This window comes from Thermobia domestica, chromosome 18 (genome assembly GCF_964235325.1).
Source record: "Thermobia domestica chromosome 18, izTheDome1.hap1.1, whole genome shotgun sequence".
Classification (NCBI taxonomy): Eukaryota; Metazoa; Arthropoda; class Insecta; order Zygentoma; family Lepismatidae; genus Thermobia; species Thermobia domestica.
Genome location: NC_137471.1, coordinates 14,799,759 through 14,868,364, shown reverse-complemented (window position 1 = coordinate 14,868,364; position 68,606 = coordinate 14,799,759). Strand labels below are relative to the sequence as shown.

General features: G+C 35.5%; 1 protein-coding gene across 1 annotated transcript; it reads left to right on the top strand.

Annotated features, from left to right (window-relative positions):
* Positions 1–10,858: 10,858 nt before the first annotated feature.
* Positions 10,859–64,744, top strand: LOC145675439 (luciferin 4-monooxygenase-like). The gene is made up of 13 exons (XM_081745858.1): positions 10,859–11,081; positions 18,673–18,801; positions 22,168–22,375; positions 31,024–31,200; positions 34,305–34,437; positions 41,158–41,314; positions 43,719–43,892; positions 47,701–47,809; positions 48,837–48,886; positions 51,057–51,158; positions 54,933–55,058; positions 58,544–58,709; positions 64,394–64,744. Exons 1-13 carry the CDS (start codon positions 11,064–11,066, stop codon positions 64,516–64,518), a joined length of 1,674 nt encoding a protein of 557 aa, XP_081601984.1. The 5' UTR covers positions 10,859–11,063; the 3' UTR covers positions 64,519–64,744.
* The last annotated feature ends 3,862 nt before the right edge of the window (positions 64,745–68,606 follow it).

Below are 68,606 nucleotides of genomic sequence, written 5' to 3'. Positions count from 1 at the left end.
AAAGCTTTGAGATAATCTATGCATTCAACTGGGCTAACACTATCCTTCCTAGGGCTTCATTCTATATTGGTCATTGCAAAATTTGCAAATCACAAGGCAAAACCTACAAGAAACAGTTATAATTACTGTAATGATTCTCGTAAACTAAAACGCAAATTTTGAGTTAAGTTGACGCAAAAACGTTACATATATATAGTTTTTTTCTTATTTATGAAAGTTGCAGGCTTGCAGCTTCTTTTCAGTTTCATAGATGTTTAAAAGACATACACTATGTGATCAAAAGTATCCGGACACCCCCAACAACATACGTTTTTTCATATTAGGAGCATTGTGCTGCCATCTACTGCCAGGTACTCATTATCAGCGACCTCAGTAGTCATTAGACATCATGAGAAAGTAGAATGGAGCGCTCCGCGGAACTCACGGACTTCGAACGTGGTCAGCTTATTGGGTGTCACTTGTGTCAGAAGTCTGTACGCGAGATTTCCACACTGCTAATCATCCCTAGGTCCACTGTGTCTGATGTGATAGTGAAGTAGAAACGTGAAGGGACATGTACAACACAAAAGCGTACAGGCCGACCTTGTCTGTTGACTGACGGAGACCACCGACAGTTGAAGAGGGTCGTAAAGTGTAATAGGTAGACATCTATCCAGACCATCAGACAGGAATTCCAAACTGCATCAGGATTCACGCCAAGTTTTATGACAGTTAGGCGTGAGGTGAGAAAACTTTGATTTCATTGTCGAGCGGCTGCTCATAAGCCACACATTACGCAGGTAAATGCCAAACGACACCTCGCTTGGTGTAAGGAGCGTAAACATTGGGCGATTGAACAGTGGAAAAACGTTTTGTGGAGTGACGAATCACGGTACACAATGTGGCGATCCGATGTTAGCGTGTGGGTATTGCGAATGCCCGGTGAACGTCATCTGTCAGCGTGTGTAGTGCCAACAGTAAAATTCGGAGGTGGTGGTGATATGGTGTGGTCATGTTTTTCTTGGAGGGGCTTGCACCCCTTGTTGTTTTGCGTGGCACTCTCACAGCGCAGGCCTACATTGATGTTTTAAGCACCTTCTTGCTTCCCACTGTTGAAGAGCAATTCGGGGATGGCGATTGCATCTTTCAACACGATCGAGCACCTGTTCATACTGCACGACCTGTGGCGGAGTGGTTACACGACCATAACATCCCTGTAATGAACTGGGCTGCACAGAGTCCTGACTTGAATCCTATAGAACACCTTTGGGATGTTTTGGAACGTAGACTTCGTGCCAGGCCTCACCGACCTACATCGATACCTCTCCTCAGTTCAGCACTCTGTGAAGAATGGGCTGCCATTCCCCAAGAAACCTTCCAGCAGCTTATTGAAAGTATACCTGCGAGAGTGGAAGCTGTCATCAAGGCTAAAGGTGGGCCAACACCATATTGAATTCCAGCAGTATCGATGGAGGGCGCCACGAATTTCTAAGTCATTTTCAGCCAGGTGTCCGGATACTTTTGATCACATAGTGTATATGTGTATTGCCCAGCCTTACTGGGGTTTGATTCCTTCTGTAGTCGAATCTCGGTTCCACCGAACATGCCATAGAAGTGAGAATTCGTCCACTGGATTGGCCTAAATGTTATGTCGCCTCCTACTTCACTACAGGACCCACTTTTCTCCCACGTACTCCAGGGCTTTAGAGAAAGTTAAGCCTTGAAAGTGGGATATAAAGAAAATGTTATTAACATCAAAGAAAACTATTCGTTTCAGAATATTTCTGAGCTATTGCAATGCTATAAAAGAAATCACATTAATGCAGTTTGAATGGAATAGCCTAACTGACTATGTCTCAAAAGTAAGTAAAATTGTTTCAGATATCTAAAAATTGAGTTGGTAAATGACTCAATTTTTGACTTCAATAAAAAGGTTATTATTATTATTATTATTATTATTATTATTATTATTATTATTATTATTATTATTATTATTATTATTATTAATAATAATAATAATAATAATAATAATAATAATAAGAAGAAGAAGAAGAAGAAGAAGAAGAAGAAGATTTGAATGATATGGATAAATGCTGCCTGTGATGGTCAATTCAGCTGTCTCTCAAAATACTGATAGTATCGAGACAAATATAAACATAATTTACTGATTTGGAAGAGGTTAGGGAGCTAAGGCTGTTTTGCATCAATAACAACAGCTACAGAGGAATTTAGTAACAATTTCCAACCAAAATATATTAAAAAAAAAACTACACAACAGGAATATTCTTGTCATTTTGTTGTAGAATGTTAATTAGAGTAACGTTGAACATTGTATATAATAACAAATACATTCTTGGAATCTTAAGAATTTCACTATCTAATATGAAGAGAAACTGAATCTGTTACTCTGCTTAACGATATTCTCTGCTTTTCTGAGCAGTTTCGTAATTTTTAGTAAGCATTTTGTAATTGGTTTGAACTCATTTTATCACAAGAATATTATCAAAACCATTTACTTTGGACTTTTACAATAAAAGGTACTATAAAAATATTTTTTCAGAGGCTACTGAACTGAATTTTCTTTTATCTGATTTTCATTAAGTAGCACAGTGAAGAACAGCTGACGGAATTACACGCAAAAATGATTTATCACGAACAAATATTGACATTTCAAAAATATTAAAAAGACAAAAAAAAAATCATAAAAATAGGAAAGTATTTGAGTTATTTCGAGGTGATTAATGTTTTCGAATTACTATGCAGTCATGACTTCCTGAAGCTAAAGCTCGACATGGAGGAATAGAACAGAAGTGAACTTATGAAATTTAGAATAGGTAAATTTGCATAAGCATTCATCATATGAGTAAATACACATCTATACATATTTAACACATGAAATAATAATCAATTATACACATATATATTCTATGTCAACTAATTTTAGTTTTGACTGCAATAATACCGGTATATGTATGTTACTCTTGGTACCTTCTTAGTAAGGCAAAACATACATTTTTTGCCAATTTATATTACGTATATTGTCGACTTTTCTTTAACAAAAAGTATTTACGTCGATCCCAAGAGTTTCAGTATTCACGCACTACCCTGTCTTATTTTTGCGCGCTACTCTAGCCAGCTTTAGAAATTGGTCATGTAAAATGTATAGAAAATTTTGTAAAGAGAACAGAACCCAACCAACCCCTGAGGGCCTTCTAATCCGTTCCTATTATTATTATTATTATTATTATTATTATTATTATTATTATTATTATTATTATTACTTCTACTACTAGTAGTAGTAGTAGTACTTTTACTATGGATCCGTATAGTAAAACTGCAAACTTTTTTTAATGATAAAAGTTTTATGAAAATTTAAAAAAGTAAAAAAAAAAACTTTGCTTGGGCAGGGTTTGAACTCACGCTAAAAACGATTCTCATTACTAGCATATTGTGTTAGCACGCTCGGCTGTGAGGGCTGGCAACAGTTGGTCTTTATTTTCCGCTATATGTAGGTCATGACTCTTGATGTCTTATCTGTATCGGCCAATAAGATAAGAGGATATCTGAAACTCTTGGGATCCGCGAAAATGCTAATAAAAATCTAATTGTGACCTGTATTTATCCATGGACTTTTGTATACTTAACACTGGTAATAGAAACTAACGTTAGACTTCTCTAGAACTTAAAAACAATTATTTAAAAGACATCTGGTATGATGCCTGATAATTACATAAGTCATAGAAACCAAATGCTATTATGGTTGTCACAAGATTCAATAAATTGACAATTGTATTATTTTTATACATAACCTTAGTATATTAATAGCATCATTATCAATCATATGAGTAATAAACAAAGGAAGTGATTTTACAATGTTTGTAATTATTAACCTATAAGTAGTCTCACTTTGCGGAATACATGTCTAATATTTGAAATTATGATCACTAACAATCTTAAATTATTAGAACATAAATGTAAGTAACAGGTTAATGCAATAAACACGAATTTTAGAAAACCTAAAAATGGATCAAAAGATTGCGATCTTGGCCAATAATTAGTTTTGGATCAGGGGCCACAACATTTTTGAATGGCCCCTAAATCCAGTTTTCGTATTTTCTACGGAATAAGCACATCATATTGAGTTAAGTGATGGTTTGGGTTTGGCTACACTGTATGTAGTTCTTCAGATAAAAGGCGTACAAAAAAAATTTGATTGAAATATATTTTAGTTTTTGGATCAGGGCCACAAAAATTTTGAATGGCCCCTAAATCCAGTTTTTGTATTTTCTACATAATAAGCACATCATACTGAGTTAGGTGATAGTTTGGGTTTGGCTACACTGTATGTAGTTCTCCAGATATAAGGCGTACATTTTTTTTTATTGAATGAAATATATTAGATCATCGATGAGGGCTCACAAAATTTTTGAATGGACCCTAAATCGAGTTTTTCGTATTTTCTAGGGAATAAGCACATTATACTGAGTTAAGTGATAATTTGAGTTTGGCTATACTACATGTACTGTAGTTCTCCAGATATAAGGCGTACAGGAAAATTTTTGATTGAACGAAATTGGATATTTTGATATATTGGATTGAAGTATATTGGATAGAGAATAAGAAGTACTCTAGTAAATTTTGTAGTAATTAATTATAGAAAATCTTAACTTTTCATTCGTCTGGTGGACGGAGACTCACACAATTATTACTCTCAGTTGTTCCGATGTAATCACGGAATTAGCCAGTCTAGTGGATGTAGGGTTGCCATATTACCCGATTTTAGCGGGTACCACCCGATTTTTAGGTCCTATATTCGTGCCCCACTTAATAATCTCTTAATCACGAAAAACCACCCGCTTTTTTGGATTGGACAAAAATCTAAGACGACTTTGTTGATAAAGTGTTGTCATATTCAACGTAAACCACTACATCTCTGTGTCAATCTCAATCACGATTGAATGAATTTGGACTCGCGCTCAGGCTCAGGCTGTGAGCAATTTCCCCAGTGCGCGTGCACAGAGCCGTTTGCTAATAAGAAATTTGCCCTAATGCATAGTGGTTTTCTTTGTGTAGTTCATATGTTTTTAATGTAATACACTGGAGGTTCTATACAAATGAATATTCGCTTGTGGATGTTATGACAAACATACTTAAATTATTCATGACTTCGTAAATTACAAGAATGCTCAAGGACAATTTCGAATGTAAGTTTAAAGACTCGTATAGGAGCGAATCTACGTTTGTTCGGCAGTGCAGAACTCAGTTTGAAGCAGAATGTACCGTGAACAATATCTACTTTTTTTTTTTTTTTTTTTTTTTTTTTTGTAAATTACTTTACAATTCGAGACTCACATTTGTTGAACTTAATAAAACATTAAAGGTTGAGTTGAGTTGATTTTAGTTTAGCGTCCCTTTTAGCAGCGAGGCTATATGAGACGTGGACCTACTGATTAATGTGGAATCCGATCCACATGAGCTCCCGCCGGGAAAACATTAAAGGTAACAACTAAATTTGCTTTACTTTAATTTCGTTAGAAAAGTACATTGGAAGTGCCACTTGACAAAGAAATCACTTAAAAAAATGGTCCGAAGGATCCCAGGTCAGTATTTGTAATACACAAGTTCACATCAGTACTTACGGTTTAGAATTCCCCGCTTTTCTAATTTTAAAATATGGCAACCCTAAGTGGATGAGATGTGCCAAAATGCTTCTGGTATTACATTGAAGGGAGAATATAGATACTTTCCTAACCTTGTGTATTGTATGTGAACTTTCTCACATTGTTTTCACTTATTGTTCACTGCAGCATTAAACATCAAACACACCTTTTTGAGGTTTCATTATGAAGTTATTTATGTCACTCCTTTGGAATATGCAGGCTGGCTCCTTACTTTTCCGTACTGTTTCCAACAAGTATTGAACTGCCCTTGTTTGTACTCGTATCAGTACTACTTTCTTGAGGAACTTAAATCGCTGTACTCGTATCAATACTACTTTCTTGAGGAACTTAAATCGCTGTACTCGTATCAGTACTACTTTCTTGATGAACTTATTGAACTTATTTGAATTTAAACAGCATCGGAAGTGTCACTGTTTACCACAGCGACACCCAAAACTATAGATTCCATTTTAATATAGGTCGTTTTCGATCATTTTTAAATATCTGTCCCCTTCCCCTTCCCTAAACTGTACCATCAAAGTGATATGACAGAAACCATCTCAGGTCCGATCCTCATCTATGTTGAAAATGAGATCGAGTTCGGTCAGGTGGTTCAAGAGTTATTAAATTTTATTTATTTTTGTACATTTTCCATCCTCTTCCCCCTTCCCCAAGTTCTACCGTCAAAGTGAGTTGATAAAAACCACCACAAGTCCGAACCTCAACTATGTTGAACGTTCCACCATCGAAATGAAACAAACTGTAAAAAACTTTCCAGGACTGAATCTGATACGTGTTAAAAATTTGATAGAGATCGGTTCAAGAGTTATTAAGTTTTATTTATTATCTTATAACTCCCCGTTCTCCCAATCCCTAAGTTTTACCGTGAAAGTGAAATGATGAAAACACACCCAGGCCGAAACCTTACCTATGTTGAAAATTTGATCGAGATCGGTCGGGTGGTTCAAGGATTAGTAGTCACAAAATAGTAACTTTCAATTTTATAATATAGATTTGTTGTAGTATAATATTATGTCACTCAATCCTCGATGTGCCGTATACCTGAGGAGGCTAAAAGTTATATTAATAAACAATTATTCAACGTACAAGCATCCGTCCATGAAATCAAACTTGCGATCACATGTACTAAGTTTTTGTCAATGTCATGAAAATGTTATTTCGATATTAATTTTATGAGAACACATTAAAAATTTCCAACGGATGCTTGAGTTCGGAGGGCCATACCCATGTAGTCGACACCTATGATGTACGGTATTACCGATGTTCAATACTACATTTCTCTTTAGTTTTGGAGAGCTCCTCCGTGGCTAAGCGGTTAGCGTACGCGCCTTCGGCGTGGGAGGCCCGGTTGATTGATTGATTTTTAGTTTAGCGTCCCTTTCAGCAGCGAGGCTATATGAGACGTGGACCTACTGATTAACGTGGAATCCGAACCATATGAGCTCCCGCCGGGAATCGAACCCGGGCCTCCCACGAGCTCCTTCGTGGCTAAGCGGTTAGCGTACGCGCCTTTGGCCGTAGATCAGTTAATCATTAGGTCCACGTCTCATATAGCCTCGCTGCTGAAAGGGACGCTAAACTAAAATCAACTCAACTCTTTAGTTTTGGAAGAAGAATACCACTAATATGCTTTGAAATGAAATTAAGTTTCTAGTTTAACGTCCCACGATTATGCATCAAGGGTAAGGGAGACGGTAATGATGAGAAATGGCTAAAATGGTAGAATGAAGAAAGTAGAAGGAAATAGAAAAACACTGAGAAAATCCACGCACACAGTGTTTGTCCACCAAAAAAGCTCACATGGCGCAAGATGAGGTGTGGTTTGAAAACGAGCAATACCTACAGAAAACGCGAACAACCAATTCAGAAAACGACATACTGTAACTATATGTTATAGGGGCAGATCTACTCACACGGATTGCATAAAATACTGGGAACACATTCACCCCAGCAGCATTTTTACTGAAGCCAAGAAATCCATCTCCTTCTTTTTTACATTCTATATAAAAAAAATCAAGTAGTGTCGGTACTTGTGCAAGACTCTTGCGCAAGAGTCTTGGTCTTGGTCTTGGTCTTGCACCCTTGGTCTTGGTCTTGGTCTTGCATCGGGATTCCTGGTCTTGGTCTTGCATGCAATACTCTTGCAAAAATTGCAAGACCAAACTCTTGCGCTCATCACTAGTAGCAGTACTACTTTCTTGAGGAACTTCAATCGCTGTACTCGTAGCAGTACTACTTTCTTGAGGAACTTCAATCGCTGTACTCGTAGCAGTACTACATTCTTGAGGAACTTAAATCTCTGTATTCGTATCAGTACTACTTTCATGAGGAACTTAAATCGCTGTACTCGTAGCAGTACTACTTTCTTGAGGAACTTATATCGCTGCACTCGTATCAGTACTCCTTTCTTAAGGAACTTAAATCGCTGCACTCGTATCAGTACTACTTTCTTGAGGAACTTAAATCGCTGTACTCGCAGCAGTACTACTTTCTTGAGGAAGTTCAATCGCTGTACTCGTGGCAGTACTACTTTCTTGAGGAACTTAAATCGCTGTACTCGTAGCAGTACTACTTTCTTGAGGAACTTTAAAAAAAATGAAATGAAATCTTTAAGTTTTACGTCCCACGGTTATGCCGGTTAGGCTAAAGGAGACGGTGATGGTGAGAGATGAGTGAAATGGTGGAATGAAGAAAGTGGGAGGAAACGGGAGAACCCCGAGAAAACCCAAGAGCACGGTGCTTGTCCACCACAAAGTTCACACGGCGCGAGCTGGGATAGAACCAGGGACCCCAAGCACCGGAGGTGAACGCTCTACCACTGAGCCATCGCTTCCTTGAGGAACTTAAATCGCTGCACTCGTATCTGTATTACTTTCTTGAGGAACTTAAATCGCTGTACTTGTATCAGTACAACTTTCTTGAGGAACTTTAATTGAATCGCTGCACTCGTATCAGTACTACTTTCTTAAGGAACTTAAATCGCTGCACTCATATCAGTATTACTTTCTTGAGGAACTTCAATCGCTGTACTCGTAGCAGTACTACTTTCTTGAGGAACTTCAATCGCTGTACTCGTAGCAGTACTACTTTCTTTAGAAACTTAAATCGCTGCACTATCTTAACGATCTACACACGGAAACATGAAAAAACAAACTTTAATGCTCCATAGCTCCAAAACTATAGTACTTACCGTAGTTGGGTCAAGCCTTCACTTAGGAACTAATATATGCCCTACCCAACTATCCATGTTTCAGAATCTTGTGGTACTTCTCCAACAGTTTTTATAGAGGGAATTTGGCTACGGGTATATAATCTGAAGTAGTCGTCAACTACCTCTATAAAAATTTAAAGTTCAGTTTTTTCATGTTTTCGACAGCCTATAACTCCGAAAGAAAGCATATGTGCACCCCGGTTGGTCTATACTTTTTGCCCTATCTTGGTGTCAGGAATCAGCTCCCCAATGTTGTTGGTTTTGTTTTGAAACGCCCTGATATATATATATATATATATATATATATATATATATATATATATATATATATATATATATATATATATATATATATATATATGGGGGGGGGGGTATTTTCCAGCATAATTGTGGAACGCCTGGATCAATTTCAACCAAACTTGGTACAGGTGTGAATTATAATCTGCAAAAATTTACTGTGGGGTATAACGCCCCTAGTACACCTAGGGGATTTGGAAAAGGAATGTGTAAAATGATTAGAAAATATGAATATTAGTGTCGAATCCCTATTTTTGGGGGATAGCCAAGCTGTTTTGTGACAGTCTCGTTGACAAGCAAGAAAGATAGAAAATATCAACTGGTCCTGAAATCTTTCTTATTTATTTATTTCACTGATATTATTGTTATTTATTTATTTTATTTATTTACATTCAAGTATATTGCATAAACCTTTCTCCTCGTGCAAAGAACGGGGATTTCAGGTAATAAATAACAAAGATCGTGACATCGAGGATCACAAATGTAACATACTGTATCTAGGCAGAATACATTTTAAATATCAGTATACTACAAGGGAACTTGAACCACGTCAGCTCTCGCTGTCTATGCCACTGCGTGTGCACATTTTACCTAGAACAGCGTTTCCCAACCTTTTTCAACTTGCGGCACACTCCAGGTGTTACTTGGATTCTCGCGGCACACTTATAGATATTATTTGTAAATATAAAACACAGTGGTATTTTTTCTGCGATTATTGATTTCCTTCTCACAGAGAAGAAAGCTCTATCACTGGGTTTTCCCCGTGGTAAATCATTATGCTTATTTTTATTCTAATTTAAAAATAGAAAACAATTGCAATGAAAAATTGGACTCAGGTTTTTAAAAATACCCTTTTTTTTAAAAAAAAAAAACTGTACTCAACCTTTTACTAAGAAGAAAGATCACTAAATAACGAAGGAAAAAACAAATCTAATAGTCTGCAACAATAAAGAAGCAATAATGGTCATAACAATGATAACCAATTTTTTTTCAACATTAGAAATGAACAGAACAGTAACCCGGTATGAAACTTAGAATTGTAGATTCACAGTAATGTGAAATACAAATATACATTTTGCCCTATGTTTTGCAATTTGATTGCTATAAAATTAATATTAATAATTTTGTTTCGATTCCTCGCGGCACACCAGCGGTCCATTCACGGCACACCGGTTGGGAAACGCTGGCCTAGAAAATAATTTTTCAGTTTAACGTCCCACGATTATGCTCTTTAAATCAAGGGAGACGGATGACTAAGGTAAATGAAAGATGATGGAAGAATTGGTGGAATGAGAACGCTGGAGAAAACGGGAGTACCCCGAGAAAACCCACGGTCGATGTTGTGCACCACACACTTACTTGGTCGGGGCTCGAACCAGGGACTCCACGTACCAGAAATAAGCACTCTACACTGAGTCACCATGCCTTCCTTATACAATCCATTTTTAATATCAACCTCACCAACTTCCGCTCTCTACGCCACTGCATGTGAACATTCCGCCTAGAGCTTCCCTTAAGCTTACTGTTAAAAAAAGTATAAATAAAAGGACGATATTAATATTACCCAGATGCGGGAGAGACCCGTTAAGAACTCAATCTGTTTCTGTACGATTTTACCCAGTTGCGGGAAAGACCCGTTCGGAACTGAAATCTTCGTTCTGTGTCATTCGTCCAAGCGAACGACTTAAATAAAAAAGTAGTGTAATGGGTGTCCGAATCAGCACTGAACCGTAGCAGGCGATAAGCGAACAAAGACACGTGATTCACAGCAACTTTGGCTACAAAAGCATAAACATTAAAGGGCAAAAGGATTATACGATACTTACAGAAGAATTCTCGTGTGTTTGTAGCTGTCAATAGTGTTTCGGGGTTTTTAAAGAGAAGCATTTCACGGAATGGAATCTACTAAACAAGTAAGTATTCAAAACTTACTGATCAGCGGATTTTGTGCACTTTAAAGCTAGGAAAGAAAGCTTTAACTTATGATAATATAAATTAAAAGAGTTCAGAGTCACACTTCGGTATCTCTACTTTCAAAATAGAGAATTTAAACCACGCCACAGACATTGTATATATATGGCCAATACTATTGGCAGTGGTATAGCCAGCAAGTTGTTCTAGGGGGGACTGATCACTTTTTCTTCAGGAGGAGCTGACATTTTACGTAATAAAAGCCAACCAAGAGTCTTGCCAAACATTATTATTATTATTATTATTATTATTATTATTATTATTATTATTATTATTATTATTATTATTATTATTATTATCTTTTTGAAACTGATTTTGACAATGTTAGAAACATAGTTCGTAAGAAGTTTACGAATAAGCTATTTTTAATGAAACAATAACTATACCTATATTTACGGTAGTCCATTTGTTTGGCTGTGTTTGAAAAAAATTAAATATTTTAGTTTAATTTCTCACCTGTCCTTTAGGCAGTGGCGTATTTACGATTTTGTTTCGGGGAAGGCTTTGCCTGAAAATGTGAAAATTCTGCAAGATATTTCATATACTTTACTATTATAGTAAGTAAAATTTCGTGGGGGCTTTAGCCCGGAAGCCCCCATCTAAATACGCCACTGCGTTTAGGCTAGAGGACATAATGATTAGGGCATATGAATGATAATGGAAAAACTTGTGGGATGAGAAAGTGGAAGAAAACAGGAGTAACCCGAGAAAACCCACGAACGCAATGTTGTCCACCACAAACTTACTTGACTGGGGATTGAATCAGTGACCGCATGCACCAAAGGTAAGCGCGCTACCACTTTTTTCTATTCCTAACTTATTTTCTTGTTCGATCACCGGTCAGGACTACTAGATGAACATTGAAACATCGAGGAAAGTTAAAATTCCAAAGGCTGTCCCACCGAGAATCGAACCCGGAATCAACCACAGAGACAGCGTGCTCCCTTAGCATACACTAAGAAAAATATAAGAAAAAACTGACACTGTTACGAAATCAATAGTAATGCATTCGCAACTTTGTACATCCAAGTAGGAAAATGAGAGTATAAACATACAACAGGGGCACGGTGGCTCAGTGGTAGAGCGTTCAGTTTCGCTGCTCGGGGTCCTTGGTTCGATCCCAGCTCGCAGCGTGTGGACTTTGTGGTGGACAAACACCATATGCGTGGGTTTTCTCGGGGTTCTCCCGTTTCCTCCCACTTTCTTCATTCCACAATTTCACTCATCTCTCATCATCACCGTCTCCTTTAGCCTAACCGGCATAACCGTGGGACGTAAAACTTATTAAAGATTTCATTTCATTTTTAAACATATAACAGATGAACCTCGTTTGGGGGGCCTGGCACTGTAGGCTTACGTCTCATACAGCCTCGCTGAAGTACCCTGTCATAGGGTAACTGTTATTATCAGAGTAACAACAAAATGTAAGAAGGGAAACCGTCTCCAAATATGTTGTTTTCATTCTAAAGTGAAAGGTTTTTTTTTTTTTTTTTTTTTAAATCGGATGAACCGTTTGGGCTGTACACTCTTTATGCGCCCAATGTTTAATGAAAATGCAACGTTACCATTTGCCTGGATTCACAACTTAAGTGAATGAAGTTACTGTTTGAAATGGGGACTGGCTATCGACACGTTATTTTAAAAGACCGTAACTTCATTTACTTACGTTGTTTGTCCAGGTAAATGGCAACGTTGCATTTTCATTTAACATTGGGCCCATAATAAGAGCACATACCAAATTGTAGGGCTGTTCCGATAATCGAGTAATCGATAACAATTCGATAAAATTTCAAAACCGTTTCATCGATAAACAATTTTTAATTTTATCGAATTATCGAACTTTCGAGACTCCCGAAATGTTTGAGACTGTCAAAATGTTCGAGACTGTCGAAATGTTCGAGACACTCGAAATGATCGAGACTCTCGAAGTGTTTGAGGCACTCGAAATGTAAGAAACATTACACAACTGCGAGACACTCGAACTGTTCGAGAATCTCGAATTGTTTGAAAGCAGCAAATACAGAAATATATTAATATGATCGCATTTGTCGAGTCGCTTGAATATTTAGAAAAGTTCGGGATTATCGGAGTGTTCGAATACAAGATTCAAGCAGTCTGTCAGAAGAGAGAAAGAGGTAGAGAAAACATGCATCACCCGAAAGGAATTGGAATCCAAGACAACATTAGTCTACTAATAGTCACTTTGTCGATTGCGCCAATAACGGGGCAGGCAGAAAAATAATTTTACATATGATTTCGACAAATACAACATTGCAATAACTTATCAGATGAAAAAAGTTGTTTGACTAGTTTGGCTGCAAGAAGGAATCATTGGAGAGGTGAAGGAACCGAACTGTCCATCACTACTTTTGATAATACGCGAAACTTCGATAATACTCGAAATATCGATAATACCCGAAACTTCGATAATACTCGAAATATCGATAATACCCGAAACTTCGATAATACTCGAAATATCGATAATACCCGAAACTTCGATAATACTCGAAATATCGATAATACTCGAAATATCGATAATACCCGAAACTTCGATAATACTCGAAATATCGATAATATCCGAAACTTCGATAATACTCGAAATGTCGATAATACCCGAAACTTCGATAATACTCGAAATATCGATAATACCCGAAACTTAGATAATACTCGAAATGTTGATAATACCGGAAACTTCGATAATACTCGAAATATCGATAATATCCGAAACTTCGATAATACTCGAAATGTCGATAATACCCGAAACTTCGATAATACTCGAAATATCGATAATATCCGAAACTTCGATAATACTCGAAATGTTGATAATACCCGAAACTTCGATAATACTCGAAATGTCGATAATACCTGAAACTTAGATAATACTCGAAATGTTGATAATACCCGAAACTTCGATAATACTCGAAATGTTGATAATACCCTAAACTTCGATAATACTCGAAATGTCGATAATACCCGAAACTTAGATAATACTCGAAATGTTGATAATACCCTAAACTTCGATAATACTCGAAATATCGATAATACCCTAAACTTCGATAATACTCGAAATATCGATAATACCCGAAACTTCGATAATACTCGAAATATCGATAATACCCGAAACTTCGATAATACTCGAAATGTCGATAATACCCGAAACTTCGATAATACTCGAAATATCGATAATATCCGAAACTTCGATAATACTCGAAATATCGATAATACCCGAAACTTTGATAATACTCGAAATATCGATAATACCCGAAACTTCGATAATACTCGAAATATCGATAATACCCGAAACTTCGATAATACTCGAAATGTCGATAATACCCGAAACTTCGATAATACTCGAAATGTCGATAATACCCGAAACTTCGATAATACTCGAAATATCGATAATACCCGAAACTTCGATAATACTCGAAATGTTGATAATACCCGAAACTTCGATAATACTCGAAATGTCGATAATACCCGAAACTTAGATAATACTCGAAATGTTGATAATACCCTAAACTTCGATAATACTCGAAATATCGATAATACCCTAAACTTCGATAATACTCGAAATATCGATAATACCCGAAACTTCGATAATACTCGAAATATCGATAATACCCGAAACTTCGATAATACTCGAAATGTCGATAATACCCGAAACTTCGATAATACTCGAAATATCGATAATATCCGAAACTTCGATAATACTCGAAATATCGATAATACCCGAAACTTTGATAATACTCGAAATATCGATAATACCCGAAACTTCGATAATACTCGAAATATCGATAATACCCGAAACTTCGATAATACTCGAAATGTCGATAATACCCGAAACTTCGATAATACTCGAAATGTCGATAATACCCGAAACTTCGATAATACTCGAAATATCGATAATACCCGAAACTTCGATAATACTCGAAATGTTGATAATACCCGAAACTTCGATAATACTCGAAATATCGATAATACCCGAAACTTCGATAATACTCGAAATATCGATAATACTCGAAATGTCGATAATACCCGAAATGTCGATAATACTCGAAATTTCGATAATACCCGAAACTTCGATAATTTCAAATACACGAACGGTTTCGAGTAACCGATGACAACTCGATAAATTTTCACTCCCGAAGTTCGATAGGTCTTCAGCCTTATCGAACACCTCTACCAAATTGCTCGTCCGATTTTTTTTTTTTTTTTTTTTTTAAAAAAAAGCTTTCACTTTAGATTGAAAACATAAATCCCTCAGTTTGGAGACGGTTAACCCTCTTACATTTTGTTGTAACTCTGATAATAACAGTTACCCCATGTGAGGGGACTTTTGAGACACCCTGTATATTTGTTTTCATAAGATGAAATCAAGAAGTAAAACCACAACCACAGAAACTTTATACGGTATAACAAAAAGAAATGAGTTGGAATTGCCTTCTGATTTTGTAATAGAGTATGAAACTATTCATTTTTTCTTTTCTTTCTTTTTTTCTTTTTTGCGATAAAATATCATTCGAAGACATTTCTGTTACCAAAGATATTTACATAAACGTGTGAGTTGTTTTAAGAGTTCTTCTAATGGTTTCAATGTCCATAATGTCTACAGAAAAAAAAAATCAAAGCTGAAATTAATAAAAACTTATCTGAAGTCCACTCTGTCACAAGAAAAAACTCAATGCCCTTGCAATATTGAAAATGGCGTTTCATTGTCACTAGATTATAAGGAAATTATTGATACATTCCTGCTATTAGAGGAAGAGAAGTTACTTTGTAAAATACAATTTCTGTATTTTCAGAAACTATCTGTAAAAGAAAGTACTATTTGACTGAATGTAGGATCTAAGGGGAGGCAAAAACACACATTGGGCTCAGCGGTATTGGCCTTCCTTGCTGGTGTAATGGCTAGCGCACTAGGGAAGGACACGAGTCGAGCTAAAACTCGACTCGAAACTCGAAGCGAATTCGAGTCGAGTTTCGAGTCGAGTCAAAAGTAATTTTCTCGAGTCGAGTTCCGAGCCGAGTCACTGTTGTAAGGTCGAGTTGCGAGTCGAGTCAAGTTTGATAATACCTCGCTCGTTTAGCTCGTTTTAACTCGTTTTGAAATCATTGCCTGATTAGACTGGAAAGCGAAAGCTATGAGAAATGTAAGCGGTAATGTGGAATATTTTTAGTGTTGCTCACGAGATGGGACACTGCTCGCACCTCGTCTCGTCTCGATTAACAAGACAATGGATTTTATAACGAGACAGCCTCAAATGTCGTGAGCACCAATATAAGTATATATTGTAGACTGAGCAGAAACCTACACGGTCGAAGTTTTAAGCCGAAGCAGAAGCCCAACCCGGGTAGTGATGTTAACCGGCTCAGCTCGGTTCAACTGAGAGAACAGCTCGAGCCGGCTCGTTGAGATGAGGCACCGACTCGGCTCAAGTGAGCCATCGGTTCGAGCCGACCGGTTGTTGTAAGCCATCAGCTCAGTTTGTTTCGGCTCGAGCCGGCTCGGTTGAGTGAGCTGTTGGCTCGGCTTGATAGTGAATGAGCTGTGGGCCGAGCCGCTCGAGCCGTTAAGAACCCTAAACCCGGACCGTGCAGTTTTGAACATGTTTCGTAGACGCCCTCTAACTTTTAACGATTTTTGGTTCGAGCTCGGATACTTGCTGCTCCGGAACTCAAACCCAGAACCTCGTGAATGATGTCCTTGCCTCCTGGCTTACATGGTATAAACGTGGTACTTAAAACTGAAAGATTTCATTTAAAAAAATCAATAGTATAAATTTTATTTCAAATTTGTTTTAGAGTAAATAATTTGTTGTTATGTAAATTTACAAAACTTATTGTCATAATTTTCTTCTTATTTCATTGAATATTTTTGTAATAATCTAGTATTTCCTTTTTCAAATATAGGTTTATTCAGAAAGCGCGCCGATTTTGTTACATCAAATTATGAAGTTTACTATTTTTTTTAATACACTAACGAAATTCATAAATTTGTTAATCACACATTCCGATTTCAGGTATGGTGAATGACGTCGGGCATATTACCTCATGTACTGCGCTGACATGTAATAATTCTGTTCATGGAATTTGCTATGGCTGCTTGATTAACACCCGCACTGTCACGAACCACCGCAATGTTTTGCTCAGAACGACCACTACGACGACGCCCAGGACTTTCAATGTTCACTATTTAATCCGTTTCAATGAAGTCTGTGAACTGTTAATCCATTCGGTGTGTCATTTCGAACTAGAACCGCGCGAAATCGCCTGAGAGTTGCTGCATAGCTTTCTCCGTTCTGATAAAAAGTTGTCACAATTAGCACATTGCGTTATAGTAGACTGCTTCCTGGCTAGACCCAGACTGAAATGCGAGAAATTCAGACTAAGGAGTGTTTGTGGGCAGAGCAACAAATACAAAACAATGTTGGCAACCGAGAAACAAAAATTTGCCCGACGATCCAAAACCGGCTCGGTTTTTGAATAACCCTTTATAATTTCTAGGCCTACTTAATATTTTTAAAAATATTCTCAACTTAAGTTACGTTATTTACCTAATAACTATATACATTCCTCTTACTACCTTCTTAACCAAAAGCAAATTTTCAATTATATTTATTTACTTCATATTTAACATTACTCTACATAATGTAAAGTATCATTTTGAAATCGATAACAAATATTGCATTAGGATATTTCGTGATTCAGCGGTGGACACGGTATCACTCACTATGTTAGGACACTCACTTTTGGTGAAACGTTCGACCCGACGCCATGATAGTTTGTGAACACATATGTTGTCTTGATTCCTTTCATATTCTCTCACTATTAACCCTTTCATTAATCATGCATTCGTCATTAATCCTTTCATTAATCATGCATTCAACATTAATCCTTTCATTAACCATGCATTCATCACAAATCCTTTCATTAATCATGCATTCATCATTAATCCTTTCATTAATCATGCATTCATCATTAATTCTTTCATTAATCATGCATTCATCATTAATTCTTTCATTAATTATGCATTCATCATGAATTCATTAATTATGCATTCATCATTAATCCTTTCATTAATCATGCATTCATCATTAATCCTTTCATTAATCATGCATTTAACATTAATCCTTTCATTAATCATGCATTCATCATTAATTCTTTCATTAATCATGCATTCATCATTAATTCTCTCATTAATCATGCATTCATCATTAATCCTTTCATTAATCATGCATTCATCATTAATTCTTTCATTAATTATGCATTCATCATTAATCCTTTCATTAATCATGCATTCATCATTAATCCTTTCATTAATCATGCATTCATCATTAATCCTTTCATTAATCATGCATTCAACATTAATCCTTTCATTAATTATGTCTTTACACTCCAGGACATAAACGTCAGATGCTAAAATTAAAGATCAATTTTCATTCTCGATTCGCATTTCAATATCTTCAATGTTTGGTTATTTTGTGGAAATACTGGTAGTACAAGGGTTGATTTCTCTTCATTTCTTTGTTACAGAATATTGAGAAAATTGTGACGTCACCAATCGAAGATCGTGCGCCAGACAATGTGCAAGTTCCAGTTCATAGATTTATTCTTAATAAACTAAGAAATAATCTGGAAACCCACGGAGACGGAGTATGGTTGGTAAGTACAAATGTGTAACTGAATATTTAGCTATATTTGTTCCCGAGGACGCCGATTTCTCTGTAAATTTGGGGGGGCCCATTCAGATGCAGAAGGTATATATGAGAATTTTAAGACCAATTGCATTCAAATTATGCCAAATATTGTATATTCATAAATATAATGGGGAGCATATGAGCTTTGGGGGGTCCGCCCCCCAGGATCGGCGCCCTTGTTTGTTCCCAACCTATACAGCAACACCTATTAACTTTACCACTGCTCTAACTTGTCCTCATGTTCCAAAAAGGTAAAAATTCGCCTTCTTTTCGGGAGAGCTCCAAGAGATATGTACAGGAGAAACTCCATACATTTTCGACGTCGGCACATTCAACAGGATGCTTATAAGATAATAATAATAAAAACAAAATTGTTTTATGAGTATTTACTCACGAACCACGTAATTCCTTTGAGGACATGAAGTGCGAAATGAAATAAAAATAAGGACCAACATGACGAAAGAGGCGTTTAGGAAGTAAAAAAAGTCTATTTTGTGGGTTCTTGAATAATAATAATAATAATAATAATAATAATAATAATAATAATAATAATAATAATAATAATAATAATAATAATAATAATAATAATAATAATAATAATAGACTCATAATATGTTTCATATGGAGTATTTATTGTCCTCTTTAGCGCAGAAACATGTACACTATGCAAAATCCACGAAAAAGATCGAATGCTTTCGAAATGCATGTGCGGAGAAAAATAAAAAAAATTAGTTGGCCACACTGAAAAGATGAGGAACTGCTTGTAATTCTACACTACTTTTCTGGTTCGGCGTCCGCCATTTCTACACTACTTCTGCGCCCTGTGTAGTGTTCCAATTTGGTGCTACCACGTCAGCGGTCACTCTTTACCGATTATTGTTGCAACTTATCAGAAAAATTGTGCCTTGTTTCTATATTGGACCGCATTATATTTCTTTCCCTCGTAAAATTAGCTTTAATTACAATGAATTGAATATGTGTGTCACTGTTAGGAATATGTGTGTCATCCTTAGAAGGCACAAAGAACAATAGATGCAATTTGCTACTGAACATTGTACTTTTCTTTACATATTTCAGTGGCGTGCGCAGAGGGCGCGGTTTCGAGATTTTACCCCATCCTTGATCTAAATATTATGCAAAAATGCGCTTTTATCATATTAAGATATGTTTAGAATCATCTGAAATTATGTGAATTTGAGTGTTTGAACCTCCCCTTGACGAACTTGTGCGTACGTAACTGACAGATATACTACATTTACTCGTCTAAGTAGATAGGGATGCGCACGAGACAAGATTTGTGGCTGTCTCGTCTCGAAAATGTGCTGAAAAAGTGATGTCTCGACTCGAAAAATGTATATTTCTCTATTGGAAGAGCCGTGTCTCGACTCGAATTTTGTCAGGAAAATCCTGTCTCGACTCGTCTCGTGCGCATCCCTATAAGTAGATAATACGTTCTAGCTGAATAAGAATTATATATTATTATTGACATGACATATATTTTAACGTCGTTAAAAATTATTTTTTTTTGTAAATTTTCTCGAAAACGACACATGATATCTTGCCCTCAGGTATCTTAATTTGTTTAGTTTGATGTGATTTATTAATTATTATGTTTCTTACCCTTTCGACAGTATTATAAATGAACATAAATTAAAGTATAAGAGAATGGAATGTTAAATTTGTGTTATATATCAGTACTTACAGTGCATACAACCTATATTGTTAGTGTTATAGTGAAAAATTTGATCCAAGTTTACTTCAGTCACTGGCGGATCTAGAAAGTAAAAACTGAGGGGGCCAGCCAGACCCCAGATTATGATAGATATGAGTTTACTATAAACTTTAGAAAATTAATAAATAACAGCTAAAATTATTTTTCTCACTCAAAAAACTAGTGCCTAGGCTCCTCCGGACTAGATTCGCCACCGACTTCAGTGTCGGTTTATCTTAACCCTCGCACTACCTAGGTATATATTTTGGTAATAGTATACAACAGTTCCTCATCGTGTTCCGTACTAGAGGATAGTTTTTACTCTTGCACCACGTACAGAAATGCTGGTATGTCATGTTCAAATGGTAACAGAACACATAAGAAACCCAGATCATGTACTCACACTGGAATATGCAGTATTAGTACACCGTGATCTGCGTTTCTTATGTGTGCTATTACAACTTCTACATGAAATACCATCACGTTTGTACGTAATGCAACAGTAAGAACTATCCACGAACACAAGACATGCAATATGAGTTCAAGTCCCCCCCCCCCACACACACACATAGTGAAATATAAAGTACAAGGGCACTAAAGAGACGCACATAAAGTGTACCGTACTCGAGGATAGTTCTAACTCTTGCACCACGTACAGAAATGATGGTATGTCATGTACAAGTTTCAGTCGCTTTGTTACCCCATTTTCAAGTTCCTAGATCCTTAATGAATAATCCGTAAAAGACTGAACTTCGTGAGTCCTCGGGAAATGATGAGGAACTGTTGTATACTATATCCTATATTTTTAACGCGGACTATCAAGAGTCGCGGAAGATCGAACATATCTTACAAAAGAAACAAATATTAGAAACACTCACAAAAAATCTACAGTGACTGAAGTGAACAATACACGGAAGACTAACAACTATTTAGACTGTTATAGTGTCAACTAGGAGTGACCTAAATGTTAGTCACATCTCCTACCAACGGGGAGGGAATGGGTACTTTGTGCCCACCAACTTACAATAGCAAATTTATGAGACATATTAACGTTCAATTTGCACCACCGACCGTAAGGAATATGCTTTAATAATAACTGGTTACTACACATGTTGAGTAGTAACTTTTTTTTCTTTTTTACCATTTTTAAGGAAACGATTTGAGTTGAGTTGATTTTTAGTTTAACGTCCCGTTCAGTAGCGAGACTATATAAGACGTGGACCTACTGATTAACGTGGAATCCGAACCACATGAGCTCCCGTCGGGAATCGAATCTGGTCCCTCACTCCAAAGGCGCGTACGCTAACCGCTTTGCCACGAAGGAGCTCAAGGAAACGATTTGAAGAATAATTACAAAAATCATACTGTGGTGAGCACAATGTACTTCCCGTTAGTAGTGGGAGGGTTAATAAGTGAAGCGATTATCGCAGAGCATTGATTTTTTAGGTTTTCCATGATTTTCTGGAAAACTACGCATGACTTCTTTTCTTCCAGTTTGATTAAATTTATTGATTAGTATATCTCATAGTTGTTGTTTTTCTCTCTTCATTCAATGCTATTAAATTAAATTTCGATTTTTTTTTAACGTATCGCCACCTTCTTTTTAATGTTTATTTACAGCATGATGTAACCACAGGAGAGGAGTTGAAATTTTCGGACGTAGAGTCTCGGTCCCGGAAGATCGCTGGAGTCCTGTTGCAATTGGGTTTCGGCCCGCAAGATGTTCTTATTTATAATACGTACAACACCATTGAGTTGAATCTGGTGATTGTAGCTGTTTGGATGTGCAATGGAATCATCAGAGTTTCATGTCCTGATGATAAACCAGGTTTAAAAAAAAAAAAAAAAAAAAAAAACTCGTTCTTGTTGGAGTATTTATTTGTCTAACGCATAATTTGGTTCAGTACTTCATTCTGAAAATGATTTCTCAAAGAAATTCCACTCACTGTCAGAGCTAGATAAGATATACTATGAGGTATATAATAAGTAATTTAATTAGGAACACGTTAGTGGGCCTTACAATAACTAACGGGTTACAACTAAAAATCTGCACAAAATGTACGGAGTCATAAAATAAAACCTATTGACACAGTCATCGCTACTCTTTGGTATGTTGATAGTACGCTCTTTGTCTAATTCACAATATGTTTGCTTTCTTTCAAATGCGAAGTAACTGGTAGAAAATGGCGTCAAAGGAAGAAGTCCTCCGTGCAAGCGTTGTAAATTTCCACGAAAAACATCACGAATTGGGGAAATCATATTTTGTGAAACACTTTGCTGCTGAAGGTGTGCCAAAGAGAACAATTTATGCGATACTTAAATCCGGAACAATAGAAAGAAAAGCAGGAAGTGGTCGAAAGGCAGCAATTATGACGAATAAAAATAAACAAAGACTAAAAAAGATGTTTGACAAGAAAGACAACATTAGTCAGAACGACGCAGCAAAGAAATTTAAGTGTTCACAACAATACATATCTAAAACATTAAAATCAATGGGAATCAAAGAATGCAAAAAGGAAAAAGCTCCAACTTACACAGACACGAAAATAAAAACTGTGAAATCAAATTGTCGTTGGATGGTCAGAAATTATAAAGGAAAATCGTTTGTTTTGGATGATGAAAGTTACTTTAGTCTTTCTAAATCCCAAATGCCCGGAAATGACATTTATTATTCCTCAGACAAGCAACACATTCCTTCTAATATAAAATATAAAGCCAAGCAGAAATTTGAAAGCAAAGTAATGCTTTTCTTAATTGTATCGGACAAAGGTGTGTCGCAGCCTCATTTCAAGCCTAGTGGGTTAGCAATCAATCAAGATGTGTACGTGAAGCAATATCTTCAAAAGATCTTAGTTCCCTTTATACGAAAATATCATTCTGACAATAATTTTATTTTCTGGCGTGACAAAGCCAGCTCTCATTATGCGAGAAAGGCTCAGGAGTACCTCATGTCACAAAACATCCCTTTTGTGCCCAAAACCAAAAATCCAACTAACTTGCCCCAGTGCCGCCCAATCGAAGATTTTTTTTGGACAATTGAGTGACAAGGTGTACAAACATAATTGGAAGGCAAAAATGTTCAGCAGCTTCAAAGAAGAATACGCAAATGTTTAAAAGAAATTGACCCAACTGGCGTCCAAACAGCCTGTGCGTCTATTCCAACACGTTTGCGGACTGTAGCTGATCATGGACCATTTTCAATGTGTCATTAGCATTTTCTTTTCTGCCTATGTATATACTGTAAATAAACGTTAAAACATAGTTTCCATTTGTCGTCTGGTTGCTTTTATCTTACCTCACATTTTGTGCAGATTTTTAGTTGTAACCCGTTATCTCGGCCAGATTCTCTAAAGCAGTTAATTTCGTTAACATCTTCTGTCTCTACTCCATACATAGAAATATATACTGAAGCTCAAATTTTAAAAGTCAGAAGGTTAAATATTTTTTTGAGGTTCAAAGACTTTTTGTAGTTAAACCTCAGGCAATATTGGCGAGTTCAAAACCTCACTAATGTTGCTTGAAGTATGAGAGGGTATATGGAGCCTAGAATATTGTTCTTGTTTACATAAACTTATATTTGAGCTTAAATTCACGCTAAAAAACAACAACAACAACTATGCTCTAGGCTTTGTATACCCTCTCATACCCCAAGTATGTGCGGTTTTTAACCTTACCAATAGTTTTTGAAGTTTTACCCAAAAAGTCATATTATCTTGTAGTTAAACCTCAGACAATATTGCTTGAAGTATGAAAGGGTATATGGAGCCTAGAATATTGTTCTTGTTTATATAAACTTATATTTGAGCTTAAACTCACGCTAAACAACAAGAACAACTATGCTCTAGGCTTTGTACACCCTCTCATACCCCAAGTATGTGCGGTTTTTAACCTTACCAATAGTTTTTGAAGTTTTACCCAAAAAGTCATATTATTTTGTAGTTAGACCTCAGACAATATTGCTTGAAGTATGAAAGGGTATATGGAGCCTAGAATATTGTTCTTGTTTATATAAACTTATATTTGAGCTTAAATTCACGGTAAACAACAACAACAACAACTATGCTCTAGGCTTTGTATACACTCTCATACCCCAAGTATGTGCGGTTTTTAACCTTACCAATAGTTTTTGAAGTTTTACCCAAAAAGTCATATTTTTTTGTAGGTAGACCTCAGACAATATTGCTTGAAGTATGAGAGGGTATATGGAGCCTAGAATATTGTTCTTGTTTATATAAACTTATATTTGAGCTTAAACTCACGCTAAACAACAACAACAACTATGCTCTAGGCTTTGTATACCCTCTCATACCCCAAGTATGTGCGGTTTTTAACCTCACCAATAGTTTTTGAAGTTTTACCCAAAAAGTCATATTTTTTTGTAGTTAGACCTCAGACGATATTGCTTGAAGTATGAGAGGGTATATGGAGCCTAGAATATTGTTCTTGTTTATATAAACTTTTATTTGAGCTTAAACTCACGCTAAACAACAACAACAACTATGCTCTAAGCTTTGTATACACTCTCATACCCCAAGTATGTGCGGTTTTTAACCTCACCAATAGTTTTTGAAGTTTTACCCAAAAAGTCATATTTTTTTGTAGTTAGACCTCAGACGATATTGCTTGAAGTATGAGAGGGTATATGGAGCCTAGAATATTGTTCTTGTTTATATAAACTTTTATTTGAGCTTAAACTCACGCTAAACAACAACAACAACTATGCTCTAAGCTTTGTATACACTCTCATACCCCAAGTATGTGCGGTTTTTAACCTCACCAATAGTTTTTGAAGTTTTACCCAAAAAGTCATATTTTTTTGTAGTTAGACCTCAGACGATATTGCTTGAAGTATGAGAGGGTATATGGAGCCTAGAATATTGTTCTTGTTTATATAAACTTTTATTTGAGCTTAAACTCACGCTAAACAACAACAACAACTATGCTCTAAGCTTTGTATACACTCTCATACCCCAAGTATGTGCGGTTTTTAACCTCACCAATAGTTTTTGAAGTCTTACCCAAAAAGTCATATTTTTTGTAGTTAGACCTCAGACGATATTGCTTGAAGTATGAGAGGGTATATGGAGCCTAGAATATTGTTCTTGTTTATATAAACTTATATTTGAGCTTAAATTCACGGTAAACAACAACAACAACTGAAGGGTAAGGGGAAAAACAAGGAATGTCCATGTATGTGCTTTTTCGGGTGCTTTGTCCTATCTGTTGGCGACTCGTGGTACTATTTGACTGTATATGCCATGTATGCCTAGATGTAAAAATGTCCATGTAAAAAGGGGCGAAAGATTTAATAATCCTCTTCTTTTTACACGGTTTTCAATGTTAAAACGCCGTTTTCTCGAAAATATAATTTTGTGACATTCCTTCTTTTTTCCCCTTACCCTTCAACTATGCTCTAGGCTTTGTATACCCTCTCATACCCCAAGTATGTGCGGTTTTTAACCTTACCAATAGTTTTTGAAGTTTTACCCAAAAAGTCATATTTTTTTGTAGTTAGACCTCAGACGATATTGCTTGAAGTATGAGAGGGTATATGGAGTCTAGAATATTGTTCTTGTTTATATAAACTTATATTTGAGCTTAAATTCACGCTAAACAACAACAACAACTGAAGGGTAAGGGGAAAAAACAAGGAATGTCCATGTATGTGCTTTTTCGGGTGCTTTGTCCTATCTGTTGGCGACTCTTGGTACTAGTTGACTGTATATGCCATGTATGCCTAGATGTAAAAATGTCCATGTAAAAAGGGGCGAAAGATTTAATAATCCTATTCTTTTTACACGGTTTTCAATGTTAAAACGCCGTTTTCTCGAAAATGTAATTTTGTGACATTCCTTCTTTTTTCCCCTTACCCTTCAACTATGCTCTAGGCTTTGTATACCCTCTCATACCCCAAGTATGTGCGGTTTTTAACCTTACCAATAGTTTTTGAAGTTTTACCCAAAAAGTCATATTTTTTTGTAGTTAGACCTCAGACGATATTGCTTGAAGTATGAGAGGGTATATGGAGCCTAGAATATTGTTCTTGTTTATATAAACTTATATTTGAGCTTAAACTCACGCTAAACAACAACAACAACTATGCTCTAAGCTTTGTATACCCTCTCATACCCCAAGTATGTGAGGTTTTTTAACCTCAGCAATATTTTTTGATGCATTACCCCAAAAAAATCATATTTAAGATTAAACTGATGCTATATGACAACTATGCTCTATGTTTTTCAAGTATACGAGGTTCATATTCCTGTAATGTTTATTAATTACCGCTTCAAATTCCTGCATAAATTCGTTCATAAATTAAAGCTTTATGCGACCCTCTTTACTTTCTTTACCAAAGTTATTATTATTATTATTATTATTATTATTATTATTATTATTATTATTATTATAAAATATTCTACTATTAAGTTTTGGCGTTGGGAACCCGGGTTCGATTCCCGGCGGAAGCTCATGTAGTTCGGATTCCACGTTAATCAGTAGGTCCACGTCTCATATAGCCTCGCTGCTGAAAGGGACGCTAAACTAGAATCAACTCAACTCTACTGTTAAATGTCGGAGTGTCTACGACTGAAATAGTGAGTTTGTGACTCGGGAAGGAATGTATAAAGAAAACTCAAGTGACAGTTTTTTTTTTTTTTTGACATTATTAAGTATTTTAGTTGTAGATAGTCCCAAAATTTATTGAACGCACTGTGTAAATAGAAATAAGTACCAGTATCACGTGTTAACCACGAGAAGGAGTTTGGTTTATATGGCGTGATATTTTCTCGGTTAATGTTTTGATGCGGGAAGTGATAGTAGATTGTTACCACTTCAGATTAAAAATAGAGATATTAAGAGTGGAGATATTTTTAAATTTTTTTCTTATTTATTTATTTATTTATTGACATATAACACAACAGGCACAGGCCTAATTACAGTGTTACATAGTATATCGCTATACAGATTATATAGGTTAATAAAGCTATTGGTCGTAATTACATTTGTCTTACAAAATTAATAGACTTCTTAAAACTACTTACATCCATTGCCAGTACATCCAGGTTGAAATTTGCTTTAACTAACGTGTTGTAGGTTGCACTAACTCTCCATATAGGAGATCTGCTTAAAACGTTTGTTTTCGCTGTCATACAAAAAATGTATTTTTCGAAGCCGTGCGCAATTTAATGGATGGTACTTGGATACATATTTTTTCGTTAAGATCAGGACAGTCTATTTTGCCATGAAAGAGTTTGTGTAAAAACAATAAATCAATATTTCTTCTCCTGAGTTCTAATGTTTCAAAATTAAAATTTTCAACAAGGTTAATGTAGTTTTCAAATTTTGGATAGAATTTTGTTTTCTTAAGGGTAAGAAGCCTTAGAAACTTATTTTGAGTACGCTCAATCAAGAATGAGTATTTCTGTATATTGGGGTTCCATATATTACTACAATATTCTAATTTTGACCTGACGTATGCATAATACAGCACAATTAAAGTTTGATCATTTTGAAAATCTTTACTGACTCGATAAATATATCCAAGATTTTTGTAGGCTTCTTTGCAAATAGTTTCAATATGTTGAATAAAGGTTAATTTTGAGTCAAAAATAACTCCCAAATCCCTTATAAAATCAAGCTTTTTTAGTTTTTCCCCTAATATTGTATAATTATATTGAATATATTTTTCTTTTCTAGTGAATGTTAAATAACTGCATTTACGAACATTTAACTTAAATTTATTGTTTTTACACCAAATTTCAAGATTTTGTAAGTCACTCTGAAGTTCTAAACAGTCCTGAATTGTTTCAATTCTGTTGAATATTTTAAGATTTAAGGAGTTGATTGTCATTGTAAAAAAACGTGACTTATTAAAATTTTAAATCGATAAGATCATTTACACTAGCTCTGTACAAGGGCACCCATCAGGGGGCAAGGTGGGGCATTCGCCCCCTCCTCTAGAGGAAATCGTACTTCCGAATATCGAAAACCCCATTGATTTTTTTACATTAGTTACAGCAAAATTTGAACCTATATTTGAAATGTCGCGTATACTTGCCCCCCTTTGGAAACCACAATATGGGCGCCCTTGGCTCTGTATTTATGTATTTATATACTAAATACTTTAATGCATGAAGTATATTAATTTATAAAATGAATAAATATGTAGAATGAATTAATACATTGTACAGCTTTATTATAAATGATTAGAGCGATTTCACAGCTCTTTAATAACTGCATTACTGTACATATTGCGATAATTTTTTCACACACACAGAAAAACTCAAAAAAGTTTTAGTTAATAGTTACAAATGTTCGATATGTTGCTCCTTACGAATTCGACAGACATCAAGCCGAATATCAAGTTATTTCCACACTCAGCGCAGTATATCCCTACCAATGAGTTCAAAAACATTGTTGATGCGGACTCGCAGTTCTGGCAGGTTTGCTGGTAGAGGAAGTGTGAACACTGAATCTTTCACATAACCCCACAGAAAAAATCCCATGGGACTAGGTCAGGAGAGCGTGGAGGCCGTGATACAAAATGCTTTCTCGGCACCTATTGCCATCTTGCTTCACTGCTGCGCTGTCGTGGGAGAAATATGAAGTACACCTGCAACAAAGAAAGCTTTTCTACGTTACTGTTGAGTTTTGTTACAATATCTCAATTACTAGAGCTACAGTGAATTTATGAAATCGCTTCAATCATTTATAGTGATCTGTATTTATCTATCTATCTTTTTATATTTTCCGAAAGTATTGAAGAAGATTTTAAAAGAGATGAAACGGATATTTGAGTCACATGACCCGAGAAATATCGCAACATATTGAATGCAATTATTAATGTATTAAGTGTATTATTAACCGCTTGCGTTCCAAGTATCATTTTCCTGTGTGCGTGCTATAATACCGGTTTCATTTACCGTTGAAATACTGTCTACATCGTTATATAGGCCATAGTTATTGTACGCGTGTCAGGAGAGCATTCGCATTACTGATAAAAACAGTTATCTGCATTGTGGAACATTTGGACTGGAAAAGGGAAAATTCTAATGTTCTGAAGGGATTTTATGCTGCTGCGAGTTAGCAACACTGACCGGAGATCAAAGACAGTTTTTTTTTTTTCCTTTTCCGATCTCGAAATAGAGCTCGAAGTTGCTAATTGTTTATCGTCAAAACAAAGAAATGTGTATTGTTATTGAATACTCCCTTCGGCGTGCCCAGTGCCGGATTTACGTATAAGCTAAACAAGCTATAACTTAGCGCCCCACTCGCATGGGGGCCAAAAAAAATCTAAAGAAAAACCTGATTGTAATGAAATTTCCAAATAACAAGAAAAACCAAATAAGATGAAATACACACATAGCAATTGTGTTTTGTATTGTTATGTACTAGGTTTTTATGAAGCAAGTAATAGGGCTCTATTTCTCAGTCTCACTTCTAATGAGACCCCTGTTATCCATCCCGCTTATAATAGAGCCCCAGTTTCTCAGATTTGCTTGTAATGGGCCCCTGTTTCTATCTAGTTATCCATTAGGCCCATAAATTAGAATATAACATATATTCAAACCTAGAAAAACGGCTACATTTTAACGCTGGAAAAGAAAGCTTCACGTATATAGGGTCCCTTTCAGTAGCTTAGGGCCCTCATCAAACCTAAATCCGGCACTGGGTCTGCTGCTGGATACCCTTTTTTCTTGTCTTTTCTGTCAGTAAGGTGCTGCCACCTAAGGACAAATAGTAGAACTAAGTCTTGCCTTGTATCCACTAACAAATTTCATCATCTCCAGGAATAATACGACCCCTTAATAAGGGATAAATTTTCATTACATCCACATGAATGTTACTGGTACGCAAGAGATTAATACAGGGTGCGTCAAAAATGTATACACAATTTGAACCGTCATAGAAAATTTATGTTCCGTTCTACAAGGTTCAATTGCTGGAAATGGAAAGCTTAAAGTCCAATTTGAAACATAAATGCACTTTCTCACGTAAATGTGATTACTGTTGAAAATGGCGGCCTTCAGCATCAATACATTTCTCAGTACGAGTCACTGCTGATTCCGTACATTGTACCAACGTGTCCAATTTGATTTTTTGCGCAACCTGCTTGAATCTCATTCCAAAGTGTGTCTAAGTTACGTGATTTACGTTGTACACCTCATCTTTGAACCGCAGCGACATTCTCAAACTTCCAGTACCACTTAATTACCTGCCTCCGCGCTTCAAAGCTCAAACGTACGTCCGCCATCTTGCAATTACTTCCTTGCCACTAACTGGGCTGAGTAGCAAGAGAGACAATTCTGCTGTCACATGTTGAAGAAAGATAACATTACTTTCTCCCAGAAATTGACGGGAAATACGGTTTCTATGATGGTTCAAAGTGTTTATGCATTTTTCTGACGCACCCGGTATATTAAGCATATCAATATATAGAATGTATTAATATGTTTTGGTCTACTTAATACTTTCCAGAAGTACTGAAACAGATTGTAGAAGAAGTTAAAGGAAAATTTGTATTGTGCGACAGAGAAACCGCACCAAACGTGAAGAAAGCCCTGTCTATTCTTGAATGGCGTGTCCAGCTTTTAAGTTTCGGGAGTGTCTCAGAAGCAACAGCCATTGACGATATTATTATTTCTTCTGAATATGGTAAGGAACTTCGGTTTCACTAGTAAATATACGTTTATTTCGTAAGTAGATTTATTTTTCTCTCAGAAAAAGTTCTAAGGGAAAACGACCAAGTGTTGTATATACGGTACACAACGAACGCATATTTAATACAATATGGCCTCACCTTTGATATGTTCTATATCAATATTTTGTTATTTATAATTTTGGCGAGTTTTGGTTTTAAGATCTTCATCGGATTACATAGGAAAGAATGAGTCAGGGAATTTTAGATTTAACAAAAGGTAAATTTATATCAAATGAAGTGTTCTGATGAAGGTGACAGACGAAAAAGTTACCGAAATTATTAAACAACAAATGATTTGAATAGAAAATCTCTAATGGGTACTTGAGCTCCGGGGCACCTATGTAGTCAGCGCCTATATTCTAGACCAGCGTTTCCCAACCTTTTTCAACTTGCGGCACACTACGTGTGTTACTTGAATTCTCGCGGCACACTTATAGATATTATTATTTGTAAATATAAAACACAGTGGTATTTTTTCTGTGATTATTGATCTCCTTCTCACAGAGAAGAAAGCTCGATCACTGGTTTTCCCTCGTGGTAAATCGTTACGATTATTTTTCATTCTAATCTAAAAATAGAAAACAATTGCAATGAAATATTGGACTCAGGTTTTTTTAAAAATACGCTTTCTTTTTGGAAAACCTTTCACTAAGAAGGAAGATCAGTAAATAACGAAGGAACAAACAAATTTCTTGTAAAAACACAAATGTAGGTAATTTGTCGAAAGGATTGAATGATATTTTAAATTTTCAACTTACGAAATAGTCTGCAACAATAAAGAAGCAATAATGGTCATAACAATGATAACAAATGCTTTTTTCAACATTAGAAATGTACAGAACAGTGACACAGTATGTAACTTAAAATTGTAGATTCATAGTAGAGGTTCATAGCAATGTGAATACAAATATACATTTTTCCCTACGTGTTGCAATTTGATTGCTATAAAATTAATAATTTTGTTTCGATTCCTCGCGGCATACCAGCGGCCCATTCGCGGCACACTGGTTGGGAAACATGTTCTAGACTGATGCCTCATATCAATACAATGCCCATTCCATACGCATGCTTTATCAGCCTTTTTATTCAGCTCTATGTTCATTGTTCCGGTTGGAAGTTTTTGTTTATTTTCGATGTTTACAATATAGAAAAGTCTTTTTTATTTTATTTATTTTTTTGTAGAAAAAAGTTGTTTCAGAGAATTTATTCATTATGAAAAATAATTCATCTGGTAACGAATCCTACAAAATGTCAGTTAAGTAGTTAATATTTTTAATTAGGCTTATAGATGCAACCAAAAACCAAACCTTCTTGTTAAATTTCGACAACGTTGATAATATTTTCCTCAGAGTTACTCTCTTACAAACAGGAAAAACAAAACAACTTGAGGACGGTATTGCGATGACGCCAAAACTCAATTAGATTTTGCGATTATTTTTTTAAAGTATGCAGATAGATGTAACTTTGTTAATGGAGCTTGCACAGAAGATGGAAACGAGGAAGCACGGAAGCAAAATTGAAAACGATATTTTAATACCATTTTTTGACAGCTTGACAAATGACAGCAATATCCATACTTCGAAATGTTGTTTGTCAATTTGTATTTCACTTGTACAGACATATATTTCACATGAAAATTATCATCAAATAACACTATTTAACCTCATTGCTATGTTCTTTAATTTCTTTCACTTTCTGGAATTTCTAAAATTTTACAATAATTCGATATGGTTCCAGTCTTGACTGCTGCAGGGGCAAGCAAGGAAGAGTAATTGCTCCCCTGGATTTTCGAAGGGTGTTCAATTCTTGGAAGTATATGTCAAGCCATACTAATTTGCTTACTCACGTAGTTATTAGGAATGAGTTACTTGAAACAGCGACCTATTTTTAAAAAATGGGAGAAAGGGAGAAACTGTTTTTAATAATAATAATAATAATAATAATAATAATAATAATAATAATAATAATAATAATAATAATAATAATAATAATAATAATAATAATAATAATAGCAACCCAAAAGCATAAAAAGCATAATAGCAATTTACACATATGGTTGGTACCTTGAATATGGTTGTGGTTGTCTAAGGGTCCAGAAGAAACTAATTTTAAAAGCATAATTTTAGAAAATAAAGCATAAAGCATAATTTAAAATATATAGCATAATTCTTGGAAATTCCATTTAACTGCAATTTTAACATATACCATATTACTATTTTTTTAATATTTACAGTGCAAAATCATTGAGAACATAACAATGCAACAATGAAAAGCTTATTTTTATTACTGTAAATTTTTCGGTGTAATCCTTTGATGTGGAGAAAAGAAAAAAAGAAAAGAAGAAACCTTTCCGCCAATAATGAATAGTACACAAGAACTCCACACTATATTGTTAGGTGTACCTCTCGAACTTGAGCACTTTCTGTACTTTTTGTGCACCTTTCCGCATACTTTTCCTTTCTGTATATACGCACCTCTAAGGTGCACACAAGTGATAGAAAAAACTGATTCGAGCAAAGCATATCTCTTTACAGTGCAATAAGTAGAAAGCTCATTAAATATAAAAGAAATTGCTTCATAAAATATAAATAAATAGATCAAGATATTTAGATTATTTAATGTATAGTAAATATTATACATTATACACGATTAATGTAAAACAGTGATTGAAATTAACAATAAAGCATAATTTAGAAAAAAATAAAGCATAATGTGGGTTGCTATAATAATAATAATAATAATTTAATATTAAATAACATTTCAGGGTATCATCTATCCATATTTTCCAGTTCAATACTTACATTTCAATTAGAATTTGAAAAAAAAGAACTGATTTTCCATTTTCCTTACGATACAAATAAATAAAATGTTTTAATTCAGATTAGAAAATCGTTATAGTTAATTGTAGTTATTAGTGAATAATTTTTAAGAAAAAGAAAAACATTATAATGGTAGCTTATTGTATCGTATTACATTCACAAATACAAGAATGACTTGATTGTTTATTTGTTACACGTCATTGTAAGCCTACTATAGTTCCATTTTATTGCTGTTATAGTAACGTTTACTGAAACAGACGTGGACTTGGAAAACGATGTGATATTGATGCCTACCACAAGTGGAAGCACAGGAACTCCAAAAGTTGTCCAGCATACACATCGTTCAGTGTTGGGGCTTTTAAAGTGTGAGCAGTAAGTAGTACACCATATTAGTACACCATATTAGTATTACACCATATTAGACTTTCGTCTTTCATGTATTATTTTGTGGCAGGTGGAAGTTTTTTCTCCCTTGACTTAAACTGTTTCTTCTTTTCAATAAAGCATTAAATTCAAACTATAAATTCCACGGGATTCCATTATTTGATTGCATAGTAAAATCCCCAGATACTATATAACTAACGATCTGTTGTCTTTTCTAATAATTTTTTTTTTTCAAAATATTTGAAACCGTTCTTCATCAAATTTTATTTATAAAATTTAAGTAATGACTTATTCGATTTTTTTTAAAGATAACTGGTAGAGCAAGTATAGTTTTTGAAAATTGTTAATGCAAAGTTGTATCATCAGCAGCAGCAGCTGAGAAAATTAATAAGTGTTCCTCAAGGATCCACCTTAGGTTCGATCAGTTCTTTTATTTGTAACGGTACTATTTAACTGCTCCATTTAAGCATTGAACGTTTAGTACTAGTTGCTAGTTGTACATACTGTATTTAGCGTTAAGTGAGTGTCTTTCCCAGAACTAGAAAATAATGTTTGTGAAATATTTTTGTGCATATCATCTTGGTACTTTTCAGAAACCTCATTCGTTATCTATGCCTATAGTTGATTCTTCAATTACTGATAATAGAATCATAATGGTTTAGTAATGGGACGCTTAACTCAGTGGCTGAACGTTCTTGATTCGATTCTTGTCATGTTATCTTATGGTAGAGAAAGTCGTAGTCTCGCAATCCTCGTATGTACACTCATGTTCAAAATTATTGTCGCATGTCTATAAATATGTTGTTGTAGGAATATAATTTGATAACGAATTCGCCCGGTATTTCTTATAATGTTAGTATGTGTATAATCTGCAAAGACATGTGTGTGGAAAATTTCATGTCAAAAGGGCTGTAAATAAGAACAATAAAACGAAAATAAAACTTTCTTGTCCATTTAGCAACATTTTGTTTAACTCATTGTAATTTTCGTATTTATAAATTCTTTCCTATAAAATTTACCACAAATATACATTTCTCGATTATAAACATAGTTCAGTATTAAAAGTACCCTGCAAAATCACTCTCAAATTAAAAGAAGACAGTTATAGATATGCGGCAATCATTTTGGACATGAGTGTACTTAAGTTTTTCCGTTTTGGCCCACCCTCTTCTATACTTCAATTATGATTTGCATTCATTTATCATTTGTGTCTTTTAGCCTATAAGCCAACCGAATGACGTTAAACCTAAGAGATTTCATTTCATTTTAACAATTCAGTTTCTGACTAGTGGTCAATGTATGTAGATCCGAAGGTAGAACTGGTTTCAAGAACGCTCATCTTGCCTAACCATTTCATAGAATTGATTAAATAAACCAATTTGTTTGAATTGGTTTATATATTGGTTGAATATCAATAAGAGAATTTCAATAAAAATGGTTGAATATATATAAGAGAAAGCGATTAAGCTATGCGTTGTCTTTGGGGAAATTGATTTAAAGGCGGTTTTGAGAGTGTCAATTAAAGTTGTGTTTTATTTTTCGTCAAGAACGAGTGCAATATGTTTTTTTACGTCTTACATTCGCTCGAAAGAAAATGTTTGTATTTAAATCTTAACTCGAAGGAAGCTCGTTTTGGTGTAAGGGGTGAATTTGAAGGAAGACTGCGGCACATTCACCGAAGTTTGGATATCAGGTATTTCGTGAAAACACCACATGGTGTGAGGACAAAGAAGAAATGTATAGGAAGTAATTTCTGTAGATTGTTTGACTTCTCTAATTGAATATTGGAAAATAAGGACCGGGTTTTGCTTTACTGTACTCTTTAGTTTTTAGAGTCAAATAATATTGTTAGCGATAGATTATAAATTGACAATTCTTATAGCAAAAAGGAACAACATGATCTGGATATAGCTTAAATTATACTGAAGATCAGTGGCGGTTTCACTTAATATTTGCATGTTTGCACAAACCTGCTATCAATATTTAATTTTTATTTGTGCTAAATCACTTTTCGTTTTATTGTCAACATAATCTTTCCTTCAACAAGTGCGTTTGAAACGAGGATGGCTAATTCTTTCTGCTTGAGGGTTTTACAAACTCTCTAGCTGAACCACTGCGGAGGTTGCGATGTGCGAGGATTAATACTGCCTCACTGCCTCGTTCATAAGGATCCAATATGTTTGCAGATTTTCTGCAAGCAAGTTTACCAAACAAAAACTTTTCCAAAGCCACCGCTTGCTGGAGTCCCTCGCTGTCCTCTCGCTCTAAACTACCTGTCAATAGAACGTTTCGTAGCGTATAACAAAAACAAAAAAAATGGCCGCTAGCTGACAGGGTCAGCCTAGGCTTGTTCTGATCAAATTTAATGTATACTGTAGTTTTTTTTTTTTTTTGTATTTTTTGAAGAAATTGTTGTACTTACATTTTGCATTGATTTTATCTCTTGTTTTTTTAGTAAGCATTTTACTTCTAATAAATAACTGAACAAATTTCACTGATACATTATCTCAAAGTAATAAAAAGAAGACATAAAAAAGAGCGCATTAGACCTACTGATGTATCAAAATTATCGTCAGCTATGTTACTCAGTAACACAATTATACCATGTCATCCGTGATTTGCATTGCATTTCTTTCACATGTAAAAAATAAGTAATATTGATATAACAATACACAAAGCATTATTCGTCATTTTCTCGTACTTTGTAGTGTTGTGTGTTTGTGTGCGTGCACCGTCTTTGTTGTTAGTTGGAATATGGTTACCGTAATTGCATAATTACGTATCAGCCCCTGATATACTTGAAGTGACAATCAATTCTGTAACGTCTATGTTGAATAAGCCGTTTTCAAAAAGAACGTCAGAAGCAAACCAACTTGTGGAAAACATCAAAGGACTGATTTCGACTCTCAATATAACGCAAGAAATCAGAAGTCAGAAACGAACATTGACAAGGAAGTTTAATACCACTTGTATGAATAGCTTAAGTGGTTATATGGATGAATGTGAAATTAAAAATGCTTTGCTTTGTTTTCCGTTTTCTTGTTTGGGGCTGGGGAAAATACATGCAGTAAAATAGGTATTATAGATATCCAGCATCAACATTACAAAATTAAAAAAAAAAAAAAAAAATGAAAATTCGTCAGCTCATATATAAAACGTTAGTCTCACTGTGTTGGGAAATGTGAATATTGCTGCTCAACTAGATGCTGGTTATAGGCCGTCCATTGAGAATCTCAATCAAAAAGTGACGCAAAACAGGTACGTGCTCAATATAATCATCAATTGCATTCGATTTGTGGCGTCTTCGAACGGGCTTTTTTTCTTTACAGTAAATTTTCAACTTATTAATTGAGAAATACCTTGTATTTTTCTCATTTCTAAATCTTTGAGTCATGAATCGCCACTAGTACGTATACTCTGTGTTCTACTGCTAATAGTATTTATAATAATATTAATAATAATGAAAAAAGTGAGATCATATATTGTGCACCACCTAAGATTCAGAGCACGACCCGCCACTGCTGAAGATCTAGATTGGAAGTGATATAATAAACCTATGTTTACTTAAATACGTGCTTCATAAACCCCCTTTCTTGACGAACTTCAGATCAATTCTGCGTCTCAAACAGTGGCAGATTTAGCCTGGGGCCGAGATGCGAGCCTCCCCAGTGTTTTGACTGAAAAACTAATTGAAGCTATTATTTATACAGTGGAGTCTCGTTAATTCGAATTGGATAATTCGAAATATTGGATAATTCGAACAGAAGTCCACTCCCCTTGAAAACTGTATTGAAAACAATAGTAAAAAGTCGTCGATAAATCGAACTTTTGAACCTATGTTTTGGATAATTCGAAGTAAATACAGTTGAAAAGTTTTAATGTTGGACAGATGTAAACAGAGAAATACAGTTTTAACGTGTTTTCAGTTATCCAGATGCAGCCATAGGGAAGAGTAATACAAAAAATAAATAGAAAATCTATGTAATGATAAAGATGAAGGTGAGTTGGGGAAGAAGTAAAGATAGAGAACGTGTTGCAATGTCATCTTGTTTCAGAATTGGTTGAACATTTAAGATGAATTGTTGATAAAGTCAACCAAATGTTATTAATATCATATTCCACGCAATACATGAAATTCAAGATTTATTATAGCACGGCCAACAAGAGATGGTCTCTGACGTTTCGTACCACATGCGGTGGGACATTGCAGCCCCTACTTTGATACCAGTGTTACCAACCACGATCACTCTGTTTTATACCATTAATTAAATTGCCACTACAGTTGCACCGAAAAAAAACCTAGACACGCGAGTAGTGGCAATGTCACTGCGAGCTGTCAGAGACGTTCTCTTACTGGACGCACTATAACCGTACAAAAACAATCAAATTTAAGCAAATGAGGTTTACGACTTCTTAAAAGTGAGAACAGAATATTTAAATTGTTACTGGTGTTTAATTGTTTGGGCTATTCAATGTATGTTGTAGTGTTGTACGTAAATATATTTTCCATTGTACACGTAGTTTGAATTATGTGGAGTCAATATCGTTTGTTACTTTGCGGTATTCGATCACGCAAATAATAAGCTGCTTTAAAGGTAAAATCTACACCATATGAATATGTTTTTGATGCACAGTACTTTGGTTTGTTAGTTGTTATATATGTGAAAATTAATGTTGTTGGATAATTCGAATTTTGGATAATTCGAAGTTTTTTCTTGTCCTCTTGGACTTCGAATTAAAAAGAGTCCACTGTATATTTTTAAAAGTTTCATGATATGCCTATCATAATCTGGGTTCTGCTTTCATTCCCCAGTTTTTACCTTGTAGATCCGCCACTAATCTCAAAAGTGATAACCATGATTATTTTTATTTTTATTTTAATTTATTTATTTATTTATTTATTACTAAAGTGAGCATACTTAACGGTATTGAATACCAGAACCATCTTTATTTTATAGTCTATTGATTTATATAGGGAATTATTATCCTTATTTTCTTTCTAAATGAACTGGAATTTCAGTGGTTTAATTTTTATTTATTTCTTTTTCAAAGGTGCTTAAATGTCCCTTATTTTGTGAATATTAAATTTTATTAAATATCTAAAAGTATAATATTAATATTTATTACCTTAAAATCCACCACCTTGATTTTTTTGAAAAAGAGGAAACTTACTTTCTGATACCCCATTCTCATAGGAAATTTTCTGACAAGATGGGTGGTGTGGTTCCTTGTGCTCTAGCTGCAGCTTTGACAGATACATGGCCCTTTCTTCTTCGCTTCATGTCAACTACGAGCAGGGGCGTCATTTAGGGAGGGCAGGAGGGGGCAATTGCCCCCCCTTAAGAGTTTGAGGAATACATATGCTTTAATAGATTGTCTACTAATATACTAGTACAGAACGTGAGATTCTTATGTCAGTGGTGCTCTTGCCCCTCCCAAGCGAAGTCTGAAATGACGCCCCTGACTACGAGCTAACACAACATGGCTTTGATGAATGCAAAGCGAATCGGAGAGCGGAGCACAAGAATGGCTGAAGATAATTTCAACCACCATTAGTACATCATCAGCAAATGTACTGTTTTAAAAGTGCTTGCAAAATTTAGGGAAACCAAGTCTGTGGCTGATTACTAAATCAGACAGCTCATAGACGTTCACTTATGATACCTGTGTTAGACGCATTCAGCACTCGTTTCGTGGCTCATAAAAATGGTGTTAGCCATATGTCCATTATACACAAGTGGCACGTCTTCAAGCTCCAGCTTCATCAACACTTTTCTGAAAACAATCCTGATCATTGTGTGGATCTTGATGGGAATTGAATATCGTCATAGTTACAGAAGGATATCTTATCATCATTGTTGTCAGAGAATATACAAATCGCTGTGTTGTACAAAAACAATGACGCCCTCCACATTACTCCATTGTGTTGGTGAAAATTTGGATGTAGTTTCCAAATTATTGAATTGATTGGCTAAATGTTATTACCCCTGTAAGTAGCTATCCCTTTTCCTGACCTCACATCGTTACATTTCAATGTCAAGACTCCCAGGTATGCCGTTACAAAAAATAGAGCGTCTTAAGAATTTAACATCGACTCTTGTGTCACGGTTACACTTTAAGCAGAGCTTTGCATTAACGTTAACTTCAACGCAAGATTAACGTTAATGGTTAACTGTAATGAACAGCATATTTGAACGTATCACTTAAACATGAGCGGTCTTAAGTTCATGAATACACTATTTTGTGAAAACAGAAACAAACAAACTAACAATCGGTTGTAACTACATTATAGCTGGTCCTAGAGCAAATGTAATTCATCCATTGAATTTGTCAGTAAATTTCGTATGAAGACGAGGTGTCCTAAGCTATGGTTACTATAATATTTTTAAATTGAATTCAAAATGGTGTTCGTTATTTTCATACGTTATACAAACATTGACTTGAGTTGATTTTGAGTTTAACGTCCCTTTCAGCAGCGAGGCTATATGAGACGGGTTCTACTGATTAACGTGGAATCTGAAACCACATGAGCTCCCGCCGGGAATCAAACTTGGGTCTCCGACGTGAAAACCTATTATAAACATACAATATTAGTTTTGCTACATTGTAGATTATTTAACTCGAAAAATTCAGGTGCGTCCACACTTTTTGGATGACCCTGAATATCATGTGGTGTTATACTTACATTTTTTCTTTATTTCTTTTCAGGTTTTATTACAGAGGATCCTCTCTTCTCCATACATTCAGCAATTTCTATGTTGTGAACTTGTATTTAGCAATGTCGTATTTGGTGACAGGACGAACTGTGTATTGCATGCAGAAATTTAGCGAAGAAATGTTCCTGAAAGCTAATCACAAACATAAGGTATAAACTGTACAGTATCATCTTTTTTTTTTTTTTTTTTTTTTTTTTGAGAAAAAGTAATAGTGTGTTTAAATTTCTTATCTCTGAAGTATTAAAACACACACACACACACACAAATACATTTTTGAACTAATTTCGTGCGTTCAAAGAACGTCCTTGCACCGAATAGATGAAGAGCTTATGTACCATTGTTAGAAGTTTATGTGTTACTGTTAAGAGTTCATGTGTCACTATTAGGTGAATGCTGTGCAGGAACTTATTACAAATGTGGCATTGTTGTGCAGAGACTTTTCGCAAATTCCGTGGAATGTTTGGTCAAAGTAATGCACCAAATATGTCGACTGTTCCATGCCGTAAGCGTCAGTGGACCATCGATGGGGAACTAGCGACATCTCACCTAAAATATTGGCGCCCCTGCAGCGACAATCCGTGGTAGCCCCACTTCCGTTTTGAAAGTTATACACCCCAGCGGCAGAGACGCGACGAAACACCAATGAACAACAAAATTACTTCTCCAAAATATGTTAAATCCCCTATATGCGTCATTTGTTTACATTAAGGTGAGTCTAAGAAACACTTTAAACAAAAAAAAAAAAAAAAAATGTAGGGCTACCCTAGGGTGGGCGCGAATCACCAACCTTAGAATTACTGGCGGCGTGCTCTACCGACTTAGCCACGGAGGCGATAAAGACAGCGTGGCTTGTAGAGGGATAAATTATTGAGGTCTTTTGAATTTGGCAAATGAGAGTGTTCCTGTAGTCGCGTATATTCGACGATACCCGTTTGGGATCAGATAAAAAACCGTTCGCCATGTAATTTTATAACAAAATGACGTGCATTTATTTACTTTATTTCATGGTTCTCCCATATTCACTTTCTAATGATCAGCAACAGTTGCTATCTAAATTCATACAATTATACTCACTGATTTCAAGATTTTTTACTTAATGATCTAGAGGCAGGAGTGACTCTTGACCCCCGAGCTCACTGTAGGAACAATTCGTCAGGAAAGAATAATATATAATAATAACCGCATGCACATGACTGGCGATAGTTCGTGTTGGTCCCTTCGCGATTCTCCGCTACCAATCGAAGGAGAGCGGACCAAAGTGAAGTCCTCGCTGCTACGCCGTGGTAATTTCAACACCCTGGCTCTAGATATCTGTTTCAACTCGACGAAACCCTACCGCCAGTGGCATACTAGCGGCAATCCTTTGACGCGTCCCTATAGCGACGATCGACATTTAGCGGCAAGTGAGCCACTAGGTGTTGCCGACGTTTACGCCATAGGGGGGTGATTACGTTGGCCAAACATTCCTCGGAGTTTGCGAACAGTCTCTGCACATCATCCACCATATTTGTAATCAGTTTCCATTATGAGAACGCGTTGTTCCGCCTTGAAGCCCCCCATTTTTATCCACACCCAAAACAGATGACAATCGTGAGCTATTTGGCGCTCTGCGACTACTAATCACAAAGAGGACAGATGACAATCGTGTAACGTTCAGTGTTGCCGACTAACTACAACAGAAATAGCGGGCATTTCAAAAGTTGCGTTCTTTGTAGTTATACTTGTTACCCTTTAGTATAACTCAGGGGCGTCATTTCAGACCTCGCTTGAGGGGGGGCAAGAGCACCGCCAACTTAAGATTTTCAGGTTTCCTACTAGTATATAGTACACAATCGATTAAAGTGTATGGGATCCTTAAACTCTTGGGGGAGGGGCAATTGCCCCCTCTTGCCCCCCCCCTAAATGACGCCCCTGGTATAACTATAAACTTCTAATACTGTGTTGAAACTACTTATAGCTTCTCTCACTCAGTTTCGCATCACAAACACATTATTCGTAATTTTGCCAGACTTTTATTTACAAATTACATGAAATTACGAAATTTTAATCCAACCCAGAAATAGATTTTTTAATGTTCTCTATGCACTTTTTTTTTTTAAAAAAAAAAAAAGAAATTGCTGTAATCTTAGTACATTTAAGTACTACAAAGTCTTAACAATCATCCGTAAATGAAGTTAATTACTTTTCTTCATTTAATTCTTCATCAATATCGTCATTTACTGTATTTCTTTGTTGAATGTTTTAGATTTCTTGTCACCGCAGAGGCTACATGAAATATGGATCTACAGTTTAAAATGGTATCCGAACCATCGTAATGAGTCCAAGGTTTTTTCACCGGGAGTTGAACCCAGGACCCTATGTACTGAAAATGCGTGCGCTAGTCACATAGATCAGCAGAAGGATTAATAATAGTCTATTAAAATAACCAATTAAATAAGATAAAAAAGTGTCGTTAATCTTTTATATTATTATTATTATTATTATTATTATTATTATTATTATTATTATTATTATTATTATTATTATTATTATTATTATTATTATTATATTTAGCCTTCAACACTAGGTATGCTGCCATTTCTGATGACGTGGATGAGCAAATCGCCTCTGACCAAAAACTATGATCTAAGGAGTGTAAAGTTTGTGCATACAACAGGAGCAATTCTAACCTCGTCTGCAGTTGAAGAATTCGTATGTAAATTTTCACATGTTGAAGAAGTGCATCAGGTATGAATGATATGTGTTTATCGCTGAGGATAACCAATTGGTAAGAAAAAAGGATTTTTTTAATAGAGTGAAAGGAAACTTACTTTCCACCACTCTACTTTTTAAATGTGTATTTTGGTTGTTTGTATTTTTGATAATATTCTTGATAACAACTTTTGTGAAGACTACACATGTAACTTTCGGAGTGCTTTCTGAGGCATACAGTAAATATCACTGTTGTTTGGGGTTGAAATCAGTTAGTAACAACAGGATAAATTTAGGGTTGTCTATTTCAAAAACGAAAATTCGAGACTCTATGAAATTGCGGGAATCTTTGAAATGCTTATGAAAAGCAATACTACTAATACTTTATATACTAATTTACTGTCTTTCATTAGATAGAGTTGTTCAAGTGTTACTTAATCACATTGTCAGTCATTTTAGTAGACCTTATCTCCCTAGTTAAGCAAACGTAAGGATGATTTACCCCATCACTCAGTTATATAAAGAGTACAAAATAAATGATTTTTAATAAGCAGTAGAATTAAAATACAAATATTATTTAAAAAGTAATAAACAAGGAACACAGACAGCATGATAAGTCATAAATTGCCGTTGAGTTCATTTTACTAGTCGCTGCCATAACCTAGATTTTTGGGTAATTCAAATTCTGGTCACACTGTAATTTCTTTGGATGGCAACACTGGAATTTTTTTCGATTCACATTTTCGGGTGTAGAATAACATGATCTATTACTGAGGTAAGTTTCATTTCATTATCTCATTCCAGTTACGAAAAACTGGCAATAGATTAAATTGTTAACTTTTGAAAAAATATTTAGTAGTCTGCCCCCTTAGACCCTAATTAAATCAATGTATTATGCATTAAAGTATTTTTGACTTTTTGCAATACTCAGAAGCTGAAGAGAATAAATATATATCTTCTTGTTCACCTCAACCATAGGTTGGTGGGCAACATGGAAATTTAAAATTTTTTCTCTTCCTTGGGAGAACTGTTTTATACTTTGATAAGGCCTCTTCTTCGTAACTGCATCTAGATATTCTATCCTTGGTCTTCCTCTTCCTGGTTTTCCTTCTGCCTTTCCCTCTATCAACACGGTGATCCAGTCGGAGTGCCGAATAAGATGGCCAAGCATGTTGTTTCTTCTTTTTCCTGTTATCTTCATGATGTGTCGTCCTTCATTAACTTCCTTTAGTATGTCTTCATTGCTTTTCCTTTCGGTCAATAATATCCGCAGCATTCTACGCCAACACTACATCTCAAATGCTTCCAGCTTGGATATTTCAGCTATCTCCACCTTGCCACGAGCGGGGGGGGGGGGTTAGGAAGCTTGGGTGCTCAAATGATCCCAAGAGCTATGCCGGAGCTTTGCTATTAAAGGGCTTCCCATGCCTGACAGGTCTTTAGGGGTAGGAGCCAGACAAAGAGAGATATTATGGTAGTGGGCAGCAGCTCTACCATTACCACACTCAGGCTGAAGATGTTTGACATCGGCAAGGCTCAGATGTGGATAAAAACTATAGGGACAGGATGTCCTCTACAGCTGTTTCACTGCGAGGTGGAAAGACCTGGGACACTACCACTTTACTCAGTCCCTAGAAAACAACAATATATACCTAATCCTAATATATTATAACATTTCCTTCCTTTATTCTTCGCTGAAATACGGGATGTTTAAGTATTCTGAGAAATATTTTCAGGACGCCGGGACGCAGACCACGATTCCATGACGGTCCGTGAGTTTCCGGGCCGAATGGCAACCCTAGCCTTAATATATATATATATATATATATATATATATATATATATATATATATATATATATATATATATATATATATTCTTGTTTCTTCCGTGTATTGCATCATTATTTTCTTTGAATTCTTGAAGTTTTTATAAAATTCTCCACCTTTCTGTTTTTTTTTTCTACCCTTAAAAGCAAGGTAATTTTACTAGAGACTAAAAATTTATGTAAAATAATAGTTTCTAGAAAACGGTTCAAACGATTTTGTTTATAGTTCAAAAATCAATATTTCATTAACGAACTTTAATATGGAGCAGGCTATTTTTCCGGAAAAAAAAATAGAAGGAATAGTTCATTCTTAGGGATAAGTTATGTTTTTAATTTTTTTATCTTCCACAATTCCAACTTAACAGTGAAGGACAATTCACCAGTTACCATTTATTTGAGGCCGCGGTGGCTCAGTGGCAGAGCGTTCACCTCTGGTGCTTGGGGTCCCGGGTTCGATCCCAGCCCCTGCCAAGTGAACCTTGTGGTGGACAAACACCGTGTGCGTAGGTTTCCTCGGGGTTCTCTCGTTTCCTCCCACTTTCTTCATTCCACTATTTCATTCATTTCTCATCATCACCGTCTCCTTTAGCCTAGCCGGCATAATCGTGGGACGTAAAACTCAAATTTCATTTCATTTTTTACCATTTATTTATTTCTGCCTAAAATAATACAGGTAATTCTTAAGTCGTGAAGTAAAACAAAAGTAATGTTTCATTTTACAAAAAGGATTTTTAGCGGTAAACGAAACCTATATGATTTTTTTTTTTTTTTTAATAGTTGATCTAATTGATTAAATGCATTCACCGTTCTTTCACCGTTTAAATCAGTAAAGGAAGATTATTGATAAAGTTCAAAGAAAACACTGCTTGTTTCATTAGAATGCGATGAATTTTATAGTTTAGGGTAAACATTTTTGTTACTACATTTCTAAAATGTACAATTTTCTGACTGAGTTGAATTTGCCCTCTTTTGATTGGTTAGCTGATTGGAGATAATTGTCTCTTTTCAGCAGACGCTATGTTAAATATGGCCTAGTGTTTAAAGTGAGATACGAACAACTACTCGGATTTGTATCCGACGCAAGTACCCAAATCGGAATTCGAACCCGGGACGATGCGTACAGAAGGCACGTGCATTAGGCACTCGGTCACGGAAAGGAATTTATCCTCTTTTATCCTGACGAACTTCAACCTTGAGCAATCACTTCTATTCAGCAAGCTTAAATAAAAATATGTAAAACCTCGTATAAATCAGTTATTATTATTATTATTTTATTATTTTTTTTTTTTTTTTACAAAGCTGTTAATGTCGTTCAACTTTCATATACTTGATCTAGAATGCGATGTTGCAAGAATCTTGTAACTGTCATTAAGAAAATCTTGTAACCTTATAATATTTCTCCATGTAAACATAGTCTAGAAAGGGACATACAACTTTTTTTTTTTTTTTTTCATCTTGCGAGGAGTCAAACCATGTGCAACTTTCTGGGTCGTCTTGCTTGCTACCTGCTATCGCCCTCCCACTGCATAAAGAAAAAGCCAGTTTTCTTGCTTCCGAAACCATGGATTCTTTTGGACGGGGAGGGGAAACGTGCCAAAATACACGTTTTTAATGAGGAGGTTCACTATTTGTCCACTAGGGGGCCCTGCTGCATGGGTGGAGATATCCTTCTTGTTTTCAGAAAGTTGTAAAGTGTAAAGAGGGGTAAAGATGAGGTTGCAAGATTTTTTAATGACAGCTAAAAGATTCTTGCAGCATAGCAACCTAGCTTTATTTCCAGATGCGCCTCATACAAGCATAAACACACATTCTGCAAGTGAATTTCATTTTCAACAAAAATGCTAAAAACTTACAAAACTTTGATGCAAGACATAAGTAATCAAAAATAAAAGCAATTATCATGGTATTTATTTCATTGTTGCTGTAATTATTTTGAGTCAATGCATTCAACTATATTATGAAATAATTACATCGTTTCCTTGGAATGCTTCTGTTAACTGTGCATTTCTATTGTAGGCTTACGGAATGATTGAATTCTGGGGAGTTACGTCAACAATTGTAAATATTTCAACTGGTGCTTCGTCCATAAGAGTTGTCAAAGCTCAAGAAAATAAACACAATACAAGTAAGTAATATTAAGATTACTATATTCGCTAATAATTTCGGAAAGAAAAGTTCACAAAATATTCTCTTTACTAAGCTATTTATATTTTCATTTACATGCTTCGAGTGTGTGCTTTCTTCGAAAGCTTAAAAATATTGTATTAACTCTGTGCGATGTTGCTCTTTAACCTGAACATACGAGAATCCTTACTTACCCTGAGTATTACAAGGAGTGTACTTTTCATGATTTTGAAATATAGTCTTAGTTTTGTGTGACGCTGCTCTTTAGCCTAAACATACGAGAATCTTTATATAACCTGAACATTACAAAGATCGCACTCTTTATGAAAGTTTAAAACATGCTGTAGTCTTTGTGTCACCCTATTCTTTAACCTAAATGTGTAAGAATACTTGCTTATTTATTACAGTACACTTTTAATGAAAGTTAAAAACATATTGTTAACTTTGTGTGACGCTGCTCTTTAGCCTAAACATACGAGAATCTTTACATGACCTGAACATTACAAAGATCACACTCTTTATGAAAGTTTAAAACATACTGTAGTCTTTTTGTCACCCTACTCTTTAACCTAAACATATAAGAATACTTGCTTATTTATTACAGTACACTTTTAATGAAAGTTTAAAATATAATCTTAACTTTGTGTGACGCTGATCTTTAGCCTAAACATACGAGAATCTTTACATAACCTGAACATTATAAAGATCGCACTCTCTATGAAAGTTTAAAACATACTGTAGTCTTTGTGTCACCCTACTCTTTAACATAAACATATAAGAATACTTGCTTATTTATTACGAATTACCGAAACAAAAATTCAAGATGAATTTGTAGTTATATGGACTTTACGTGCATTCGATGAAAAAAAGAAAAAAGTATCACAAGTACATAAAGGGGAATCGAAGTACATAATTTAGTTATGAACTGCTTTAAGATTTTTTTGAGTAGATTTCATTCTAGAAATCCATTATATACACACAAATTGCCAATTAATATAATATTGTATCTCTTTTATTTTAATTTTCAGAGAGCTATCCTGTGCATTGTGGCCAATTGATTCCTGAAGCACGAGCCAAGGTATTTAAGTAAACTCTAAAATTTGCACTAGTTTTGTATTATAGCTATACTCGTAATTTAATAATATTGTTCGGCCAGTTCCGTTATATCCAATTTTGTACTTGAAAGATACTTTTAAAAATAATTTCGGTAGTGTAATATACTCTGCTCGAGGATAGGTTAAATTCATTCACATAGAACAGTGGTTTCCAAACCTGAATGCGTGAAAAGCAAGCTACTGACAGAAATAAACTGAAATAAATGCAGCACCACTTGGAATGACCGTTATCAATTCAACTTTACCTAACTAAACATGCTACAGGTTTGACTTTTTCTTTTTTGTTCCAATTTCTACATTATTGAATTCTATATGTACAGTATGTGCCCAAATTAAAATTATTTACTGACAATAAAAATAACTACAAAATACTATTTTGTTATATAACACGGGCATCAAAATCTTATCAAGTAAAAGTAAATTATTATTATTATTATTATTATTATTATTATTATTATTATTATTATTATTATTATTATTATTATTATTATTATTGAAGATTATAGAATTCAGTATTGCATCTGAAATCGCAGAAGAGGTTATGCATACAAAAACCATGCATGAGCAACGAGCCGGAAGGAACAAAGTTGGGTAGCTCTGACGTTAAAAGAGGACCGAGTATTAGAACAAGAGAAGGTGGTCAGCTATTTTCTTTCTAATATAAGATTACATAGTGAAACCTCTAAATAACGGGCACCATCGAGACCTGATCATTTAACAGTAAATGAGATATGTTCATTACGAAGAGGTTCCACAAATTTAGATTACTCACAGGTCATGTGGTAATTGTATGCAGAAGACAGTCTGTCTGTTGCCATTGTACAGTAACCATTGAACCAATTATATTTGGCATGATTAACCCCCCATACACACACACACACAAGGATCATATTATAGTAAATGTATTAAAAATTATATTCTAAGGGGGGAACGCTGGGAATCATGATTTATACAAAAAAAAATGAGTATTTCATAACCCTGTCAAACTAGGAAGAGGAAACTTGGTATGTAAACTCCTCATTAGACATAAACGAATCCATGTCCTAGTGTTTCTCAAAATATCCGTTTTAAGAGGAGAAGGGGACATACGTTTGTATGTATGTTACATCATAATCCTGGAATACGTGGAGCAATTTCAGTTAAACTATAGGTACAATATGTCTTATAATCTGGAAAAAGAATGCTGTGCAGGGTAAGAAACATATATATAGTGCTACCAAAATGTCTTGAGCCGTGGGAAAAAAATCCGAACTAAAGCTCACACCCACGCGTCAGCCAATTAGGGTTCAGCTGTTGCTAAGCGATAGAAACTTGGAGCCGTCTACGCCAAAGGGAGTGGAATTTCTTCAGGCGATAGCAGCGCTTGGAACGGAAGACTAGGTGTCAAATCAATGTGGTATATATATAGCGCTTTTCCGGGGGCGGAAAGACGGACACGTGTAAAAATTATCAAAATGAGCTACGTTAGTATCGAATCCGTAGTTGTCGGGGTCGCGGAGATGATTGGTGATACTCAAGATGACATTTAAACCCAAGTTTAAGGAATATGTCAGGTGATCTGGGAATCAGCATTGCTTATCGTCATCTGTTTCACTCATTTCTTTATTATCAATGGGACAACGTCAAAGGGGTCACTCTTCATTATCCATTTTATAAGGCACTGTCCGAAAATTGACAGGGAAATGTCGTAGGCGTTTATCAATTTCACCTGATGCCGAAGAATTCACACTGGGAGGTCGGCCAACTGCTATATCGTTTACCTATATTTATGCGTCGCAATCTTGGCCTCGAGCATGAAAGAAGAAAAAAAGCTCCGTAGAAACGAATTAACCAACAGAAATCAAAATATCAAATTGAAATCACGATTGAATTGAGAAAAAGTATATTTCATTTGAAAAGAAAATTCTAAAAAAATCAAACCTTTCATACCTATTGAAAGATAGTAACTTCAAAGTTTTGCACAGCAAGAAAATTTATCATTGTTGGACTCTGCCAATCTCTCAAATTTAGATTTGCAAGAGCATAAAGCCGTCAATTTATAAGGATTGATATTTCCACGTCATTTTCTTAGTATGTTTTAACACATTAGCATTTGGTATACAGGAATCAAATGTTTCCTTTGTTCTGTTTCAGGTAATAAACATGGATACAGGAGAACTTTCGATCCCGAATGAAGTTGGTGAGCTTTTATTTAAGGCGCCATTTATGATGAAAGGATATTTGCAAGAGTCAAAGGTATTCACTGTACTGAATTTCAATATTCTTCCGAATAAGTTGTCACAAAGAAATTATGTAGTATCTTTCAGACGGTGGCCAAGTTATTACGTTTAACCTTTATTAATTTCTGTTTTAATATGTTTGATTTATGTTGCAAAATAAAGTATGTTTCAAGAATCAAACTGATCAAGCAGTCAATGTTTGGTATGCGTCACTTTGCAAGTAGCCTATCTACTCACTGTTAGGAAAAATAAACCAACAATATACACTCATGGAAAAATTAATAGCAACTCTCCTGAATTTTACGCGGATTTCCAAGAAGTTTCTACCTAAATATGCACAAACATATAATAATATATACATCAAAATAAAGGAAAATTTATATAGAATCCAAATCTACTCACAGAAGTTACATATCTGTAGAACAATTGATGATATTCAACAAAATAAGACGTCAATTGTTAAGTGAAGTGAAAGTAAGTGAAGTTAAGTGAAGCGTATACCCAATTGATTTTCGATCAAGCTAATACTTGATTGGATGTCCACGCTTAGTAATAACGTCTTTGCATTGTTGTGGCACGGAGTTTACTAAGTTTTGTATTTGAAATGCAGTGTTGCCAGACGTTTATTGCTTGAATTAACTCAACTCTCGTTGTAGGATGTCTTGCACGAATCTTATCCTTCAAAACACTCCATAAATTTCAATTGGATTTAAATCGGGAGAATTACCAGGCCAAAGAAGTTGGGTAACATAACGTAAGGACAGCATATAGTCTTTTATAACTCTGGCACGATAACAGGGGGCAGAATCGTCTTGAAAAATAAAGGAACCACCATTGAATAAATCTATACCCGCAGGAATCATTGTCGTTTCAAAAATATGTTTATTAGTTTATGCATTAATAATACCTTCAAAAATCATTACACTGGTAGAGTACCTGGAAGTTTTTAAATACACGCAGAATAAGTGCTTCACTAGTCATGCGGTAAACTCTAGCACGTGAATTATTGCCATGGTTATTTTCGTCTCATCACTAAACAGAACTTTGCGCCACTGGTCACTTTTCCAATCCTTGTAAGTTTTGGCATACTCTACGCGCCTTTTTATGTTGTTCCGGTGTAAGATATGGTTTCCTGACAGCTCTATGTGAACACAAATCCATTGATTTTAACCTGTTTCTCACTGTTCGCGGACAAACGTCGACACCAGATGTTTCCCTCTAACTTCTAGCAAGATTTGCTGATGACTAAAACTTGTCTGCAAGACACAACCGTCGCAGTGCCCTGTTCTGTCTAGGAGAGGATTTTATTTTTCGACCACATTTACCAATTCTTTAACTTTATATGCACCCAGCTTCAAGGGCGCCCATGTTGTGGTTTCCAAGGGGGGGACAAGTATAAGCGACGTTTCAAAAATAGTTTCAAATTTTGCTGTAACTAATGTAAAAATTCTATTGGATTTTCGATATTCTGAAGTACAATTTCCTCTAGGGGGGCAAGCGCCCCATGCCCCCCTGATTGGCGCTCTTGCCCAGCTTCACAAAAATCTTGGCCAGTTGCCTACCCACTGTACTTTGATGCAGTTGCATAATTGAGCTATTTCAGCATTAGTTTTGCCACACTTAATGTTTTAATCCTAGTGGTTTTATGTGGTGTAATGTCACATGCTTTACCCATGTCGATATCCGATATCAATAATTTATTAACGGTAAATCAATATTTATGGGTAAAAATATCACTTTCAAATTTGTCAGTAGAAGTAACACTACTGGACAGTGGCGTATTTAGGATCTTGTTTCGGGAGAGGCTACGTACAACACGTGAATAAGCTTATATTTTTCCTTTTGTGTGCCGACAAATTTTAATGAAGTTGTGCATATCACAAATTTATTTCGAGGAGGGGCTTAAGCCTGATAGCTACCCCCTAAATACGCCACTGCTACTAGGCCATCACAATTACGTAACCCAGGGCACCTATACAACAAGGAAGCAGAAACCATACTGCTTGGAACGCAGATTATCTTAATGAGCGCGGACCTTACTGGAAGCAACATCGAGTCATCCATTAAATGAACATTTACCATGACGGATTTTGTGTTTCCTTTCCCACACATTTTATTGAATCATTAATTGTTTAAAAATACGTAACTTCTGTGAGTAGATTTGGATTCTACATAAAATTTCCTTTAATTTGATGTATACGACGTATACGCCTATCATTGTATGTTTGTGCATATTTAGGTAGAAACTTCTTTAAAATTCTTATAAATTCGTAAAATTCCAAGGAGTTGCTATTAATTTTTCCATGACTGTATATACAGTCTTTCAGTTAAAGTTTATTTTTCACATGGAATACATAAATATATAAATTATTTCATCATCGTTATAAGTGTTCTGCTATTGTTGGCAGATCATTTGTCACAACTGAAAAGCTTCCATGCTCCACGGTCTTTCGCTAACCTTTTTGTCTTCACGTACAATTTTTCTGTTTTAATATCGTCCATTAATTGTAGTTTCCTTCGCCTCCTCCCCCTTTTTTCTGCCACCATACCCTCTAGCACGTCCCTCATGATACAGTTCCTTCTTAACCAGTGTCCCAATCAGTTTCTTTTCTTCTTCTCAGTAATATCTAAAGTTGTCTTTTTCTCCCCCACCATTTCCAACACCCTCTCATTCGTTTTCAATTTCACCCAGCTAATTCTCTCCATTCTTTTCCACACTCACATCTCGAAAAAAACTTCGTTATTTTTCATCTTTTTTTTTTTTTTTTTTTGCCTAATGTCCATGTTTCTGCCCCATACAGTACAATACTCTACACCAGTGGTTCTCAAACTTTCCGATAACGCGGACCCCCTGTGCATTCGGAAAATGATCCACGGACCCCCTTGCAATGCTGTCTGAAATTTCACATGGTATTCAAAACTATACTGATTAGAATTACCATTGACAAGGGGTCACTAATTTGAGGAATGAAATTCTTTCTGTTTTTCCATAATTGCACTGCTGAAATCCGGAACAAGTTTTGTCACCATTAATGTTAGGTCCGATTCCACGTTAAGACGATTTCGCTTTCAGGCTTTAATACTGCAAAGAACAAAAAAGGTGTGTTCACATAAGTAAGTGGTAGGGAAAGGCATCAAATATTGCTGCAATGCCTTTTTTTAGACAACTTTTCATGCTCACAGGGCAGAAATTTAGTAAAGTAGGAAAACATTTAAATTTACGAACGTAAGTATAATTTTAATTGGTTTTTTTTTAGTGACTGAAAACAATACTTTTTGCATAACAGCTGCGAGTTCCATTTTATTATAACGCATTTCAATTTTTAGGGGTCGCGTGGCTACATCCCACGGACCCCCAGGGGTCCGCGTACCCCACTTTGAGAACCATTGCTCTACACGAAACATTTCATGAGTCTTTTTCTGAACTCTTTATTGAAGGTTCCACAAAATAGTCTATTTTTTCCTCCTAAAGGTTTCTTTTACCATTATATTTTTGCTTTTATTTCACATTAGCTCTTCTATTCCAGCAAAATAACAACTAATGACATACTTTTAAATCCCATATAAATGGCTTTTTCCAAAACGGAGTCCCCACATTTTACGGAATTTTAAACCCATATTCATATGCTCCCAATGTGAAGTTGAAAAAAACGTCCCCGAGTGCATTGAAAAAAAATCTGGTAACCTTAGACTACAAAACTTTTAAAATCAAAGCAATTTGTCCATTTTTTCTTTCTTTTTAACTCAATGTATAAATTATAGTATGTAATATAGTATTTGTTTATTACAGGAATCAACAAAATGTTTTTTAGATGATGGCTGGTTCCGAACTGGTGATATCGGCTATTTTGATGAAGAAGGAAATCTTTACGTTACTGATAGAAATAAAGATGTATTCGAGTACAAGTTTCACCATGTAAGTACTTATAAATAGACATAATCAATTCTTTATAGGATATTCATCTACAGAGTAGGACTCAAGTATCCATTATAGGGATTCTTATTCTAAGGTGAACCTACTTCACTAAAATCACAACATACTAGATGTGACCAAAAAAATAATAATAATAATAATAATAATAAGTTTTCCTAAAGCAGAAAACACAAAGAATACATGAATGTGACCTTGAAACATTTACTGCCACATATACAACACAAATGACACTACTTTTCAACATATTTACCACCGGAACTCAGACACTTGGCATACCGTAGGATTAACTTTTGTATTCTGATGTCTTAAAAGTCAGACGCCTACAACTGGCTGTAATTTTTCATCACTATCAAAATACTTACTGGACACGAATGTCTTGAAGTCGTAAGACGACTTGAAAATTACTCGGAACAAGATTCGCGTTGTACGGCGAGTGACAAGCAACCTCTTACAGTCGTTAAACTAAGACTTGTTTGACTACCTACCGTATAGCCCAGATCTTGCTACGAGCGACTGTCATGTCGTCTTACGACCTCAAGACATTCCTGTCAGGCAATCGTTTTGATAGTAGTGAATAATTGCAAAGGGCTGTCACATAGGGTTCTACTCCCAGACTGTAACTGTCGCAATTAAGATCGAGAAACACGTAAACAAGACATGTTCCGCCGGCTGAGATTCGACTGCATTTTCATGACCCAAGTCCTTGGCAGTACGCTCGTGACGTGCTGATTTAATTACACAGTTTCTGAGCATAATGACAGGGAAGTGGGAAACGCACTAGAAAAAAAACAGAAAATACTTGAGAACAATGAAGCAACGAAGTCAAAATTTATGATGTACGGTATATTGTAAATTTTCAAGAAGTTGTTTGAAAAGTTTATTTTTCATTGAAGAGCATCTGCGTGATAAAAAAAAAAAAAAAGAACGTTATTCAATGCAAATCAATTTCTTAAGCTGAAATATTGAGAAATTACGAGTATTTACAGATATTTCGTAAGCTAACAAAGTACGAAATTCAAGGATGTCTTGAATAATGATCGCATTCTTGTTGATTTGAGTTTTGATTAGATTTTGAGTTTTGCGTCCCTTTCAGCAACGAGGCTATTTGAGACGTAGACCTACATCTTAGTGTAGGATCCAAATCACATGAGCTTCTGCCAGAAATCGAACCTGGATCTACCGTGCCAAAGGTGCGTACGCTAAAGACCGCTTTTTTTTTTTTTTTTTTTTTTTTGTAAACAGACAGGTTTTGATATATTATTTTACAAAACGACATTACAAAAACACCATTGTCAGGATTGTAACTTTGTGATGGTGTGTTACGGTTATCGAAAATGAGCTTAAACATAGGCATACGTTTCCCCTACTCTTCTTCGACAACAATTTCTCAGAAAATAATCGGAAATCAAACATAATCTCTGTGTGCGTGGGTTTCCTCGGAGTTCTCTCGTGTCATCCCAATTTCTTCATTCCATCATTTCATTCATTCTTATCATCACTGTCTCCTTTAGTCTACACGACATAAACATGGGACGTAAAGCTCTAAGATTTCATTCCATTTTTTCAGCCCTTTTTGAAATTTCACATAAAAAGAAAGAAAAAGGTGGGAAGAAAAAGGGGTTAGGTGACAAATGTAATAAGACAGTCATATGTCGAAATCTTTTAATGTTAGAGAAATGTTAGGAAGATGAAATTTGACATTTAAACTCCTTATTGAATACAAGTAGCCATGTATCTACGCGTTTCCGAGAATTTTGCTTTTAACGGGAGAAGGAGGGTAATTTCTAGTTTTTTTCCCCCATCAAAATATAAAAATGAGTTTCAGATTATTCTTATCATAACATGAGAGTGGATGAACCATTTGAAGTGAACTTTTGAAGATAGTACTTGGATCGACATGGGTTTCTATCGTTTCACTTTGATTGAAATGCGTAGTTCAAAGGGAAAAAGATTTTAAATTTTTCACAAAGATCAATATGTTAAACGTATTATTCCCGTTAACTTAAGTTGTTCATTTACCCTTTCATCTAGTATGTCTGAAGTTTAATGTACTATTAAATATACTAAACCGTTTCGATAATCTCTGCGATCTTTCTCAGTAGATCTGGGTAGCTTTTTTTTCGTTTCTCAAAAGTGTCATTTTGCACTCTTCCGTGTGCACAATTGAAAGATGAAGTAAAGAACATCATGATGCAAATTACTTGAAAAAAGACTTTTGAAAATGTTTCTTTAACATACTTCACACTAAAACTTCTTTTCACAAGGACTAATGCAATGATACTAGTTTGTAGAACTAACTTCTTAAAAACAATTTGTAGAGTTATTACTATAATATTAACCGTAATTTTGTAAATAAAACTTAGATGGTTGCACACTCCTTTAGCTAACAGTGGGTAATTGAATAGTTAAATATTTTTTACAATTATGTAATAAATACTTAAATAACTTACTATGAGATTGCACTAAAACACTGTAAAATTTTTGATTACATTTTACAGTTGCTGGACTGACGAAATTCATTAAAAATTTTCAAACATGATACAAAAAAAAACATTTAAGTACATATACACTTGCTTCATGCAGATATAAATTAACCTAAACATACATGCTTACTTTATACTATGACATAATTTACAGTATTTTCCATGCTATCTGCTTCCTCTTTAACGGAACTTTAGTAAAATCAATGGATTAGATGATAATTCTTAATTTTGAAACTTTTTTTATTAAAGTAGTTTGAAAAATGTATATAGAAAAGTAGTTTCTAAGAAATTATTACTACACGGTGGTCCGAAAGTGGGCGTACCCCACTTTAGTTTCAACAGTATAGTATTAGTTATGGTAGAATGTCTGTTTACAGTTACTTTAAAGTCTTAAGAATCTTAAGAGTCATAAACATCGGTATGATCACCATCCATGTCCTAACATAGCTGAATTCTGCGCCAAGTTCTCGCAGATGTTTTGCGGAGATACTCGGGAGTCACGAGGGTGAAGGCGTGTTTTACAGCTGCTCGTAATTCCTGCGTTGTGTGATATCGAGTGTTTCCTGTTGCTTTATGAAACCCCAGACATTGCTTGGCAATGTTACCAGACAATGCCAAGCAATGTTAGCAAACAATTGTGGGTAAAACCTAAAACCGTCAGAAAACACCAATTAGGGACACCCGGACCACGCTATATGATAGTAAGGTAATTATTTATATACTGTATAATATAAAAACTTACATAAGCAATATATGGCTTAAAGAATTTTCACATATGCGTTTTCCCAGCCTTGTTTGCGAACAAAAATTATTAAATAATATATGGAGCATAAGTTGTATTATCCTGTGGAAGTGTTAGGTTGATTCTCTTAATACAAACAATCTGTGCTTCAATTAGAAACTGCTTAAAGGCATAGCAAATATTATTGTTTCGTTAGTTTCAATGGTAAATAATTTTCCTTCTATTCGTTTCCATATCATCAGGTATCTCCAGGAGAATTGGAATCTATTATTTTAAAGCTCCCCTATGTATTAGAAGCTGGTGTTGTAGGTGTACCTGATAGAGAAAGCGATTGTCTTCCTCGTGCGTACGTAAAAATCAAAAATGATTCTCTCGTCACAGAAGAGGATATTGTAAAATATGTTGCAGGTATGAGATGTTGCGTTGGTATATAATTAATTGGAGTTAATTTGTAGCATGAAGGGTGAAAGTTAATAGAAAATACTATAATTCCTGCTTTTTGATTTTTAAATTTTTCCCTTGAAATGTTAATTTTCTGATATTTCGAATAGTTGTCATAGAATAGTTTCGAATAGTATATATATATATATATATATATATATATATATATATATATATATATATAGAGAGAGAGAGAGAGAGAGAGAGAGAGAGAGAGAGGTAATACATTTGATCACATAAACAAAACTCAAAGGAAAGTCATATATTAGTGTCCTTGCTATAGGATGCTAAGCTTAACTTCGAGAAAGTAAGGCATTAAAGTATTAAAAATCTTTTGAATAACTACTCGATGCATCTAAAAATATCACTCTTCCTTACAGTTGTCGAGTTGCTTGTTGACGTAAATAGAGCAGGGAGCTTCCTTATGTCTTTTCATGGTTTGTGTACTGCTTCTTACCGTGGGAGACACAGACACCCAGGTCTTAACTAAACTAACTCTATGGTCTATGGAACCCGAAGGTTCAATGCCGTGTTTACAAAAGCTCTCCATTGACTTTCATACTTAGCTAACGGGATACAGTTTGTACTTCATATTCCTATTTCCGAGAGATTTATCTTAATATTGTCTTCCCATCTGCGCGTAGGTCTTCCTAATGATCGTTTTCCAATTCGATTTCCAGTTAAAACTTTCAAAGCGTTCCTACTTTCTTCCATTCTGACTACATGACTTGTCTTCCTGAGCCTCCCAAATTTGATTACCCTTACAATGTTCGGCAAACGGCATAAATTATGTAGTTCCTCGTTATGAAGTTTCCGCCACTCCCCATTCCCATTCCTCTTGGGTCCGAATATTCGTCTCAGAAACAGTCTACGTTCTTTCCTCAGAGTAAGCGACTAAGGTGTTAGTCACGGTAAAAGCTTTTGATTCGGATCCAAAGTTAAACATTACGCCTATTTGTCATATATATTTGGTGTTAAAAAGGACCTTAAACTCTCTAAAGGTAAATGGAAACCAAATACCAGAGCAAAGTCTCTTCGTTCATCAACCTCAACTTGCGTGATGGGAAACATAAAATATAAGGTTACTAGTGCAATATAGAAACCTAAAGAATCTGAAGGGAAAAAATTGGGAATAATAAAGGTAGACTTGCTGTAGAAACTTGTAAAGTTGAGCAAATAGTGGAGGGTACTTGAGTGAAATATCCTTATTATGATCACGAAATGAAATAACATTGTCCACATTCCGTATGAGCTTGCGTCAACGCAAAGCAAAATATACATTTGAGTTAGCGATAATTAGTATAGCATTTTACAATTGCTTGTTTTAGCTTTCGCATTGCGTTGCATTTCGCAAAAAATTTTCTAAAATTGATATGGAATGACCCTAAAAGTAGGATTTCTTCTTGGAATAAAAACAAAACAGAAAGTAATTCCAAACTGGTAATTTTGCGAGAAAGTAATAATAAGTCAAGATGAAAGCCAAACCGTAAAATCTGTCAGTTGTGCAATTTACAACTTCGCCTCAAGTTACAAGGCTGAAGAATCATACCATTAAAAGTTACTACTATTAAAAGTGTGAGATGAACAATGATTATGTACAATATGAATGCAGTCGTTAATAATGGAGAAAAGACAAAACAGTTTCGCAATTTAAAATAGATAGAAGTAGTAAAGAAAAGACAGTGTGACAATCTATGACAATTTTTTACCAGGTAGAAGTATGAAACGGTATGACAATGTGAGCTGGGTACAGAAGTGTAGACAAAAGTGGAACGGTAATATTAACTAGGCACAAGAAGTAAAAGCAGAACGTGGCTAGTAGAGTTCTGTAGATCTTGGAAATACCAAACAGTATTTGAGCAACAACGTGGAACAAGAAACAGATTAAGGAAATGGCAGGCAAAAGCAGATAGTACCAGATAAACTACATACAAATTTGGGAGAACCTCAGAAACCAAGAGAAAGTGAGCAAAAGCTACCAGAAACTAGATTTTGACTTGCACAAAATATAGTTCCAATAAAGAGACTACTAAGTGTATAGAAGAAAGAGGAAGCAGACAGACTATGTAAGTGATAGACATGGTAACAAAAGAAACACTAACCAAAGCTTCAACACACACTGTATTTTAAAATATAATGTGTAACGGTTTCGGATATCTAACATATCTTTCATCAGACACTATAGAACATAAATGAAAATATAGTCATTCTTTTGAAAAAGTCTAAATTCTATTGGCTGGAGCCTTCAGCCAATTCCGTAGGTCTCCGTAGGGTACCTAGAGTAGGTAAAACGCCTACCTCAAATAGAGAGAATTTAGGAAGAACATGTACATTAACCTAAAATGGCTGAGGAGAAACGATTACCGTATGAAAAAAGGTGAATGTAAGGGAAAACGTGGCTTCTTTCTAAACAGACCAACAATTAATTTCTATGCATGGATTTAGTTTAATTTTTATATGTAGAAGCACATTCTTAGAAGAATATTTGTTTATACAGGAAAGAGGAGGCACATTTGAATATTTTTTTATTTTTATTTCTAATTGCATGTAGCACGAATTGCATGTAACACATATTGCCACAACATTTTATTTTTCATGCAAAATTTTCACTGCTAACAAAAACACAAACATGAGCCAACCCAATACTTCTTTTATACATATTTATAGCAGAAGTCACAAAAGTTTAGTTAATGTAACATATAAATAAATCTTTGTTAGAAAATGCTTGTCTGGACATGAAAGATAATAAACAAGTGCGCATTGTTCAAATTTGTCCTCTCCCCAGCAGATTTGAACAGGCATGAGATATATTTGAACAGCCGCCTTTTTACTTCGCAACAAAGGCATATCCAAACGGAGAATTTTGATTTCTCATTGTGTTCAATACATCAAAGTCAAATTAAAGAATTTGACTGTCGTCTATTCGACCTTCTCGAAAACTCAAACACAGATGAAATGAGTTACCAATGGCACTCATAATCATGTAGCGCCTTATCATCGTCCCTGAACACAATTTCAGTCCAATATGTAATATCCAAAATTACTTATTATTATACACAATTCATCATTTACCCATCTTCCCTGTTTGCAGATTTTTTGAGAAAGATATACAATATACCCTGTTAAATATATGCCAATAATAAATGATAATATCTCAGAAACCAATAACGATAGGATCATTTGATTTCAATCTTCTGGAAACGAAACCATGGAGTGTTATCAGCAGCACGAAAAATGACTATACACACCTCAATAGATCGCAATGTGCGCTCCTTTGGTTGCTGGACAGATGTTTAAGGAGCCATTTAATCTCCGTTCAGGTGTTGTGTTAGCATTTGAAGTGCCACGGACACATTTGCAGCGATGTCGGAAGATCTGGCACTTAGTCTTGGCTAGGGATGGGCAAAACCGATTTTTATAAAAACCAGAAACCGGTTTCTAGAAAAACTGAAACCCGAAAAACCGGCATATCGGTTTTCATGGAAATCGGTTTCGGTTTTCTTCAACAACCGGTTCGGTTTATTCACCGAAACTGGTTTCAATGAAAACTTCTGGAAAACAAAACTATTTTTGTGGAAACGGATTCGGTTTCCGGAGAACAACGAAACATTATTCTGGTCAGAAATAGAACAAATTTTGAAAAAAAAAAAAAAAAACGAAACTGGTTTTGAAGAAAGCCGAACCGGTTTCAAAGAAAACTGAAACCAGTTTTGAAGAAAACCGAACCGTTTTTTTCTAAAAACCGAAAAACCTGTTTTTGTGCCCACCACTAGTCTTGGCACTGGTATTCTGTACACAATAACCTTGACGTGCCCTTTGAGAGAAAAAAAAAGTCTAGCGGACAAGTAAGACGACCGTGGATGCTATTGAAAATGTTCATGACTTGCAATCCAAATATTTTGGAAATTGTTCTTCAGGAATTCTGACAGTGCGGGCCTCAAGCGGCAGGTCTTGTATGGTTGGAACATGTATCCATTTACCGTACATCATAATATTCCAAACTGATCTTTAAGTCAACGCACATCACACATTTAATTTAAAGCTGTCGCGTTTATAATCCACAATGACGTGGATATTGTCCTCACCCTATATTCTGCAGTTATGCCTATGCATTTTACTTAAGATATGGTAAGTGGCTTCGTCAGTACATGCTACTTGTACGAGTAAGGAATTGCCTTCATCATTGCGCAATATCATTTCAATAAAGAACTCCACTATTCCCGTCACTCATAAACAAACACGAAGCGCATGCGCTGTTGCAATATTTCGTCTGCTAGTGATAAAACCAAGGATGTTATAAAATAGAGGATCTGCCCATACAACAAAATCATGAAGCCAGACGTTACTGCTTCGCCACACCTACGCTGCCCACTCCGCGCCACTAAGATCGCAATGTTTCGAGCCAACAATCGTGGCGGAAACGAGAGTAGCCAATCAGACGTGAAGGCTCATACGATGCTCGGTTGTTTTTTGGCTTCATTGAGTTTATATGTTGAAGATACGAATGGGCAGATCCTCTATTTTATAACATCCTTGGATAAAACTCAATATTTTTTTCTTCCAGAGGAACCAAACCGAACAATCCTGTTCCTATTATGGGACAGACTACTAAAAGTGATAAAACTCTAACCATTTTTCTTTTCCCCATTACCTTACCACAATAGTAGATAATGTTATTCTACACTCGAAAATACGAAACGAAAGAATGTTCAGTGTTGTCATCCATAGAAATTACAGTGTGTCCAGAATATGAATTACCCAAAGAAAGTGTAATTTTAATAATTTTCTGTTTATTAGAAAATAATTACAAATATTATTTAAACAGTAGTTAACAAGGAGTCAAGACAACATGATAAGTCATCAATTACCATTGAGTTCATTTTTCTAGTCGTTGTCTTTACCTAGATTTTTGGGTAATTCATATTCTGGTTACTCGGTAATTTCTATGGATGGCAACACTGAAAATTCTTCCGACTCATATTTTCGGGTGTAGAATGACATTATCTATTATTATGGTAATTTACATTTCATTATCTCGTGTCACTTACGAAAAACGGGCAAAAGAATAACGGTTAGCTTTTGTATCGTTGTTAGTAGTATTCCCCCGTTAATCCCGTATTTTAATTTACAGTAGAGCGTCGATTATCCGAAGTAATTGGGGGACATGGGTGTTCGGAAAACTGGTTTGTTCGGATAATCGAACTGTACATGTTTATTTGCCATGCGCGGAGCGGCCCGCCTCAACTCTAAGCTGGCGCAGCTGTTGCTGTGAACAGCTTTGATACTGCCGCTACTTCTACAGCCAGTGCCAAACCGACAGAAGTGTGCTGATTGTTGAATCACAGCGACTGGCGGCTTGGCCGGTCAGCAGCGCCTTATGAAGGCCCCATTAGAAGCAATGTCCCGCCAGCGGTGGCTCAGTGCGGCGACTACTGTGGGAAACTTGGTTTGGGAGTGAGGGGGATGATGGACGGTAGGGTGGGAGAGTAACAGGTGCGAACGAGTACACAGTTCGGTTAAGCGGTCGTTCGGTTTACCGACGTTCGGATAATCGACGCTCTACTGTATTAGCATATTTTCAATTGGACACACATATTTTCATATTTTCAATATTGATAATCATTTTTCACCGTACTCTTCCTTACTTTCAGAGAGGACAGAATCCTATAAGCATTTACGAGGAGGAGTTGTTTTCTTAGAATCTCTACCGCATACAAAAAACGGAAAAGTAGATAGAAGTGTACTCAAACTCTTAGCGAGAATGGAACAGAAGTAAATTATTCCGCAGTTGTAGACTTTAGTTCCTACATTTGTCTGAGAGTATATAGGAGTATCTGTGTGCAGTGCATATTGTTGTTAAGCTTTAAGCATTTTGTTCTTAATAGCTTTAAGAAGAGTAACTTACCTCTTGTCTAAGGAAAGTATTAGTAAACTTGTTTCTCTTATTTTATTTTGTACATTTTCATGTATTTGTTTCTAAAGATTTACAATAAATGTTTATTACCCAATGAGAGAAATTCTTATGGTATTCCATACATTACAAGTTTGTATGTAGAAGTCACAAAAGAAAATGATTCAAGATGTGGTAATGAAAGGATTAATTCTTCTTTTAAATAGAAAACTAACTTACAGACATAGAATATTATATTTTTCTAAGGATTTCCTCATTATCATTTGCAAAAGACTGTGTGTATATAAGAGGAATATCCAGAAACTCACATTGCGGGGGGTACAGCCAGGGAACGGGCGAGCGCCACCATTTTGTGCAGAGACTTCCATCCGTTCAATAGGCAACCAGTTGTAGAGGTGTGTGCTCGTGTTGCTTTTGTTTTCTCCAGAATAAATTGTTAAGACGAGTGTTCCAATTGAAAAATCCCGCCAGTTGTAAACTGAGGTCGGTCGTACGATTTTTTTTTTATTTTATTTTATTTTATTTTATTTATTTTTTTTTTTTTAAAGCACTAAACTGATTGACATTCATCGACAATTGTGTGAAGTTTACGGTAAAGATGTGATGTGTGAAAGCAGAGAGGTATTGATATCTCATGTTTAAAGTTGGCCACACAATTGTTCACGATGAAGACCGAAATGGCCAATGGGCGACCGAGCATTGTGACAGATGAAACTGATGGCGAAACTCAGTGCCAAGGTTCGTGAAAATTGCCGTTTTACGATAACAGAGCTCTCGTTTGAGTTTCCACATACGGCTTTTATTGTATAAAGTTGTGACCCAAAAGTTAGGCTATGATAAATTTTGTGCAAGATGGGTTCCAAAACTTAAGACACAAGAACACAAAACGCAGCGGATGGCAGCCCTCTTGAAATTCCTTGAGGTCTATAACAAAGATAGCTGTTTCTTCATTGATTGTATCGTTACTGGAGACGAGATTTGAATAAAGCACATTTATTGTGAATAAACAAAATAACACAGTTCTTCCCCCCACCCACTTAAACAACAAAACTAAGAAAATTCTTTTGAACCATGTCTGCAAGAAATTTTATGGCTACTGTGTTTTGAGATAAAGTGTACAGCTAATCGACGTTTTGGAAAACTGGTGCAACAATTACGCTGAAACATTACGAAAGTTGCGAAGAGCAATTCAAAACAAACGCCGAGGGAAACTGAGTGCAAATGTTCTGCTATCTTATTTGGTCAATCGGACTAAGGAACTCTTACAGACCTTTCATTAGGAGGTATCCGCCAGATAGCCCGGATCTCGTACCAAGTGACTGCCACTTCTTTCCCCACATAAAAATATGGCGAGCAACGCAGCGCTTTGATGGCGACGTAGATCATTAGGTTGGCGTGCATGAATGGTTGAAATTGCAGATGGCAACTTTTTATGACAATGGACTTTGTAAGCTTGTTCATTGCTATGGTAAGTGCCTAAGCTTGTCTGGCGATTATGACCAAAAGTAGTGATAGAATGTTGGTTTAAAATATATATAGAAAAGTCAATGTTTCGAATATTTTAATACAGAGGGGTCCAAAAAAATATACATACTCACTGTTTGCTAGTCCATATCTCGTGACAAATTTGACTTGACGTGACAATTTGTGGCACTAAGATAAGGTTATGGTATGTGTTCGAACTATCATAAGCATGTATAATGCCCGTGGCGCCGAACTGCACACTGAAATACGGCTATAGTGTCTAGTGAGAGCACAAAACTATGATTTTTCGATGTAGCTCGTCGATTGCTGTTTTTTAAGGGGGGGGGGTCAATACACGTTATTCTTGACGATCCCCAAGAGGCAGAAGTCCAGAAGTGGGTGTGCAAGGTGTGTAGCCGCCGCACACACGACTGTTTTGGGGAAGGGCGTCAAAAAAGGAAAAACTAAAAGAAAAAAAATATAATATAGTTAATTGTTTTAAATAATTTTGAAGGTGAAACCACATATAAATGTCACGAATAATATTAAATAGTCTAAATTTTATAAGTAATTGTTAAAAACAGCTTGTAAGTTTTGTCTCTTTGAAAAAACATTCTCTCAAAAGCATAGTAAAGAAACGTGCTGTAAAGTTTATGCCTCCAGTCACAAATGCGTGGGTTCCTTTACAGTGTATGGCAAACTTAAGAAAAAAAAATGAAAGGGACGAAAAAAAGAAAGAAAACTAGGCGAGCCATTATAATTTACTAAAAACAACACCGGTACATTTTTCAAAATATTGTATCTGGTATATTATAAAACTGGTACATTAATGATTGATGTTTCACATAATCAGATTAGCAGAGTTGCATTTGTTTCTAAAAACCTACCATATCGGAAGCTACTTATTACCAAAACTTGCCATGCCCATTTCAGCTAATAATCTCGCAGGGAATAAGCACATGTATTGTGCTGCCAAAATGTCTTGAGCCGTGGCAAAAATGCGAACTAACGCTCACACCCTCACACACCCGCGCGTTGAGCCAATAAGGGTTCAGCTGTTACTAAGCGAGAGAAAGCGAGTGGACTTCCTTCAGCCGATAGCAGCGCTTGCAACGGAAGACTAGGGATCAATTCAATGTAGCATATCTATACCTAGGTATGCAGGGGTAAAAGTGGACCTGAAAAAGTAGGGGGACGCATGACGTCTCGCCGTCCCCCCTGCTTATCTTTGACCATTGTACTTTTTTTTAGAAAGTGGGGAGACGCCACAAATATTTTCTAGAAGTGGGGGTACGGCGTCCTACGAGGTATCAGCGTTATGCCTAATCATTTATAAAACATTTTTCATATTTTCGTACAGTGTATATTAAATACACAGAACATATAAAAAATAACAAAATGATATAAAATAACATATTAACCTGGGGGATCGCAGTTAATGAATGTGTAAAATATATTTGGAATATGTGGTCATGTGTTCTATTTTTTAGTCTAATTTGAAATAGTAAAGTGAAGCGATAAACAATGTAGTTTTTGTTGCAATTTCCACCACACAGTTCATTGGCTTGGTACCGAATTTTGGAAAATGTAAGAAAGAACAAAATGGCTACATGTAGTGTACTGATACGATTCTCCTCTTTCGAGGGCATATCCATGAATTCACTACGGAATGCTCAACACTTTTCCATGTTTTCGTCTTTTCAATTCTGTTACAATAGGAATCACTGCTGGAGTTCCATATGCTAGGTTGTGCCTGAATTTCTGCAATAAAAGCATCTGCGTCGAAACCTTCCATTGAGATCTTTCAAAACGAGTATCAAGTTGCTGAAAAGACAAGTTGTGGCGCTGTGGCACGTCTTCGACACACGAAGTCGCGTAGTGTACGAAAGTCTTAGCTTGTGGCAGGTGTCAAGATCTCGCGACAAGCGTGCCAGAGTGTCACACTTGAAGCGTAGTGTACGAAAGTCCCGCGCCACATCCATTGTAACAAATGAGAATTCATTACCTCGTAACAAGCCTGCCACAGAAGAAAAAAAAAGTGTCGTAGTGTGCGAAGCCTTACCCGCAAATTTCCGAAGCCTTCTACGGGTGCCAAATTTAGTACAACATTCTAGTCATCCTAATCCACGCAGAGGATGTCAGCAGATGCAAAGTATTTTTTTTTAAAATCATTGATGTAACATTAGGGTGGGCGCAGTTGCAAAAACCACTTTCTGAAAACCCCACCCTTTCACTCATTATTCAACATACGGTAAGTTCCTTACAAACCTCTCAGACAAGTGCGTCACGCAGAACAACTGCTACACCGTACTATACACGTTGGATACCTTCCGGAAGAGAAACAAAATCCTTGAGTGGATCTTTGCTATTACTGGTCATTTCTTTATGCCCGCAGAACAAGCTTTGCAGCGTGTTAAAATTTTCTCTGTGTATTATGGTAGCGTGTAAGAAAATTAAGTGCTTCAACTAATAGAAGAAAAGACGAAACA

What these genes read in the sequence shown, in the direction of transcription:
- LOC145675439 (XM_081745858.1), top strand. An exon ending in GGGCTTTTAAAGTGTGAGCA is followed by an intron (nt 34,438 to 41,157) that starts GTAAGTAGTACA and finishes ATTTCTTTTCAG; the next exon opens with GTTTTATTACAGAGGATCCT. An exon ending in TTCCTGAAGCACGAGCCAAG is followed by an intron (nt 48,887 to 51,056) that starts GTATTTAAGTAA and finishes GTTCTGTTTCAG; the next exon opens with GTAATAAACATGGATACAGG.